General features: G+C 46.2%; 2 protein-coding genes across 2 annotated transcripts; one reads left to right on the top strand and one right to left on the bottom strand.

Moving 5' to 3' along the window:
* The first annotated feature begins 8,974 nt into the window (after positions 1-8,974).
* Positions 8,975-12,038, top strand: LOC109756835 (ER membrane protein complex subunit 8/9 homolog). Its single transcript, XM_020315674.4, has 4 exons — positions 8,975-9,502; positions 9,612-9,671; positions 11,480-11,646; positions 11,781-12,038. The coding sequence occupies exons 1-4, from the start codon at positions 9,134-9,136 to the stop codon at positions 11,809-11,811; spliced, it is 627 nt and encodes a 208-aa protein (XP_020171263.1). The 5' UTR covers positions 8,975-9,133; the 3' UTR covers positions 11,812-12,038.
* A 39,637-nt stretch (positions 12,039-51,675) lies between these two features.
* On the bottom strand, positions 51,676-55,384 carry LOC141040696 (putative FBD-associated F-box protein At5g56440). The gene is made up of 3 exons (XM_073506814.1): positions 54,575-55,384; positions 54,368-54,487; positions 51,676-52,029 (listed from the first exon to the last, which is right to left on the bottom strand). Exons 1-3 carry the CDS (start codon positions 55,382-55,384, stop codon positions 51,676-51,678), a joined length of 1,284 nt encoding a protein of 427 aa, XP_073362915.1.
* Positions 55,385-72,089: the final 16,705 nt, after the last annotated feature.

Here is a 72,089-nt window from a genome sequence, read left to right as displayed (position 1 = left end):
ATGTACCCAAGCCCGAGACTGAGTGCTTTTATTGCAAGGGAAGTGGTCACTGGAAGCGGAACTGCCCCAAATATTTAGCGGACAAGAAGAAGGCCGGCAACACCCAAGGTATATGTGATATACAAGTAATTGATGTGTACCTTACCAGTACTCGTAGTAGCTCCTGAGTATTTGATACCGGTGCGGTTGCTCATATTTGTAACTCAAAGCAGGAACTACGGAATAAACGGAGACTGGCAAAGGACGAGGTGACGATGCGCGTCGGGAATGGTTCCAAGGTCGATGTGATCGCCGTTGGCACGCTACCTCTGCATCTACCCACGGGATTAGTTTTAAACCTCAATAATTGTTATTTAGTGCCAGCTTTGAGCATGAACATTGTATCTGGATCTCGTTTAATTCGAGATGGCTACTCATTTAAATCTGAGAATAATGGTTGTTCTATTTATTTGAGAGATATGTTTTATGGTCATGCCCCGCTGGTCAATGGTTTATTTTTGATGAATCTCGAACGTGATGTTACACATGTTCATAGTGTGAATACCAAAAGATGTAAAGTTGATAACGATAGTCCCACATACTTGTGGCACTGCCGCCTTGGTCACATTGGTGTCAAGCGCATGAAGAAGCTCCATGCAGATGGACTTTTGGAGTCTCTTGATTACGAATCATTTGACACGTGCGAACCATGCCTCATGGGTAAGATGACCAAGACTCCGTTCTCCGGAACAATGGAGCAAGCAACCAACTTATTGGAAATCATACATACCGATGTGTGCGGTCCAATGAGTGTTGAGGCTCGCGGAGGATATCGTTATGTTCTCACTCTCACTGATGATTTAAGTAGATATGGGTATGTCTACCTAATGAAACACAAGTCTGAAACCTTTGAAAAGTTCAAGGAATTTCAGAGTGAAGTCGAGAATCAACGTGACAGGAAAATAAAATTCTTACGATCAGATCGTGGTGGAGAATATTTAAGTCATGAATTTGGTACACACTTAAGGAAATGTGGAATAGTTTCAGAACTCACGCCGCCTGGAACACCTCAGAGAAATGGTGTGTCCGAACGTCGTAATCGCACTCTATTGGATATGGTGCGATCTATGATGTCTCTTACCGATTTACCGCTCTCATTTTGGGGTTATGCTTTAGAGACTGCCGCATTCACTTTAAATAGGGCACCGTCTAAATCCGTTGAGACGACACCGTATGAATTATGGTTTGGGAAGAAACCTAAGCTGTCATTTCTAAAAGTTTGGGGATGATGCTTATGTCAAGAAACTTCAACATGAAAAGCTCGAACCCAAATCGGAAAAATGCGTCTTCATAGGATACCCTAAGGAAACTATTGGGTATACCTTCTACCTCAGATCCGAAGGCAAGATCTTCGTTGCCAAGAACGGGTCCTTTCTAGAGAAGGAGTTTCTCTCGAAAGAATTGAGTGGGAGGAAAGTGGAACTTGATGAGGTGATAGTCACCCCTTCCGAACTGGAAAGTAGCGCAGCGCGGGAAAATGTTCCTGTGGTGCCTACACCGACTGGGGAGGAAGTTAATGATGATGATCATGAAACTTCAGATCAAGTTACTGAACTTCGTAGGTCCACAAGGACACGTTCCGCACCAGAGTGGTACGGCAACCCTGTCCTGGAAATCATGTTGTTAGACAACGGTGAACCTTCGAACTATGAAGAAGCGATGGCGGGCCCGGATTCTGACAAATGGCTAGAAGCCATGAAATCCGAGATAGAATCCATGTATGAAAACAAAGTATGGACTTTGACTGACTTGCCCGATGAGCGGCGAGCCATAGAAAACAAATGGATCTTTAAGAAGAAGACGGACGCAGATGGTAATGTGACCATCTACAAAGCTCGACTTGTCGCTAAGGGTTATCGACAAGTTCAAGGGGTTGACTACGATGAGACTTTCTCACCCGTAGCGAAGCTGAAGTCCGTCCGAATCATGTTAGAAATTGCCGCATACTATGATTATGAGATATGGCAGATGGACGTCAAAACGGCATTCCTTAACGGCTTCCTTAAGGAAGAGTTGTATATGATGCAGCCGGAAGGTTTTGTCGATCCTAAGAATGCTAACAAAGTGTGCAAGCTCCAGCGCTCAATCTATGGGCTGGTGCAAGCATCTCGGAGTTGGAACATTCGCTTTGATGAGATGATCAAAGCGTTTGGGTTTACACAGACTTATGGAGAAGCCTGTGTTTACAAGAAAGTGAGTGGGAGCTCCGTAGCATTTCTCATATTATATGTGGATGACATACTATTGATGGGAAATGATATAGAATTCTTGGAAAGTATAAAGGCCTATTTGAATAAGTGTTTTTCAATGAAGGACCTTGGAGAAGCTGCTTATATATTAGGCATCAAGATCTATAGAGATAGATCAAGACGCCTCATTGGTCTTTCACAGAGTACATACCTTGACAAGATATTGAAGAAGTTCAATATGGATCAGTCCAAGAAGGGGTTCTTGCCTGTATTGCAAGGTGTGCAGTTGAGCACGGCTCAATGCCCGACCACGGCAGAAGATATAGAAGAGATGAGTGTCATCCCCTATGCCTCGGCCATAGGGTCTATTATGTATGCCATGCTGTGTACCAGACCTGATGTAAACCTTGCCGTAAGTTTGGTAGGAAGGTACCAAAGTAATCCCGGCAAGGAACACTGGACAGCAGTCAAGAATATCCTGAAGTACCTGAAGAGGACTAAGGATATGTTTCTCGTTTATGGAGGTGACGAAGAGCTCGTCGTAAAGGGTTACGTCGACGCTAGCTTCGACACAGATCTGGATGACTCGAAGTCACAAACCGGATACGTGTATATTTTGAATGGAGGAGCAGTAAGCTGGTGCAGTTGCAAGCAAAGCATCGTGGCGGGATCTACATGTGAAGCGGAGTACATCGCAGCCTCGGAGGCAGCACAGGAAGCAGTCTGGATGAAGGAGTTCATTACCGACCTAGGGGTGATCCCAATGCGTCGGGCCCAATGACTCTCTTCTGTGACAACACTGGAGCTATTGCCCTTGCGAAGGAGCCCAGGTTTCACAGGAAGACCAGGCATATCAAGCGTCGCTTCAACTCCATTCGTGAAAGTGTTCAAAATGGAGACATAGATATTTGTAAAGTACATACGGACCTGAATGTAGCAGATCCGTTGACTAAACCTCTCCCTAGGACAAAACATGATCAACACCAGGACGCAATGGGTGTTCGATTCATCACAATGTAACTAGATTATTGACTCTAGTGCAAGTGCGAGACTGTTGGAAATATGCCCTAGAGGCAATAATAAATGGTTATTATTATATTTCTTTGTTCATGATAATTGTCTATTATTCATGCTATAATTGTATTGTCCGAAAATCGCAATACATGTGTGAATACATAGACCACAACGTGTCCCTAGTAAGCCTCTAGTTGACTAGCTCGTTGATCAACAGATAGTCATGGTTTCCTGACTATGGACATTGGATGTCATTGATAACGGGATCACATCATTAGGAGAATGATGTGATGGACAAGACCCAATCCTAAGCATAGCATAAAAGATCGTGTAGTTTCGTTTGCTAGAGCTTTTCCAATGTCAAGTATCTTTTCCTTAGACCATGAGATCGTGCAACTCCCGGATACTGTAGGAGTGCTTTGGGTGTGCCAAACGTCACAACGTAACTGGGTGACTATAAAGGTGCACTACGGGTATCTCCGAAAGTGTCTGTTGGGTTGGCACGGATCGAGACTGGGATTTGTCACTCCGTGTGACGGAGAGGTATCTCTGGGCCCACTCGGTAATGCATCATCATAATGAGCTCAATGTGACTAAGGCGTTAGTCATGGGATCATGCATTGCGGTACGAGTAAAGAGACTTGCCGGTAACGAGATTGAACAAGGTATTGGGATACCGACGATCGAATCTCGGGCAAGTAACATACCGATTGACAAAGGGAATTGTATACGGGATTGATTGAATCCTCGACACCGTGGTTCATCCGATGAGATCATCGTGGAACATGTGGGAGCCAACATGGGTATCCAGATCCCGCTGTTGGTTATTGACCGGAGAGGCGTCTCGGTCATGTCTGCATGTCTCCCGAACCCGTAGGGTCTACACACTTAAGGTCCGGTGACGCTAGGGTTGTAGAGATATATGTATGCGGAAACCCGAAAGTTGTTCGGAGTCCCGGATGAGATCCCGGACGTCACGAGAGGTTCCGGAATGGTCCGGAGGTGAAGAATTATATATAGGAAGTCCAGTTTCGGCCACCGGGAAAGTTTCGGGGGTTACCGGTATTGTACCGGGACCACCGGAAGGGTCCCGGGGGTCCACCGGGTGGGGCCACCTATCCCGGAGGGCCCCGTGGGCTGAAAGTGGAAGGGAACCAGCCCTTAGTGGGCTGGGGCGCCCCCCTTGGGCCTCCCCCCATGCGCCTAGGGTTGGGAACCCTAGGGGGAGTTCCCCCTTGCCTTGGGGGGCAAGGCAACCCCTTCCCCCCTTGTGGCCGCCGCCCCCCCTTGAGATCCCATCTCTTGGGGCCGGCGCCCCCCCAGGGGCCTATATAAAGGGGGGGAGGGAGGGCAGCACACAACAGCCTTGGGCGCCTCCCTCCTCCCCTGCAACACCTCTCTCTCTCTCAGAAGCTTAGCAAAGCCCTGCCGAGACCCGCTACATCCACCACCACGCCGTCGTGCTGTTGGATCTCCATCAACCTCTCCTTCCCCCTTGCTGGATCAAGAAGGAGGAGACGTCGCTGCACCGTACGTGTGTTGAACGCGGAGGTGCCGTCCGTTCGGCACTCGGTTATCGGTGATTTGGATCACGGCGAGTACGACTCCGTCATCCACGTTCATTGGAACGCTTCCGCTCGCGATCTACAAGGGTATGTAGATGCACTCCCTTCCCCTCGTTGCTAGTATACTCCATAGATGCATCTTGGTGAACGTAGGAAAATTTTAAAATTATGCTACGATTCCCAACAAGTGAAACATGGCAACAAATGATCATTTCTCTGTTTTGCAGAAGAAGAAACGTAATCGCAATAGGGCTTCACAGGAACGCCTGACTATATTGACTGAGGGATTCACCGACGACCAGAAGGGAGCTGCTGCTGAGTTGGGGATGCAGGCTCTGATGGATGTTCGGTGCAAGAATCTAGTGAACCCTGTATGCGACTGGCTCGGTGAGATTTACGAGCCCGCCTCCAGGGAATTTGTGATTCCGGGACGTGGAAGACTGCCGTTAGACGAGGAATCCGTGTTCTGCACGTTGGGTGTGCCCCGTGGAGAAATCAAAGTCCCGTATGAGGTCAATAATACGATTGAGGAAACGTTGTTTGCCCGTTTGTTTCCTGGGATGACATCCATGCCGAACACGACCGTGCTGGCAAATTCGCTGGAGGGCATGAAAACCCATGGCGAAGTTTTTAAGATGAAGCTACTCATGTACCTGATCTCAGCTGTTTTTGCGCCGACCACATCTCTTCGCCCAAGCAACAAATGCTTCCCCATCCTGGTGAATGCTCTATCTCTACTCCTTCCTTTTTTCCTTCAATCTTTTGACTTCTATGTCATATGTAAGCTAGTCACTGCCAGTTTTTTTGATGTTTTCCCATTTTGATTTCTGATGCAGCAACTTCTTGTCCTGAAATTTGTGTCGTGCAGGCAAAACTGAAAGAAGTGAAGAACATGAATTGGTGTAAGTTCATTGCGGACTTCCTGCATGATGCATTCTCAAACAAGATGTACCAGAAGGGTTGTCGACTCCATTTAATGGTACTTTTTTACTACTTTTTTGCAAACACTCCTAGCTCCTTGAGCATGCATGGCAACCATGATGGTGACATTGTGGCAACTACCATCATAACAAGATGGCAACTGCCAACATAACTAGAATGGCAACTGCCAACATAACTAAATGGCAACTGCCAACATAACTAGATGGCAACTGCCAACATAACTAGATGGCAACTAACACATATAGATGGCAACTAACAGAAATACATGGCAACTTTTTCCTTCTTCATGCCATCCAACTTGATGATTGAAGGAACATACGTTAGCTTCTTTTTTGCAAAATACCATGATGGCAACTGATATTTTTCTTTTTAAATTGTATATGTCTGGTAGAATTCCTTTGCCTCTGTGAACGATTCAAATCTCTGCCCAACGTAAGGTGGCTGAGGTACCATGATCTCTGATTGCCCATCATCTTCATCCCCTTGTGCTTCGTCATCAGTTTTATCATTCACTTCAGTATTGGCGGCACTTTCATCTAATTGAGTGTTGCCAGTGCTTGTGTTCAAAGGTGTGCTTGTCGGCATTGCTGGAATGATTGCCATTTCCGACTCTGACTCGGCATTGTTTGCAGCATGATTGTTGGCTGGCTGGTGTAACGCGTCTTCGGTGCGGTCAGAGCTCCCCGCAGTAGATGTCCCCGTGCCGCTGTTGATTGTAGTTGAAGGCCCTGTAATAAAAAAACAGGTACGAGCGTAAGATTTTGCTTGAATGACATGTTTATCATAACAGAGTACATAAACTGCAAGTGATTTGGCATGACATCATTCAAACAGCAAGCCGTGAGTCTGCATGTGGACATACATGGCAACTGTAGTTCTCCAGTCATGGCAGCTACAGTCCAACAAACATGGCAACTACTGTTGCCAATGCATGGCAACCAGCTCCTTTCAGTACCAAAACTTGGATTCTATATCGATGGCAGCTGCAGTCCTACATACATGGCAAATACTGTTGCCAATACATGGCAACCAGTATATTCTAGCATCAAAACTTTGTATTCTAGGCTTGAGCTCACTAGGCAAATGCGATCAATCATTAGTGCTGCACACATGCTTTTAGCAATTGGCAAATCCCGAAGACAATATATGAGTCATTGCACACGACCACTTGTTAGCGTTTTCTGTTTGATTTTTTCCACCATCACTGCTACAAATCTTCTTTTCCTCACATGCTATTCCCACAAAAACAAATGCAGTTCTGTTTTTGTGGTTCAAATTTCCTTACCTTATTGTGCCGCATGTGCCCATCTTGTGTGGTCTGTCACACCAAATTGACGTGCTCTGTCTGCAATCTGTGAAGTTTGCCATGAGACGTTTGCCGAGGTAGCACCACCGTAATAACCTGTAATCATGGTAGTAGTTGGTCAATGCATGACAACTGTAGTTTCTTCAACATGGAACATGCAGTGGTCCAACCATGCCACACAGATTTGTTCACCCTTGCCATCCACGGTTGTTTGTACATTGCAATCACATTTTTGATCATACATGGAAACTGCAGTTTGTCCTGGCATGGCAACTACAGCTGTCCAGGCATGGCAACTGCAGCTGTCCAGACATGGCAACTGCAGTTGTCCACGGATGGCAACTGCAGTTGTCAACTATGCTCCTTCTGCTAATTCACCGTCTGCAACTTCACTTTTTTATGGACTCAACTGTGTATGACGTCGATGGCAGGTACATGGGTGCCGCCTGATGCCACGTGCTGCATGAAGGTTCTGCATTTTTCCCGACATAACTCGTGAGTCTTTTGCCATCCTTTGCAAGTTTATTTTTCATGTCCATACCAGTATGTTTCATTTTCGTATGCGTTACCACATTAGCTAGTTGAAGTTGGCTGCCCGTACATTTGTCAGTGTTAGCGCCCTGTGACTGAACTTGCCATGGTGCCCCCCTGAGTGTGTTTTGGTCATAAGAACCTGCGAAAAATGACAGTGTAGGACATAAGTAGAATGTCATCTTCATCATCGCGAACATGGCAAATGTTCTTTTCTTTGTTATCATGCATCATACCAATGCCCGCGTACTGCTCCAGTAGTGGCAGCAACGGCCCTGCAGAAATGAGTTGACTGTACTCTGCTGCATCCCAAGGGGGCGTTTCTGGCCTTTGAGAAACCCAAGGATCAGCGCCATCTTCGTGATTCATTCTTTCCGCGTTTTGTTTCTGCCAGTGTGTTCTCAATCACTGCATGAACAAGAACGCATCAACAATCCGTAAAAAATGTATTCTTCTACTGCTTGCACGTACAAGATAACACGGCAGTCTTATCACATTTTCATGCGTAGGCAACCAACACATCATGGCAAGTAGGACATGGACATCCACTCTCTTTTCTAAAATCTGGATGACAGCTATCCTTTCGATTCGATGGCAACAACCACCACAATAGGATGGCAAGCAACAGGTTAACATGGTGGCAGTTAACGGCAACGATAGGTGGCAACTGACGTTAGACACAAGTGGCAACTAATTTTCCTACCCCCCTTTATTCCAAATTTCTCATTTCTCTCCTTTTTTTAGGGATTCCTACGCATCCATTCATTACCAACTACTTGCACCAAGCGAACTGAGAACTTAAGCTTAACTCTAGCGTAGTACATGGCAGATCTGGTGTATGCTGCTTGGCAAATGCGAAGACACACAAAACCATGTAGTGTTTTGCCCCGATAGCGTGGATCCAGTCGCCACCTTCGTTGGTAAATTTGCAATTTTCTGCCCAGAAGAAGGATGAGAAGCAGTAGGAGATCGGAGATTCACCTGCTTTTAGCTGGTTGTCTTTGGAGGGCGGGGGGGTGTGGTTAGCGGTGGGAAGGCCCTACGGATCTGCTCTGGTTGCCATGGCAACCAGAGAAGGCCGGCGATGAAGGTAGGGGATCGAAAGGTGGGAGACGATGGCGGCAGTCGGGACTGGGGATCGAAAGGATGCCGGGACAGCTGGGTCGTGCGGGCAGCGTGGTCGTCTGGCCCGAACGTTTGGGCGGGTTTGCCACACACCGGACGTGCGGGCTGTGGCTTTGCGCGCCCGAACGCGGTCGTGCGGGCGAGTTCCTATCCATGCCACACGAGGCGTGCGGCACAACCACCCGATACACCACACGTGTGGCAGTTATCGGGACCCAAAATAAACAAGATAAATCGTCGATGACCAATCGGACGGCCAGCAACGGGAGCCTCTCCTCTCCCCTTCCAAATCCGAAGCTCCAAAGCCGATCTGATTGATACTCACTCCGATCCCATCCCCTCCATCCAGATCTGACGACGGCCGCCGCGCACGAGAGAGGCAGCGAAAACCCGACCGGAAGCGGCCTCCCCGGCGGATCGCGATGGGCGTGGAGTGCCGGTACGAGCTCGCGCAGGCGGCGTACGTGAAGCTCGCGCTGCACGCGCTCAAGCACCCGGCGGCGGCCGTCAACGGGCTCCTCGTCGGCCGCCTGGCGGACCCGGCCGCCTCCCCGGCCGTCGTCTCGGTCGCCGACGCCGTGCCGCTCTCCCACCAGCCGCACCACCTCCCGCTGCTCCCCACGCTCGAGCTCGCGCTCACCCTCGTCGAGGACCACTTCCAGGCGCAGGGCCTCGCCGTCGTCGGATACTACCACGCCAACGCGCGCCGCGACGACGCCGACCTCCCCGCCGTCGCCAAGCGCGTCGGGGACCACATCTTCCGCTACTTCCCCCGCGCCGCGGTGCTGCTGGTGGGTGCTGTCCTCTGTTCCCCCTGTCTTGCGCAGATATTGGGGTGTGGAGATCTCGCTTGGGTGCTGATTGGGGTTCTCCTTTCTGATTTTGTGTTGGTTTGATCAGCTGGACAACGTGAAGCTCGAGGAGGTGGTGAAGGGGAGCAGTCGCGATGCCGTTGTTCAGGTACTCTACCCATGATCTATGAAAATCAGTATCCCTTCATTGCTTTTAAATTGATAGCAACAGATTAGTATGTTTTCTGAGGTATCTTCCAAGTCTTTACAATTAACTATGAAAATAAGACCATATGTTCACTTCTACCTAGTGATGGAATAGATCTTGCAGTGCCAATATTATTGACTTCATGACTTGTGTTCTTTGGTGGTGAGAGTCCCACTAGACAATTCACTTCTTCCTAGAGAAATTCTATGCTGTCTACTTGCTTAAAATATTCAAGTTATGCCTGCATAAAATAGTTTTTAAATGTAAAGGTACCACACTTGGGTCTTGTTTGGAAGGGTGAGATTTTGGTTCGAATGCTCAGCTAATTTTGTTTGGAAATGATGAATGGTCGAACATGAGCATTCTTTTCTCTCCCTAGTCCTTTTCTTTCATTTTACCTGGAGCTAACTAGCTGTGGCAGAGTCTCCGAGAAGAGAAAGTTTGCTTTACAGCTGCTCGTAGTCAGGGCCTTAGTGAGGCAAGCATAGAGTATGTCAAATTTTAGACTACCTATATATGCTAGCCAAGTGTATACTTTCTGAATCATTGTGAATAACTTTCGACTAATAAGCACTGCTTCCACGCGACAACCACTTCTCATCTCACAAGTCAGTAAGTTACCTAAGAGTTAACATGAACACTAACATATATTTGTTGAACTTAACCACTACAAGCAAGACATATATTTTAATTATTATCACAACTTAATTTGAAAAGTTGCTGAACAAATATGCAAAATACCATATGCTCCTCTTAATGCCATGAAATGCAAGCAGCCATCTTCTGCATGAAATAATTATTTATGTAATCTGTCGCCTTTCAGTGCAAAAGTGAGAGTAGAAGCATTATGCTTGGGTTTATGAATCACTGGTGCAATCTGTTCACCTCTAGTGCAAAAGCAGGAGTAGCAGCAATTTGTTTGGGCATATGTGTTCTATACCTACCAACAGAGATTGCAGTGTTACACTGTTACTTCATTACCTTATGACTTAAGAATCAGTTTTGGAGTTGTCATATTAACTTGTTAGGTTAAGTTTTTTGGATATATAGAAGCAAATGCTGGACTTCAATGACCTTGAAATCTCTCTGCAAGCTGATAAATCTGGTGATGAGTAGAGCATCAGATTAAGCATCGCAATGCATTACCCCCTCCGTCCCACAATATAAGACGTTTTTGCAAGCTTCTTATATTATGCCATGGAGGGAATACTTTTCAGTAAAGGACTATGCTAGTAGCTTATATCTCCAAATGCTCATCAATTACTGACTTGTAAATTGTAGTTCTTGTAGTCCTATCTCCTATGTATAAGTGGCCACTGGCTGAGATTTGTTCAATCTGCATGTTTTGAATGGATTTTGCTCAGTCTGCATATTCTGAATAATACACTGTGGATGAATTTTAGATAACTCCCTGCAGAGTACTATTTTTTTCAGAAACTCCAGCGGAAGTATTTTGTCGTTGTGCATTTGTACCATACATATCAACTAGGACCCACGAGGCAGGGTTACAATCCTTGACTACACTAGTAAAGCTTACTCAATATATGGTTACATTTTGCATCCTGCATTATGGGGGAAAAACACTAACCAGGCCCTGAATTACTTATGGAAATAATCAAAATTGTTACCACTTACAGTCAGTTGTGAGAAAAAACAGAGAAAACGTGAGGGACTAAATTGCCTGGCTAAGAGTCATGATAAAAACGCCAATGTCATTCTGTTTCTTTAGCTTGTATGATTCATGACACATTGTTTCATGGCACGTGCAGCTATACACCAGGGATTCATCAAAAAGCTGGCGTCAGGCTGGATCAGATGGAAGTAGTCAGCTCAAACTGAAAGAGCCATCTACAAATGTGGTCTTAGCTGATCATGTTACCACGAAGAAATGGCAGAAAGTTGTTGATTTCGACGACCACCTCGATGATATCAGCAAGTAAGTGGAAGAGTCTACAACTGTCATGAAGCTATAGTTTCTATTACCCCACAAAGCAGTTGTGCTTTCTTTTTATAACCATACTGAGTGCTTACTTTCCTCTGTTTGCATTATTTTCCGTTGCATATTTGCAGGGACTGGTTGAACGCAAGCCTGCTTGGTTGACACGGTTTTGAGATCAAATTTGTCACATATTTATTTGAACTGGCTAGAAACCAAGGCGTCAAGGCTTGTCCCACCAGATCAGCGTGTTTCACTTGATGTCCAGGCGAGCTATTTGGCATGGTTTTGTAATTTAATATGATATAATAAGTAGATGTTACCCCATGTGTTCTTGCAACAATTTGTAGCCAAAAATTGATGGAAAATGAAGAAAAACTGTGATTGTAAAAGGGAGCAAAGGTTACATCAATGGCGTTGTCGTCATCACAGGAAATGTCCTTGTGTCCTGTCATGGCAGTCTCCATCATGTTTTTTGGTTGCGAACACATATTTTGCTGCCTTCTTCATCATTTGATTGAATGTTTATCATTTTCTTTGTCCGTTTTAAGATCTGAGCAGGAATTACATTGGCAGTAACTGGATATCTGATTAATTGCACGTTAGCACTGTTTCTCAATACCTGTTATCAAGGATCGATTTGAAACATCAAGAGCCAGTTTGTATAAGCAGTATCTGTAGAAGAACTGCAGAAATTCCTAATTATACATTAGCAAAGGATAAGACATCGGAGCTGGTAATTCAGTTTTGTGGTGATTTGCTATTTTAAAATAGGGCTGAATCATCAGCACTTTAAATGATAATTCAGAATACAAAATGTTTTTCTCTTTGCTTATAATCTGTCTTCGTGCTCGGACTTTGTCTCGGCGAGGGATTCAATAGTAGATCACATATGCGTATGTTTCAACAACAACAACAACAATAAAAATCATGAGTTGCCATCCAGTTATTTTTAAAGTTGTGGGTGTACCAATACTTTGCATGGTATTTACAACTTTGAAGTGGTAACTTTTAGAGGTAACAAAGCTACTCACACCAACTCGAGGAAGAAGCTTCAGAGGAACTCGTCAAGGGTCACGCGAAATTGATGCCTTTGGAAATTCACAACGAAGATGCCTGATTGAGTTCTTTTGGTTTTAAAAAACCCCAAGTTTGTGCATTTCTGGTCAGGGCAAGAGGAAAGGATTGATTGAACCCCCCCCCCCCCCCCCCCCCCCCCCCCCCCCCCCCTCCTCGGCGTGAATGGTCGTGGAGTATACTTCCAAAAAATGACATGGAGAAACTTTTGAAGTGAACAGCTTCGAGGCCTTCTTGCCTAGAGAGACCGCTTGCATTGGCTTCTCCATGGCAAGGTCGCCCTCTCGGGCTCGGTTGGATGTTCTTCTTGGCATGGGTGTGACTCTTCGCAACAACAACCTCATCATGCTGCACCTCCACCAGCCCGCCGACAGAATCATCAACGGTAAATAGAAGGGACTTAAATTTCCATCTCACCGGTGAGCATTTCACAGGTAACTCGTGTACTTGTGGACATACAAACAAACATTCATCGTTCCCCATCTCCATAATTTGTTGGCCTATATAATCCCATGCAAATTCCCTTAGCTTGTTTGATTTTCTGTTACCTGAATACATCTTGGCCAAGTCCTTGCTTTGTTTCGTTAGAAGTCGGGCTGCTACTACTGGTTCACTCTGTGGGATGGCACGGATCAAGGTAATCGTGGCGGCTATGTAGGGAAGGAGGAAGAATGGCTATGGGATGGCATGATCGTTAAACTCGGTCCAACGCCCGTTCTTAGGTAAAGTTAGTCTGTAACCGATGAATAAATAGAGAAAACAGAAAAGCAGTACGGTTTACACTGCACAAAACCTTGTCTCTTTCACATGTAATTTCTCTCTGTTTGTTCTACCTTCTTTTCCATCTCCTAAGAATCCTCTCTGCAGAAATGATACAATTAAACTATCAACTTAGCAGCAAGCGAAAGAAATTTTATTGCTGCCTGTTGCTGCCACATAGTTTCAGACATAATTCTATTTTCCATGCTTGTGTTTAGTAATCTATCGATCTATGCTGATCCACTCTAGTTGCGCAGGACTACGCAAGGTTGATGCAAGGCAACTCCAAGAAGAGGAGCCCAGAGCATACAGGAAGACTGGGAAGGAGGAGACGAACACACTTCTAAACCAGTGCACCAATTTCTGCAGAGTTTCTCTCAAGGTCGGTGAGTTCACCAACTAATTCAGACAGAACGTTGAAAAGCTGCCCATCACATCGAAAAAATAACAAATTTACAGGCACGAGCTCAAACGCTAGTGATCGAGAAGAACAGTCCAGATGCAATACAGCATTATAGTGCGGTTTCATCGATAAACACACATGGACTGCACTGTTTCTGTACAGCAAAGCAACACATGAGCTATGTAAATAAATTTCTTATTTCTTGTGAATGTTTCTGCTATGTCTAGGTCTAACAAGTAGCGATAAGATAGCGGGGAACCATTAGTCGGTACTTATTGGCTTAAAACACTTTCCATTTGTTACAGAGTCTTACAATAGGAAAACACCACAACAGTAAGGGCTCAAACGCAATGTAGTATTCTGGCAAAATCTTAGCTTATTCAACAAAGGATTAGGAGATAATATTTTTTCTCTCTTCAAAATGAGTCATTTTCTCGCCGTTAACTTTGAGCCCACTCTTCATTTTCTTCCTGGATTCACCACTGAACGTACCCCCACCCATTTGCGCCAAGTGGAGGTCGGCAGGTGGAAGGCAGGTTCTGGACAGACCTAGAGAAGGCGTCATCGAGAGAGCACCAGCGATGATGTACATTGCACCTCGGAGGCTCACCCAGATGTCGTCGTTTGTATGCTTTTGTATGGATCTAATGTTTATAGTATGAGATATCCAAATGCAGAGTAGCAAATTTGAGACGTGACCAATCACTGTCCGCAAACGTATCGATAGGCGTTTGAGGGGCCGAATTCGCTGTCCGTGGTCGTATATCGAAAAAGAAACATGAATCACATCGTGCCTCGCGGAGTAAATTACACGCACGGTCATGGAACTCGCCGGCCTGCTCCAAAACAGTCCCGCGACTTGTGGATTGCTCCAAAACGGTCCTCATACTTGCCATTACGCTACACATACGGTCCTGCATACGTTTCAGCATACGCTGGGCGCAGAGACGGGTGCCACGTCATCCTCGTGAGCGGGTCCAGCCGGACCGCTTAAATCAGATCGTTTCCAGTTCGAGCCTTCACCTTCGTCGCTCTCTGTTATTCCTCGATGATGATGACCATGGCTGGCGGCGGTGGGTGGTGATCGACGTGATCGCGGATACGAGAGGCGGTTGTTCCCGAGGGATTTTGCGAGCCGGCGACTACATCGTCGTCTACCGCTGTGAATGGCGCCGATGTCACCTATTGAACGACACAGTGGCGGCCCTGTGCCCACGTACGGTAAGATTCAACCACCCTCCATAATCTCTCGCATTTGCTTCGTAAGTACCTGTATTATGACCATGTCGATCGTTTTGGCCGGATATGTTATACAATTTAGGTACTTTAGGCGCAAGTTTAGTTACGGTTTAGGCAAATTCTTAGGGTTCTTTGTCGGATGCTAAAATTGGTGTTTTTCTTTTCGTCCTACAAAAGAAGACATTGATTTTTACACCATTGAGTTCATCCATGGAGGAGTTTCCACTGACAATGGATACATCAGGTCTTATATGAATGGTCGCAAGGTCTGCTATGACTACTGTAATGCCAGTGTTGCCTGCATGGACACGTTGTATGTATTAATAGAGGTATTGGGTTATGAGACTGCAGGCAGAATAGACATACTGTTGCTGCTACCTGGAATGCAAATAAATGAGGATGGACTGAAATTAATATTGACGAACAATGACACAAATTGCATTGGGAATTTTGTTAGGGAGGGGCACAAATACCTTATGTTCTATCTAGATCATGATGGCTCTTATGGTGGAGGTGGATGAGATGATGATGTAGCAAATCCTTGTACACATGTTCCTCCTGTGATCGGTCCAACGAAGAGCAAAACAATTGACAGTACTTCGGAGCAAAGCATTGTTGTTCAAGACAACACTGCTGATATGATGTATGCATGTGAGAGGTGAAGGAAATATGCTCTAAAGGCAATAATAAAGTTATTATTTATTTCCTTATATCATGATAAATGTTTATTATTCATGCTAGAATTGTATTAACTGGAAACTTGATACATGTGTGAATACATAGACAAACAGAGTGTCACTAGTATGCCTCTACTTGACTAGCTCGTTGATCAAAGATGCTTATGTTTCCTAGCCATAGACATGAGTTGTCATTTGATTAACGGGATCACATCATTAGGAGAATGATGTGATTGACTTGACCCATTCCGTTAGCTTAGCACTCGATCGTTTAGTATGTTGCTATTGCTTTCTTCATGACTTATACATGTTCCTATGACTATGAGATTATACAACTCCCGTTTACCGGAGGAACACTTTGTGTGCTACCAAACGTCACAACGTAACTGGGTGATTATAAAGGTGCTCTACAGGTGCTTCCAAAGGTACTTGTTGGGTTGGCGTATTTCGAGATTAGGATTTGTCACTCCGATTGTCGGAGAGGTATCTCTGGGCCCACTCAGTAATACACATCACTATAAGCCTTGCAAGCATTGTAACTAATGAGTTAGTTGCGGGATGATGTATTACGGAACGAGTAAAGAGACTTGCCGATAACGAGATTGAACTAGGTATTAAGATACCGACGATCGAATCTCGGGCAAGTAACATACCGATGACAAAGGGAACAACGTATGTTGTTATGCGGTCTGACCGATAAAGATCTTCGTAGAATATGTGGGAGCCAATATGAGCATCCAGGTTCCGCTATTGGTTATTGACCGGAGACGTGTCTCGGTCATTTCTACATAGTTCTCGAACCCGTAGGGTCCGCACGCTTAAAGTTAGATGACAGTTATATTATGAGTTTATGTGTTTTGATGTACCAAGGAGTTCGGAGTCCCGGATGAGATCGGGGACATGACGAGGAGTCTCGAAATGGCCGAGACGTAAAGATCGATATATTGGACGACTATATTCGGACTTCGGAAAGGTTCCGAGTGATTCGGGTATTTTTCGGAGTACCGGAGAGTTACGGGAATTCGTATTGGGCCTTAATGGGCCATACGGGAAAGGAGAGAAAGGCCCCAAAGGGTGGCCGCACCCCTCCCCATGGACTAGTCCGAATTGGACTAGGGAGGGGGGGGGGGGGCGCCCCCTTCCTTCTTTCTCCTCCTCCCTTCCCTTCTCCTATTCCAACAAGGAAAGGAGGAGTCGGGAGTAGGACTCCCCCCTTGGCGCGCCCTCCTCCTTGGCCGGCGGCCTCCCCCTTGCTCCTTTATATACGGGGGCAGGGGGCACCCCATAGACACAACAATTGATCGTTTGATTTTTTAACCGTGTGCGGTGCCCCCCTCCACCATAATTGTGACGCCCCCGATTTGACCGTACACTAATCATGCACGCAAATGTGTACGACCAAGATCAGGGACTCACGGGAAGATATCACAACACAACTCTAAAACATAAATAAGTCATACAAGCATCATAATACAAGCCAGGGGCCTCGAGGGCTCGAATACAAGTGCTCGATCATAGACGAGTCAGCGGAAGCAACAATATCTGAGTACAGACATAAGTTAAACAAGTTTTGCCTTAAGAAGGCTAGCACAAAAGTAGCAACGATCGAAAAGGCAAGGCCTCCTGCCTGGGACCTCCTAACTACTCCTGGTCGTCGTCAGCGGCCTGCACGTAGTAGTAGGCACCTCCAGTGCCGTGGGAGTTGTCGTCGACGGTGGCGTCTGGCTCCTGGACTCCAACATCTGGTTGCAACAACCAGATAGAAAGGAAAGGGGGAAAAAGAGGGAGAGAAGCAACCGTGAGTACTCATCCAAAGTACTCGCAAGCAAGGAGCTACACTACATATGCATGGGTATATGAGTAAAGAGGCATATCAGTGGACCGAACTGCAGAATGCCGGAATAAGAGGGGGATAGCTAGTCCTGTCGAAGACTAAGCTTCTGGACATCTCCATCTTGCAGCATGTAGAAGAGAGTAGATTGAAGTCCTCCAAGTAGCATCGCATCGCATAAACCTACCCGGCGGTCCCCTCCTCGTCACCCTGTTAGAGAGCGATCACCGGGTTGTATCTGGCACTTGGAAGGGTATATTTTATTCAGTATCCAGTTCTAGTTGTCATAAGCTCAAGGTACAACTCCGGGTCGTCCTTTTACCGAGGGACACGGCTATTCGAATAGATAAACTTCCCTGCAGGGGTGCACCACATAACCCAACACGCTCGATCCCAATTGGCCGGACACACTTTTCTGGGTCATGCCCGGCCTCGTAAGATCAACACGTCGCAGCGCCACCTAGGCTCAACAGAGAGGTCAGCACGCCGGTCTAAACCTATGCGCGCAGGGGTCTGGGCCCATCGCCCTATGCACACCTGCACGTTGCGAACGCGGCCGCGAGCAGACCTAGCAACCCACACGATCACGGCGGTTACGTCAAAGTGGTCCAACACGGCGCACGCCACTCAGTCGCTGACGTCAAAAGAGCTTCGGCTGATACCACGACGTCGGGATACCCATAACTACTCCCACGTAGATGGTTAGTGCGTATAGACCAAATGGCCAGACTCAAATCAAATACCAAGATCTCGTTAAGCGTGTTAAGTATCCGCGAACGCCGACCAGGGCCAGGCCCACCTCTTACCTAGGCGGTCTCAACCTGCCCTGTCGCTCCGCCACAAAGATCCACTTGCGGGTACTCCTACGAGCCGACCCGACTTTAGTCATCACATGTGTCATGTATATAGTATATAAGTATATGCCCGTGATCACTGCCCAGGTGATCACGGCCCGATAGTATAGCACAGCAGACGGACAAGAATGTAGGGCCACTGATGGAAATCTAGCATCCTAGACTAAGCATGTAGGATTGCAGGTAAAGGTGTCAACAGTAGTAGCAAGGATAGGCTATGCATCAGAATAGGATATCGAAAAGCAGTAACATGCTACACTACTCTAATGCAAGCAGTAGAGATTAGAGTAGGCGATATCTGGTGATCAAAGGGGGGCTTGCCTGGTTGCTCTGGCAAGTAGGAGGGGTCGTCGACTCCGTAGTCGAACTGGGCAGCAGCAGTGTCGGTCTCGTAGTCTACCGGAGAGAAGAGGGGGAAGAAACAGTAAATACAATGCAAACATAAGCAAGACGATGCGTGACAAGACAATGAGCGGTGCTAGGGGTGCCCTAACGCGACAGTAGGTGTTACCGGGGAAGGGGGGGGAACATCCGGGAGGTATTCCCGATGTTTCGCGTTTTCGGACAGACGGACCGGAGGGGGAAAGTTGCTAGTTCGATAGGTTAGGGAGGTGTGGTGGAGGAACGGAGTGCGTATTCGGATTCGTCTCGTCGTTCTGAGCAACTTTCATATAGAAAACAATTTCATCCGAGTTACGGTTTAAAAGATATGAATTTTCAAAGTTTATTTGAATTTCTGGAATTATTTATATTCAGAAAAATGAATTATGACGTCAGCATGAGGTAATGCTGACGTCAGCAGGTCAACTGGTCGGCTGACCAGTCAAACCAGACAGGTGGGTCCAGTGGGACCCACATGTCAGCCTCTGTTAGTCTAATATCTATTTAAATTAATCTAACAGTATAATTAGAGGGGTGGGCCCCATACGTCAGTGAGTGATTAGTTAAAATAATTATTTTTATTTATAAAACATTTTCTTTTTTAGTTTTTGCGGCGGGGCCCGCATGTCAGTGACTGGGCCTGCCCAGTCAGCAGTTGACTGGGTCAACCCAGTCAACTGGGACCCGTGGGGGCCACTGGCAGTGACCCAGGGGTGGCCCCAGGTGTGCCACGTCGGCGGCCGGCGCCGGAGTATCGCCGGCGACCAAAACGCACGGCGGCGCGCGCGGGAGGGGCGCGGGTTTCACCCACAGTGGGTTTGCGGGGGCGGGGCTGGGCGCGTTCGACGCGGCTCGACGTCGCGCGTCCAACGGCGGTGGCCGGAGGGGCTGGAACGGCCGGAGACGTGCGCTACGAACTCGCCGGCGGCGAGGAGCTACGGGTGCCCGAGGGGAGCTACGCTAGAGCTCGCGAACGGCCGAACTAGCTAGCTAGGTGGGTGCGGCACGGTGCGGTCGGGCTAGCGGGCCAACGCCCGTGACCATTTGGTCACCGGAGACACGCCGGCGGCGAGCTCCGCGGCGTGGCGTTCGGGCGCGCGCGGGGAAGTAGCTACGGAGCGCGAGCGAGCTAGCGGAGAGAGGGAGGAGGTAGAGGAGCTCACCGCGCGGCGCAAGAAGGGCCCGTGGGTGCTTAGGAGCAGCAGGTCGTCGCCGGGGAAGAAGGGGGTCGCCGGCGTCCGAAGATGAAGGCGAGCTTGGTGCGTTCGTTGTAGGGGCTCCGGTCTCCAACGGGCTGCACCAGATGCAGCAGCGGGCGACGGCGGTCCTTGGAGACACCTTGGGGCGGCGAGGCGGGTACGGTGGCCGTGTGAACGACGGTGAACGGCGGCGAGCGCTCTCGGGCAGAGGGGAACGGAGGGGAGAGGGAGGGGGATCTGGCGGGGGAGAAGGCGCAGAGGCCGAGGGAGAGCGGGGGCGAGTGGGAGAGAGGCCCGAGGAGGCGGGGGAGCTGGCGCCCTTATCCTCCCCGTCGCCGGCGAGGGGGTGCGGCGGGGACGGCCACTGTTCCGTCCCGGTCGGGGGAACAGGAAGGGGACGCGGGGGGGGGGGGGGGAGGTGGGCTGGGCCGGGGCGCGGGTGGCGGCCCAGCTTGGGCCGGGGGGGGGGGGGGTTTGGGCCGCGGGTCCAGTGGGGGGGGGGGGAAAGGCCTGCTCCCCTTTTTTTTTTCTCTGACTGTTCCTGTTTTCTGTTTTATTTCATTTAAAAGTATTTAGACATTTTATAAAAATGTGTTTTCTCCACCATAATTACCAGTGTATTATTTAGAACCCACTGGACATTTTTGTTTGAATTTTTGAAAACTTTTATTTTCCACTTTAATTATATTTGAAGTTTGAACTAGGAGTTTGAAAAGGAAGGTGATCCAAATGTGATCAAGCCCTGTTTAGCACATGATTAGCTTAATCACAGGGGGTTACTGTAGCATGATTCTCAGGGTGTTACAAATCTCCTCCACTACAAGAAATCTCGTCCCGAGATTTAGGAGGTAGAAGGAAACAGTGCGGGGTATTCTTCGCGCAGACGATCCTCTCGTTCCCAAGTGGCCTCATCTTCAGAATGGTGCGACCACTGGACTTTGAGAAACTTGATCGCCTTCTGACGTGTGCGGCGTTCAGCTTGGTCGAGAATGCGGACCGGATGCTGCTTATAGGAGAGGTCTTGCTGCAATTCGAGCACTTCGTGATCCACCGCTCGGATTGGATCCTTGAAGCAACGGCGGAGCTGTGACACATGGAACACATCGTGAACCTGAGAAAGGTTCGGTGGTAGTTCCAGTTGGTATGCCACTTTTCCACGCCTTTCGAGAATAGTGAATGGGCCAATATAGCGAGGAGCTAGTTTGCCATTGATCCCGAAGCGGTGAGCACCCTTCATAGGTGTGACTCGAAGATAAGCCTTTTCGCCAGGTTGATAGACCATGTCTTTATGATGACGGTCATACTGACTCTTCTGACGTGACTGAGCAGTCTTGAGATTCTCGCGAATAATGCGGACTTGTTCTTCGGCATCTTGGATAATATCCGGACCGAAGAGTGGACGTTCCCCAGTTTCTGACCAGTTCAGGGGGGTTCGGCACTTTCGTCCATATAACACTTCGAAGGGGGCCATCTTCAGACTAGCTTGATAGCTATTATTATAAGAGAACTCAGCATACGGGAGAGATTCCTCCCATTTCTTGCCGAAGGAAATAACGCAAGCTCGAAGCATGTCTTCGAGAACTTGATTGACGCGTTCAACTTGTCCTTGCGATTGAGGATGAAACGCAGTACTAAATGACAGATGAGTGCCCATAGCTTCTTGGAAACTTGCCCAGAATCTTGAAGTGAATAAGCTGCCACGGTCTGAACTGATAACCAATGGAATACCGTGGAGTGAAACAATCCTGGACATATAGAGCGTTGCCAACTGGCTAGCAGTGATCGTTTCTTTGACTGCCAGGAAATGTGCAACTTTGGAAAGCCGGTCAATGATGACAAGAATAGCATCATTACCTTTCTGCGATTTGGGAAATCCAGTGACGAAGTCCATCTCAACATGGTCCCATTTCCATTCAGGAATAGAGATAGGTTGCAGAGTTCCAGCAGGCCTTTGATGTTCTGCTTTGATACGACGGCAAACGTCACACTCAGCAACATAACGAGCAATGTCTTGCTTCATATTAGTCCACCAGAATCTCTGACGGATGTCTTGGTACATCTTTGTACTACCAGGATGGATGCATAGAGGCGTATCATGAGCTTCTTTCATAACTTCCTGTGTCATATCCAGGTTTTTCTCTGTACAAGGCACCACTAGGCGGCCCTTGAAGTATAAGGTGCCATCTTCAGCAATGGTGAAGAATGAGGGCTTTCCTCCTGCGAGGTAGCGCTTAATCTTGTAGGCTTCAGAGTCATACTTCTGTAGCCTTTTGATGCTGTCCTCGAGATCTGGTTTAGCAACTAGGGTATTGAGGGAACCCTGGGTAACAACGTGGAGGTTCACCTTGCCAAATTGTTTAGGAGGGGGAGCGAGTGCACCCGGAGGAACAATATGGAGGTTCAGCTTCCTGAATTCTTCAACAAGCGAGGGCTGAACTTTATGAACCTGGAGGTGGTTGCAGTAAGACTTGCGGCTCAAGGCATCAGCCATTACATTAGCCTTGCCTGGCGTATAGGAGATACCCAAGTCAAAGTCTGCAACAAGCTCCATCCACCTCTGTTGACGGAGGTTCAGATCTGGCTGAGTAAACAGATACTTCAGACTTTGGTGGTCAGTGAAGATCTCGCAACGATTACCGAGAAGATAATGTCGCCACTGCTTCAGCGCATGAATGACGGCAGCAAGTTCGAGGTCGTGAACTGGGTAGTTCTCTTCGTGAGGGCGCAATTGTCGAGAGGCATAAGCAATCACTCTGCGGTCTTGCATTAGGACACAGCCTAATCCTTGACGGGAGGCGTCGCAGTAAATGACAAAGTCCTTCTTAGTATCAGGTGGAGCTAGAACTGGAGCAGAAGTCAACTTGTCTTTGAGTGCTTGGAAACTTTCCTGACATTTGTCTGTCCATTGGAACTTGACGCCCTTATGTAACAGGTTAGTCAGAGGCCTGGCGATCTTGGAGAAGTTCTCGACAAATCGACGGCAATAGCTGGCGAGACCGAGAAAACTTCTGACTTGCTTAACGTTCTTGGGAGGAGTCCAATCAAGAATAGCCTGAACTCGCTCGGGGTTGACGGCAATACCATCCTTAGAGATGACATGCCCCAGATAGGTTACTTCGGGTAGCCAGAATTCACATTTGGAGAACTTGGCATAAAGTTGATGTTCTCGTAGCTTTTCCAGCACAAGACGAAGATGTTCAGCATGTTCTTCTTCGTTCTTGGAAAATATCAGGATATCATCCAGATAAACCACGACGAACTTGTCGAGGTAATCCATGAATATGTAGTTCATCAGACGAGAGAAGGTGGCTGGAGCATTGGTTAAACCGAAAGACATGACGGTGTACTCGTATGAACCATAGCGAGTCACGAAGGCGGTCTTTGGGATATCCTCTTCGCGAACACGGATCTGGTGGTAGCCCAACCTCAAGTCGAGCTTAGAGAACACTGACGAACCCGCCAGTTGATCATACAGATCATTGATCCGAGGAAGAGGGTATTTATTTTGAATGGTAGCTTGGTTTATAGGACGGTAGTCTTGAACTAACCGGTTTGTCCCATCCTTCTTCTTGACAAAGAGAGAAGGTGCTCCCCAAGGAGAGCAACTTGGACGAATGAATCCTTTGCGAAGAGACTTGTCGATTTCCTCCTTAAGTTCAAGGAGTTCATGCGGCGGCATTTTGTAGGGTCGCTTGGCTATAGGAGTGGTGCCTGGTTTCAAGTCGATGATGAATTCGACAGCTCTAGCAGGGGGAATCCCTGGAAGTTCTTCAGGGAAGACGTCGAGGAATTCACGCACGACGGGAATGTTTTCAATGCCCTCGAGTGGTGCAGCGTTCAATGCATTCAATGCATAGAGCCTTGCCTCGGCATTTTGCACCAGATGGGCTTGGTAAGTAACTATCTCATCCGAAGGGTGTAGCAGATGGACGGTCTTAGTGGTGCAAACGATTGAAGCAGTATGCGCTGTTAACCAATTCATTCCCAGAATGAGATCAATGCTACAGGACTTCAGTACGATGGGAGAGACAAGAAATTCCAGTCCTTCAATTTCAACAGTAACATCGCGACTAACCATAGAGGTTTGACATTGGCCCGCTGGGGTGTGTACCACTAGCGGAGTGTTTATCTCTTCGTGATTAATGCCATGCAGGAATGCAAATTCTGCTGAAATGAATGAATGGGATGCTCCTGTATCAAATAAAACGGATGCTGGTACTGAATTTACGAGGAGTGTACCCATCACAGTAGCGGGCTGGTCTTGAGCTTCGCTGAGATCAACGTGGTTGGCATGAGCACGACCTTGAGACTTAGCATTGTTGTTGCGGGGCTGGTTGTTACCACGGCCAGCTGCTGGAAGGGCCAGTTGATTCTGATTCTGATAGCAGTTCCTGGCAAAGTGACCCGGTTGACCACACTTGAAGCACAGACCATTATCGGGAGTGGGAACAGGAGCCCCAGGTGGGGGAGCTGGTAGCTTTGACTGCTTAGATGGTGGAGGAGGCAGACGCGGTGCAACATAAGATTTCCTGGGAGCAGGTGCATTTGGACGATACATGCTGTTCGGGATCCATATCTTACGCTTCTGTGAGGGCGAGCCCGAAGATGAGCCCGTGTCACGGTTGCGCCTCTGAGAGCTCTGGAATTCCTGCAGACCAGTCTCGACATTGATGGCCTTATTCACCAAGGTGGCGAAATCGGCAAAGTCATGCACTAGAAGTGCGAGCTTGATGTCAGCTTGAAGGCCATCACGGAACTTCTCCTGTCTGCGTGCATCAGTTGCAATGTCTTCTTCAGCATAGCGGGACAAGTCCAGAAACTCCCGCTGATAAGCTTCGACAGTTTTGTTGCCTTGGGTGAGGTTGCGGAACTCACGCTTCTTCCGGTCCATGACTCCCTGAGGAATGAAGCGGGCACGGAAAGCTGCTTGGAAGTCTGGCCATGTGATGATTGTTCCAGCTGGCAGAGTACGCCTGTGGCTGTCCCACCATTGAGCTGCGGGTCCCTTCAAGAAGAAGGAAGCAAAATTGACATAGCTGGCAGGGGCTACATCAGCAGACTCCATCTCATAGGTGATGTCACGGAGCCAGTCATCAGCATCCAAAGGCTGAGTTGAGCTGCGGTAGATGGTTGGGTTGAGGCGTATGAAATCTTGAAGAGTCACTTGGGCTGGCTGCTGGTTCATATTGGGGCGAGGAAACTGAGCCATCATATTTTCCATGAATTGGCGGTTCAGTTCAAACTGTTGGATCATACCAGCCATGTACTCAGGTGGTGGTGGGGCATCGCCACCACGACCACGACCACCTGGTCTAACCATCCTGCTAATATATAACAGGGGTAGTTCAGCATTGAGAAAATTGGCAATGACAAGAATCATTCATGATGAAACATGCATAATGAAAGGAGCACGATAGCTACTACATAGTAGTCGGCATAGCTTACAAAAGGGGTCATGCATAGAGTTCAGTACACAGAGTTCAGTACATAGACTAAAACATCATAGGCGGCACACAGGCTCGCGGCGAATGCCTTTAACACTACAAACAAGCCTACATCAGTCCCAAGAGGTACTGTGGAGGTAATCGTAGCCCGACAGCTGGTAGTGAGGCAACGGATAGCTCTCCACGTCAGCAGACTGGGGGCCGCGGATACTCAGGTGTAGAGCCCGACGCTCAGGTGGCAGAAGAGGACCAAGTGCGGGAGAGTAGCCTCCCACCTCTGGCCAACCGACACCGTGGGGCATCACGGTCCTGGCTGGGTAGATCGCAGAACGCGGTACCTGTCCAGACCGGACAAAGGGGTGCAGCAGCGTCAGAGCACGGTAAAGGTGCTGACGGGTGGTGTACATCTCGTGGCGAAGAGCTCGGTTAGCTCGATCCAGCCCATCAGCATGCAGAACCAGGTGCTGATGGTAGAAGGGCTCTCGGGTGACAGTGGAGTAGGCAGCAGTATAGTATCCCTCTGCACCAACATCAGAGGCGATAGCAATGTGCCTGAAAGGGGAGGTGTCCAACTCCCGATACTCTCCACGAAGACGTGTCAGAGCAGCATAGGCTGCATCGTGGACAGCCATATCGATGGTCACACCAACACCATGTGCGGTGTGCAGCACAGTAGTGGAGTCGTACTCCCGAGAGTAGAGGTGGACGATGGCACGGTACTGCTCCTGGTTAAAGTCCTGGTACTCCTCGTAGACGGTGTACTCAGGGTGCCAGCGATAACCCAGATAGGTCATCATCTCAGCTAGCACCGCAGGTGATCCCGAGGCACCAATGGCCATCGTGTGGCGAACAACCTGCCTCGTGGGTTCCATCTGAAAGCAAAGACGTTTCAAAGGAGTCAAATGACAGTGTGTGAATTGATCAAAATACTATTCTGAGAAACAACTATGGCTTATCCAACTTTGGGGTGAATGTGGTCACGGGATCCTAGTGTTAGAGTTAGTAAATTCGTTTAACCCGAGTAGAAGAGAGTTCAGAGTCCCAGAGTAAAGGTCGAGGAGTAAAAGATCCTAGTACCACCCAATGGCGACGTGGGCCCGTAAGCCGCACAGCCATGTTAGTAAAAGTTTTGCAATGACTAGACTCGACTTCGGCCAAGGAGTGTGGAAGGGGGGTTCCTACAGGCAGTCGGCTCTGATACCAACTTGTGACGCCCCCGATTTGACCGTACACTAATCATGCACGCAAATGTGTACGACCAAGATCAGGGACTCACGGGAAGATATCACAACACAACTCTAAAACATAAATAAGTCATACAAGCATCATAATACAAGCCAGGGGCCTCGAGGGCTCGAATACAAGTGCTCGATCATAGACGAGTCAGCGGAAGCAACAATACTGAGTACAGACATAAGTTAAACAAGTTTTGCCTTAAGAAGGCTAGCACAAAAGTAGCAATGATCGAAAAGGCAAGGCCTCCTGCCTGGGACCTCCTAACTACTCCTGGTCGTCGTCAGCGGCCTGCACGTAGTAGTAGGCACCTCCAGTGCCGTGGGAGTCGTCGTCGACGGTGGCGTCTGGCTCCTGGACTCCAACATCTGGTTGCGACAACCAGATAGAAAGGAAAGGGGGAAAAAGAGGGAGAGAAGCAACCATGAGTACTCATCCAAAGTACTCGCAAGCAAGGAGCTACACTACATATGCATGGGTATATGAGTAAAGAGGCATATCAGTGGACTGAACTGCAGAATGCCGGAATAAGAGGGGGATAGCTAGTCCTGTCGAAGACTAAGCTTCTGGACATCTCCATCTTGCAGCATGTAGAAGAGAGTAGATTGAAGTCCTCCAAGTAGCATCGCATAGCATAAACCTACCCGGCGGTCCCCTCCTCGTCACCCTGTTAGAGAGCGATCACCGGGTTGTATCTGGCACTTGGAAGGGTGTATTTTATTCAGTATCCAGTTCTAGTTGTCATAAGCTCAAGGTACAACTCCGGGTCGTCCTTTTACCGAGGGACACGGCTATTCGAATAGATAAACTTCCCCGCAGGGGTGCACCACATAACCCAACACGCTCGATCCCAATTGGCCGGACACACTTTTCTGGGTCATGCCCGGCCTCGTAAGATCAACACGTCGCAGCCCCACCTAGGCTCAACAGAGAGGTCAGCACGCCGGTCTAAACCTATGCGCGCAGGGGTCTGGGCCCATCGCCCTATGCACACCTGCACGTTGCGAACGCGGCCGCGAGCAGACCTAGCAACCCACACGATCACGGCGGTTACGTCAAAGTGGTCCAACACGGCGCGCGCCACTCAGTCGCTGACGTCAAAAGAGCTTCGGCTGATACCACGACGTCGGGATACCCATAACTACTCCCACGTAGATGGTTAGTGCGTATAGACCAAATGGCCAGACTCAGATCAAATACCAAGATCTCGTTAAGTGTGTTAAGTATCCGCGAACGCCGACCAGGGCCAGGCCCACCTCTTACCTAGGCGGTCTCAACCTGCCCTGTCGCTCCGCCACAAAGATCCACTTGCGGGTACTCCTACGAGCCGACCCGACTTTAGTCATCACATGTGTCATGTATATAGTATATAAGTATATGCCCGTGATCACCGCCCAGGTGATCACGGCCCGATAGTATAGCACAGCAGACGGACAAGAATGTAGGGCCACTGATGGAAATCTAGCATCCTAGACTAAGCATGTAGGATTGCAGGTAAAGGTGTCAACAGTAGTAGCAAGGATAGGCTATGCATCAGAATAGGATATCAAAAAGCAGTAACATGCTACACTACTCTAATGCAAGCAGTAGAGATTAGAGTAGGCGATATCTGGTGATCAAAGGGGGGGCTTGCCTGGTTGCTCTGGCAAGTAGGAGGGGTCGTCGACTCCGTAGTCGAACTGGGCAGCAGCAGTGTCGGTCTCGTAGTCTACCGGAGAGAAGAGGGGGAAGAAACAGTAAATACAATGCAAACATAAGCAAGACGATGCGTGACAAGACAATGAGCGGTGCTAGGGGTGCCCTAACGCGACAGTAGGTGTTACCGGGGAAGGGGGGGAACATCCGGGAGGTATTCCCGATGTTTCGCGTTTTCGGACAGACGGACCGGAGGGGAAAAGTTGCTAGTTCGATAGGTTAGGGAGGTGTGGTGGAGGAACGGACTGCGTATTCGGATTCGTCTCGTCGTTCTGAGCAACTTTCATATAGAAAACAATTTCATCCGAGTTACGGTTTAAAAGATATGAATTTTCAAAGTTTATTTGAATTTCTGGAATTATTTATATTCAGAAAAATGAATTATGACGTCAGCATGAGGTAATGCTGACGTCAGCAGGTCAACTGGTCGGCTGACCAGTCAAACCAGACAGGTGGGTCCAGTGGGACCCACATGTCAGCCTCTGTTAGTCTAATATCTATTTAAATTAATCTAACAGTATAATTAGAGGGGTGGGCCCCATATGTCAGTGAGTGATTAGTTAAAATAATTATTTTTATTTATAAAACATTTTCTTTTTAATTTTCTTTTTTAGTTTTTGCGGCGGGGCCCGCATGTCAGTGACTGGGCCTGCCCAGTCAGCAGTTGACTGGGTCAACCCAGTCAACTGGGACCCGTGGGGGCCACTGGCAGTGACCCAGGGGTGGCCCCAGGTGTGCCACGTCGGCGGCCGGCGCCGGAGTATCGCCGGCGACCAAAACGCACGGCGGCGCGCGCGGGAGGGGCGCGGGTTTCACCCACAGTGGGTTTGCGGGGGCGGGGCTGGGCGCGTTCGACGCGGCTCGACGTCGCGCGTCCAACGGCGGTGGCCGGAGGGGCTGGAACGGCCGGAGACGTGCGCTACGAACTCGCCGGCGGCGAGGAGCTACGGGTGCCCGAGGGGAGCTACGCTAGAGCGCGCGAACGGCCGAACTAGCTAGCTAGGTGGGTGCGGCACGGTGCGGTCGGGCTAGTGGGCCAACGCCCGTGACCATTTGGTCACCGGAGACACGCCGGCGGCGAGCTCCGCGGCGTGGCGTTCGGGCGCGCGCGGGGAAGTAGCTACGGAGCGCGAGCGAGCTAGCGGAGAGAGGGAGGAGGTAGAGGAGCTCACCGCGCGGCGCAAGAAGGGCCCGTGGGTGCTTAGGAGCAGCAGGTCGTCGCCGGGGAAGAAGGGGGTCGCCGGCGTCCGAAGATGAAGGCGAGCTTGGTGCGTTCGTTGTAGGGGCTCCGGTCTCCAACGGGCTACACCAGATGCAGCAGCGGGCGACGGCGGTCCTTGGAGACACCTTGGGGCGGCGAGGCGGGTACGGTGGCCGTGTGAACGACGGTGAACGGCGGCGAGCGCTCTCGGGCAGAGGGGAACGGAGGGGAGAGGGAGGGGGATCTGGCGGGGGAGAAGGCGCAGAGGCCGAGGGAGAGCGGGGGCGAGTGGGAGAGAGGCCCGAGGAGGCGGGGGAGCTGGCGCCCTTATCCTCCCCGTCGCCGGCGAGGGGGTGCGGCGGGGACGGCCACTGTTCCGTCCCGGTCGGGGGAACAGGAAGGGGACGCGGGGGGGGGGGGGGAGGTGGGCTGGGCCGGGGCGCGGGTGGCGGCCCAGCTTGGGCCGGGGGGGGGGGGGTTTGGGCCGCGGGTCCAGTGGGGGGGGGAAAGGCCTGCTCCCCCTTTTTTTTTTCTCTGACTGTTCCTGTTTTCTGTTTTATTTCATTTAAAAGTATTTAGACATTTTATAAAAATGTGTTTTCTCCACCATAATTACCAGTGTATTATTTATAACCCACTGGACATTTTTGTTTGAATTTTTGAAAACTTTTATTTTCCACTTTAATTATATTTGAAGTTTGAACTAGGAGTTTGAAAAGGAAGGTGATCCAAATGTGATCAAGCCCTGTTTAGCACATGATTAGCTTAATCACAGGGGGTTACTGTAGCATGATTCTCAGGGTGTTACAATAATCCACCTCGATAATATCGTAGCGGTGCTTAGGCGAAGCCCTGCATCGGTAGAACATCATCATCGTCACCACGCCGTCGTGCTGACGGAACTCTCCCTCAAAGCTCGGCTGGATCGGAGTCGAGGGACGTCATCGAGCTGAACGTGTGCTGAACTCGGAGGTGACGTGCGTTCGGTACTTGATCGGTCGGATCGTGAAGACGTACGACTACATCAACCGCGTTGTGTTAACGCTTCCCCTTTCGGTCTACGAGGGTACGTGGACAACACTCTCCCCTCTCGTTGCTATGCATCACCATGATCTTGCGTGTGCGTAGAATTTTTTTGAAATTACTACGTTCCCCAACAGTGGCATCCGAGCCTGGTTTTATGCGTTGATGTTATGCACGAGTAGAACACAAGTGAGTTGTGGGCGATATAAGTCATACTGCTTACCAGCATGTCATACTTTGGTTTAGCGGTATTGTGAGATGAAGCGGCCCGGACCAACATTACGCGTACGCTTACGCGAGACCGGTTTCACCGTTGCGAGCACTCGTTGCTTAAAGGTGACTGGCGGGTGTCTGTCTCTGTCACTTTAGTTGAACCGAGTGTGGCTACGCCCGGTCCTTGCGAAGGTTAAAACATCACCAACTTGACAAACTATCGTTGTGGTTTTGATGCGTAGGTAAGAACGGTTTTTGCTAAGCCCGTAGCAGTCACGTAAAACTTGCAACAACAAAGTAGAGGACGTCTAACTTGTTTTTGCAGGGCATGTTGTGATGTGATATGGTCAAGACACGATGCTAAATTTTATTGTATGAGATGATCATGTTTTGTAACCGAGTTATCGGCAACTGGCATGAGCCATATGGTTGTCGCTTTATTGTATGCAATGCAATCGCCATGTAATTGTTTTACTTTATCACTAAGCGGTAGTGATAGTCGTAAAAGCAATAGTTGGCGAGACGACAACGATGCTACGATGGAGATCAAGGTGTCGCACCGGTGACGATGGTGATCATGAAGGTGCTTCGGAGATGGAGATCACAAGCACAAGATGATGATGGCCATATCATATCACTTATATTGATTGCATGTGATGTTTATCTTTTATGCATCTTACCTTGCTTTGATTGACGGTAGCATTATAAGATGATCCCTCACAAAATTATCAAAGTATAAGTGTTCTCCCTGAGTATGCACCGTTGCGAAAGTTCTTCGTGCTGAGACACCACATGATGATCGGGTGTGATAGGCTCTACGTTCAAATACAACGGGTGCAAAACAGTTGCACACGTAGAATACTCAGGTCAAGCTTGACGAGCCTAGCATATAACAGATATGGCCTCGGAACACGGAGACCGAAAGGTCGAGCGTGAATCATATAGTAGATATGATCAACATAGTGATGTTCACCGTTGAAACTACTCCATCTCACGTGATGATCGGACATGGTTTAGTTGATATGGATCACGTGATCACTTAGAGGATTAGAGGGATGTCTATCTAAGTGGGAGTTCTTAAGTAATATGATTAATTGAACTTAAATTTATCATGAACTTAGTCCTGATAGTATTTTTGCAAATTATGTTGTAGATCAATAGCTCGCGTTGTTGCTTCCCTGTGTTTATTTTTAATATGTTCCTAGAGAAAATTATGTTGAAAGATGTTAGTAGCAAAGATGCGGATTGGATCCGTGATCTGAGGATTATCCTCATTGCTGCACAGAAGAATTATGTCCTTGATGCACCACTAGGTGACAGACGTATTGCAGGAGCAGATGCAGACGTTATGAACGTTTGGCTAGCTCAATATGATGACTACTTGATAGTTTAGTGCACCATGCTTAACGGCTTAGAATCGGGACTTCAAAGACGTTTTGAACGTCATGGACCATATGAGATGTTCCAGGAGTTGAAGTTAATATTTCAAGCAAATACCCGAGTTGAGAGATATGAAGTCTCCAACAAGTTCTATAGCTAAAAGATGGAGGAGAATAGCTCAAGCAGTGAGCATGTGCTCAGATTGTCTGAGTACTACAATCGCTTGAATCAAGTGGGAGTTAATCTTCCAGATAAAATAGTGATTGACAGAATTCTCTAGTCACCATCACCAAGTTAGTAGAACTTCGTGATGAACTATAGTATGTAAGGGATGACGAAAGACATTCCCGAGCTCTTCGCGATGCTGAAATCGACGAAGGTAGAAATCAAGAAAGAGCATCAAGTGTTGATGGTTAACAAGACCACTAGTTTCAAGAAAAGGGCAAAGGGATAGAAGGGGAACTTCAAGAAGAACGGCAAGCAAGTTGCTGCTCAAGTGAAGAAGCCCAAGTCTGGACCTAAGCCTGAGACTAAGTGCTTCTACTGCAAAGGGACTGGTCACTGGAAGCGGAACTGCCCCAAGTATTTGGTGGATAAGAAGGATGGCAAAGTGAACAAAGGTATATTTGATATATAGATTATTGTGTAGGGGAACGCAGCAGAAAACAAAAAATTTTCCAACCTACGCACCAGCCCAGGACCACTATGGAGACTGCATTCATGGTTTGATCTTTTTCGTTACCGACTCGTAGCGCAGCGGGAAGTAGAGTCGATGACGATCGGCGGTGCAGATCCCCGCAGCTAGGATTTACAACCTCCCAACCGCGAGGATGTATACCCTCATCTGCTCCTCAGACAGCCCTCCGGGAGGCGGTCGAACAGCCCCCCGGACGGTGTCGCGGACAGCCCTTCGGGAGGACCTTCGAAACTCGAACGGTCACTCTGACAGCCCTTCGGGAGGACCTTCGAAACTCGGACGGTCACACGGACAGCCCTTCGGGAGGCACTCACGAACTAAGAACGAAACTACGATCTCTCTACAGAGTTGCACACATACGGTGTCATCTATCCGGCAGGGCTTCGCCGTCCAGAACTAGTTCCTGCCGGAACCCAGACAGCCTTACGGCTCTACGAAACTCTTTTCGTGGGAGGGAGAGAAGAAGCCAGATAATGCATGGCATGTGTATGAGAGCAAGGGATGAGTGTGGAGGGCTGCCCCTCCACCTCTATTTATAGGAAATCCCAAGGGGGTAGGGTAGTTTCACAAAAAACCCAAAATGCACATGAATGAAGTCCTTCCACAAGGACCTAGGAGTGAAACCAAGGAACAAGAGGGTCCCCAAGGGGGGATACCCCATGTGGCCGGCCACACCCCCATGAGGGGCCCAAAAAATGGCTCCTATCCATCCATGTCATCCCCAAGATCTTTTGGAGCAAAGCCCCAAAAGGTGGCTTTCCATAAAGTAACCATAAAGCTGATTTTCACTATTCACGACGACATTTTTCAGCGTCTGATCGAACTGAAAATATTTATGTGGGCTAAGAACATTTCCAATACCCACTAAAATGATTTTCAACGCGTTCCGAAACAATTCCGGTTTTAGTGATTTTCATGTGCGAAACGCATCTGAAGTGGCTCCGGCAGCTCCGGAACATTTCCGGTTTTTATCTCAGAAAATTCCAAAAAGCTTCCAGAATGATTCTGGCATCCTGCAAGAATTATCAGGCATGTGCCGAAACCAATTTGACTTAATGGTGTATCCCGAAACAACTTTTCGGTATCATCGAAACTTATCCGATGACCTCTCTCAGCGGTACGATTCCGCTGTCCGAAACTTTTCGGTGTCCGAAACTTTTTCGGTGATTTTCTCTCAGACTCCCTGTCTAGTATTCAGCAGATAGATGACCCTTAAGCGTGTGACCCTATAGGTTCGGTGAAGTATAGACATGACCCGGAACCCCTTCCGATCAATGATCAACATCGGAGCCGTGGACACCCATATTGACCCCTATACCCACACGAATAAATATTCGAGTGAACCTCCAGTTGCCGTGTGCTATTCCTGTTGCTTCGCGATATGTTACAAATACCCGAGGTGAGACATGTTGGCATTCCCGTGGATCAACAACTTGTCCACTATGCTAGTTACCTCGTTACCGGTATTGTTCTCTTTTCTCGTTATCGTGTTCCGGCATCCCCGTGATCAAATCACAAAGTGTCTGGCCAGACGATGATGGATACCGTAACACCGAGAGGGCCCAGAGATATCTCTCCATCGTTGGAGGAGAAAATCCCAATCTTGAGCTATCAAGTTACTTGACACACTTTTCCATGAACCCGTAAGCCGCCGTAATAGCCACCCATTTACGGATGACGTTTAACAAACCCCAAAGTTCATGAAGCAAGCATGAAGAAACTCGATACTCTCATGGTCTAAGGAATCATGCAAACGTTAACCATCTCTGTGTTATGTACCAATAAACTTGTGACGAATGTATCTCATAGCATAACATCAATTCGGGTCGATTCAACACAAATGTCCTTCCTGACATTGTGCCCTCAAAGTTGCTTGGCATAGACATGCCCATGATTGGGAAAACATAATCATCATGCAACACTTGAGCTAGTCTTAGAGGCATGACTAGGAATACATTTTATCGTTTATTATTCCACACGTGCATATGGGTTCTCCCCAGAGCCTTTATGGATATACGGGCTCGGGAACCACAGCAGTTATAGCATGGAACATAAACATAATTATGAACAGGGAGATAATCAATAACATTTATTATTGCCTCTAGGGCATATCTCCTACAGACTCCCACTTGCACTAGAGACAATAATCTAGCTTATGCTAATGCACTTCACACCTGTGGGGCACCGGTGTAAATATGCTTCGCTTGTGGTATAGCCTGATGTCCAATGGATCTGACGACTTCAGTTCCGTGTGTATCTTTGCATGTCCTCGCGTTTTCACAAAATTCATATTTTGTGTGGACTTGGCTTTGTATGTATGTGAATCACAGGTCAAACCTGGATTCCTCAGACTGAGTTATGGAGCAACTACCTGCAGTAGTGTCCCATTGTCAAAAGCCATCTTGGAACTATACTAAGTTCATGAATGAACTATATGATTCAACATCTTCTTTGTCGCTTCTAAAGCGTCAACATACTTAGCCCTTGTTATAGAATTCGCCACAGTAACTAGTTTGAACAAATTCCAACTAACTGTGCCACCACATTGTGTGTTACACAAAACCCTTAATTTAAATCGAAAATCGCATGGAGAAAAGATGAAGATTGTATCGACGTAACATTTTACAACGAACTCTTCATGATCTCTGCTTGCGAGAAAACCATGTCATCAGTACTTACTCTAGTACTGTGTGACATCTTTCACTGTTGTCCCATGATCAGTAATTTGATCACTTTGGTATCCATACTCGCAACACCTTGGGAGTATCGGACATATCTGGTTGTTTTACATACCATGGAATACATGATTAATCCAAACACAAAAGTGTGTGGAATCTGCATCATGTATTTTACTCATCAGTGTTTTGGGACACCGAGTCTTGCAAAAACTCTTTCCATGTGACTTTGGCAAGAATCACTCCTTGGTGTTTTAAATGCTAAAAGGTTTTAGCATCTTGTCAATATGTATTCATTGCTTAGCCCCATTAGGTAAATCTATCTCCATAGATCATCATGCCTAATATTGAGGCTATTTAGCCTAAGCACTTCATCGAAAAACTATTTTCAAACGAAGTCCTAATTTGTGTCAAGAAATTTATTTCCAATTACCAATGTGCCAAGCACATAAGGTTTTTAGAAATATTATTACGCTCCCACTTACTTTCTTGAATTACAAGCATCTTCGTTTACTCATTGATGAAGTCAAAACCCCTTTGACCATTTCATCAAAACACGAAGATTCCAACTCCATTTTGCTCTCTTCTGTCCATTGCTGGAACTCTGAAGTATGCATACCTACTAGCATCCTCTGGATCGACAAATTACTTTGGACTGTATCATATACAAGTCCTAGCTTTCATTTCCATCAGATGGAAATCCTTTTATCATCCATGTTTCATATCTCATGATTGAAATATGTATTAATTGCTAGTTCAACCCGAACCGACTTTAAGCATCGCTACGATGAAAACAACCTCATCGTAGTCAACTCTTGAACTTGTTATTTCAACAAGTCAAGCTTTATGGATAAAACATTTTTATCCGTATCAGTTTTAAGTTCCATAAATATTCATTAGACTCTAAGTCTTTCGAAAGGTGTATCAAGGTTTTAATCTTGAATCACTTATATGGAAACTAACTCGGGTTCTATTGGCATTTAGCCAATTCTGGAGTCAGGGCCCATCAACGCTTCCTTGTGTATCGTAGGTATAATGTTGTCTAACAACAATATCTCGTTTGCGCACCTGAGAGGTTTGCACGAGCCTTGCCTACGTGGTTCAGCTGCAAGTTCGACCGAAGTTCATACATTTTATTGTAGAGACTTCCGTATCAGTCGCAGTAGGAAACTCTGGAATTACTTCCAAGGTCTCTTTCCTTTGATCTGATGAAGATACTATTTATCTCGTCGAGTTGCACTATTCTCCCACTCACCTTTTAGAAAGAACCATTCTCTTTAAAAGCATACCGTTCTTTGTGGCAAACCTATTTGCCTCGGTATAGTGAGGGAGGAATACCCAATGACTTGGGATAACCTACAAAGTAGCACTTGTCTGATTTGGACTAGGTTTGTAACCTTTTACACAAGCCCCATATTCCAAATGTTAAGAAAAGATACAACATGGTTGGGCGTACCATACCATGGCTTCATTTCAACAGACCCGATGTAGCTCTTTTCAGTGTAAAAGCCGCAGTCTCTAAAGCATCACTTTAAAAAGGATAATGGCAAATTTATTTATGTCATCTTTGACCTTACCATGTCATAAATGGTTAGATTCCATCTCCACGGACTTTTCACTTGCAGTGGTGTTCCGGGAGGTGCAAGTTATGAAACCCCTTTCACAACTCATCAGACATTCGCTAAACATGTAACTCAAATATTCCTTTGTGCAATCAAATTGTAGAAAGATAATTTTCTTGTTACAATAACTTCTACTTCATTTTTGAAAACCTTTCGAATGATTTCAAAAGATCCAGACTTACGTCTCATCAAGTAAATATCCATATATCTACTTGAGTCATTTCTGAAGATAAATAAATCCACCACTAACAACACTTATCGGACTACACACATCAAATGTATGATCACTAATAAGTTTGTTGTTCGTTCCTTATGGCCTGTGAACGGTATTTTAGTAACTTCACTTTTCGGAGGAAAGTTGCAAGTGTCAGATGATTCAAAATCAAAAAGACTTCAAAATCCATCATAATGGAATTTTCCATGCGGGTTTCTCCAATGTGACCAAATGTAGTGCCACACTTGTGTGGTATTCTTTTAGTCTTGCGACATTTAACGTCAGTGTTATGGATGTATCATATTACCCTCAATATTCATAACATACGTCCCATCTTGGATGGAAGCATGGCCCTTCATGTTATTCATAATACTTAACAACAATTGTTGTTTTTATGAACAACTCTTTTGCAACAAACATTGTGCAATGGGCTAGAGTGTATGAAACTCTAAAATGAATTATGAAAGTAAACCCAGAGGTATTGTATTATTATCAATATTCATAACATACATCTCATTCATAATGAAAGTATGGCCCTTGTGTTATTCATAACATCGAACATAAAAGGTTCTCTTATGAACAACCTTCTTGCAAGATACCTTATGCAATGGGCGAGAGTTTGTAAAACTCTAAATGAATTATGAAAATAAATACAGACGGTAATACACCGATGGAAGGTATAGTAACATTTACTATGTTCCCTGTGTATACCTTAACCTCATTTCTGGCTAGTCTTTTTAGGCCATAGTAGCTCTTACAGTGATTCGCAATTGAATGCAATCGAGCGGGTATCTTTGTGATTAACTCACAATACCCAAGAATTAGTGATTAACATGTTTAACCATAATTCCCAAGAACTATATCTTTGACCAGCCTACTATACATAAAAAACTTGTATGACATTCATACATGAGCTGGATATTCCAGTCATCTTTCTTTCTGCCTTTATACTTCTAACAGTTTAACTTTTAGTATTTCTCCTACTCGCAAAAGAAGCACCCAACTTAAGAGTGGCGTTAGCCCCGGACTTCCTAGGCGTGTAAGTCATACTAACACCCTTTGGACACTTCCTTTCTCTTTAAGTTGTTGTTTTATTCACCTTTCATTATATGACAGGCGTTCTTCTGGATCCCTTTCGCAACAGTCAAATGCATAGTAAACACTTTTACTAATACTTGCAAACAAACATTGCTTTGTTTGTATCTGAAAATAATTTCCAGTTCCATGAATATCATATAACTATCCCAACTTTCGAAGTTTGGGTTTCATGGAAGCAAACATATTGCACTTGACAGAAACGGAATTATAGCTTTTGGATCGAAGGACGAGAGTCACATGATCCATAGCATTAGCGGGAGGATACGGAAAGCATGCGATAGGACAAAGTCCTTCTCGGCACTTTTGAGGACAATCCTCATATTACGTTACCAATCGTAAAGTTTTAACCAGATATTTAACAGCTATTCAATTTTAATAGGGAAGGTGGAAACGCGAGCCATTATTCTACAACTATTTTGCAAGAAACACTTAGACAGTGTTCATAATTAATTGCACCGAGAATTAAACATGTTAATTCAACAGTGCGCTCCCACTCAAATCAATATCTCTCAAAATTGATTGTGAGTGATACAAGACCCACATTTCAATTGTTCGCCATTGGTGTAACACCACTGATGATGAAAAATCTCAACCGGTAGGCCAACTTGCCAATCACATCTCTATGTGACTCTTGTTCATCTTTCGATGCGTGTGTTCCGAGCTCATGACGGTCATGCCTGAACGTCAAGACAACCAAGTGATCTTGCTGCGAGGTCTCAACTCACCCACCTCACACTTCTCTAATCGTTCGTACCCGTGTGACACGGCGCACCCCGAAAAGATAGGTGCCGTGATGGTGCTACACTTGGGAGAACACTAACTACTTGGTATTTTTGTGAGAGATCACCCTAATAAAAAGCGACTACCGCGCAATCAAGAAGGGTGCAACATAAGGGATAAACATCTCAGGCAATTCATAATAGCATGATATGGTATAGCCCTTTCTGACGGAGAAGTATTTCATTTCTTCGTCTTCGGCATTCGTGTTGGTGTTCACCTTCGCGAAGATTGCCACCACCTTGTCGATGCACCAGATAATATTGCTATCTCCATAGCGTATAAAATTAATGCATTACTTAAGGTTGACACGCACGTCATTAAAGTGCAATCATATGGCTCCAGCCATCATGCCGAACCATGACACGCAGGTCATGTTAATCAAATTACATCATATAGTCATATCATACATAATCGAATTAGTATGAGCACTGCTATACCACATCACATGCACATCCTGCAAAACCAAGTTAGACACCTCTAATCGGTTTATGCAAATTTTTATTTTACGTGGCTTCTAAGGTTTTGACTTAAACCGCAGCTACCAACGTTTTATCATCAAGTATGATTATTCAAGTTGCTACATTAACATCTCGGGGTGTATGAAACACGGGATAATTAAATCTCGAGCCCCATACTAAACTTCGTCATACGCATGACCCCCGTGCAGATCATATCTGCAATGCCCTTTCATCTGCGAATTTCATCTTTCTTTTGACTACGGCAGAACCCAAAGAACTGATAGCACTTCCATGATCAATCAGGATCACGGATTGCCAGAACTTTGTCAAATTCCACCATGCTGTCTCGAGATTGAGCAAACGCAAATTCTAGGGAAGCAACAAGAACCTCGGGTAACAGATTTCATCTGTCACCCGCATAAATAATTTTCAGCAATAGATCTCATCTACTACCTAATTATATTATGCAATACCCATACATCTCCATGTATTCTAGATCGAAACCTGCATCTACGCATAGCACGGCTCTGATACCACTGTAGGGGAACGCAGCAGAAAACAAAAAAATTTCCAACCTACGCACCAGCCCAGGACCACTATGGAGACTGCATACATGGTTTGATCTTTTTCGTTACCGACTCGTAGCGCAGCGGGAAGTAGAGTCGATGACGATCGGCGGTGCAGATCCCCGCAGCTAGGATTTACAACCTCCCAACCGCGAGGATGTATACCCTCATCTGCTCCTCAGACAGCCCTCCGGGAGGCGGTCGAACAGCCCCCAGGACGGTGTCGCGGACAGCCCTTCGGGAGGACCTTCGAAACTCGAACGGTCACTCTGACAGCCCTTCGGGAGGACCTTCGAAACTCGGACGGTCACACGGACAGCCCTTCGGGAGGCACTCACGAACTAAGACCGAAACTACGATCTCTCTACAGAGTTGCACACATACGGTGTCATCTATCCGGCAGGGCTTCGCCGTCCAGAACTAGTTCCTGCCGGAACCCAGACAGCCTTACGGCTCTACGAAACTCTTTTCGTGGGAGGGAGAGAAGAAGCCAGATAATGCATGGCATGTGTATGAGAGCAAGGGATGAGTGTGGAGGGCTGCCCCTCCACCTCTATTTATAGGAAATCCCAAGGGGGTAGGGTAGTTTCACAAAAAACCCAAAATGCACATGAATGAAGTCCTTCCACAAGGACCTAGGAGTGAAACCAAGGAACAAGAGGGTCCCCAAGGGGGGATACCCCATGTGGCCGGCCACACCCCCATGAGGGGCCCAAAAAATGGCTCCTATCCATCCATGTCATCCCCAAGATCTTTTGGAGCAAAGCCCCAAAAGGTGGCTTTCCATAAAGTAACCATAAAGCTGATTTTCACTATTCACGACGACATTTTTCAGCGTCTGATCGAACTGAAAATATTTATGTGGGCTAAGAACATTTCCAATACCCACTAAAATGATTTTCAACGCGTTCCGAAACAATTCCGGTTTTAGTGATTTTCATCTGCGAAACGCATCTGAAGTGGCTCCGGCAGCTCCGGAACATTTCCGGTTTTTATCTCAGAAAATTCCAAAAAGCTTCCAGAATGATTCTGGCATCCTGCAAGAATTATCAGGCATGTGCCGAAACCAATTTGACTTAATGGTGTATCCCGAAACAACTTTTCGGTATCATCGAAACTTATCCGATGACCTCTCTCAGCGGTACGATTCCGCTGTCCGAAACTTTTCGGTGTCCGAAACTTTTTCGGTGATTTTCTCTCAGACTCCCTGTCTAGTATTCAGCAGATAGATGACCCTTAAGCGTGTGACCCTATAGGTTCGGTGAAGTATAGACATGACCCGGAACCCCTTCCGATCAATGATCAACATCGGAGCCGTGGACACCCATATTGACCCCTATACCCACACGAATAAATATTCGAGTGAACCTCCAGTTGCCGTGTGCTATTCCTGTTGCTTCGCGATATGTTACAAATACCCGAGGTGAGACATGTTGGCATTCCCGTGGATCAACAACTTGTCCACTATGCTAGTTACCTCGTTACCGGTATTGTTCTCTTTTCTCGTTATCGTGTTCCGGCATCCCCGTGATCAAATCACAAAGTGTCTGGCCAGACGATGATGGATACCGTAACACCGAGAGGGCCCAGAGATATCTCTCCATCGTTGGAGGAGAAAATCCCAATCTTGAGCTATCAAGTTACTTGACACACTTTTCCATGAACCCGTAAGCCGCCGTAATAGCCACCCATTTACGGATGACGTTTAACAAACCCCAAAGTTCATGAAGCAAGCATGAAGAAACTCGATACTCTCATGGTCTAAGGAATCATGCAAACGTTAACCATCTCTGTGTTATGTACCAATAAACTTGTGACGAATGTATCTCATAGCATAACATCAATTCGGGTCGATTCAACACAAATGTCCTTCCTGACATTGTGCCCTCAAAGTTTCTTGGCATAGACATGCCCATGATTGGGAAAACATAATCATCATGCAACACTTGAGCTAGTCTTAGAGGCATGACTAGGAATACATTTTATCGTTTATTATTCCACACGTGCATATGGGTTCTCCCCAGAGCCTTTATGGATATACGGGCTCGGGAACCACAGCAGTTATAGCATGGAACATAAACATAATTATGAACAGGGAGATAATCAATAACATTTATTATTGCCTCTAGGGCATATCTCCTACATATTGATGTGTATTTTACTAGTGTTCGTAGCAACCCCTCGGTATTTGATACTGGTTCAGTTGCTAAAGAGTAGTAACTCGAAACGGGAGTTGCATAATGAATAGAAACTAGTTAAGGATGAAGTGACGATGTGTATTGGAAGTGGTTCCAAGATTGATATGATCATCATCGCACACTCCCTATACTTCCGGGATTAGTGTTGAACCTAAATAAGTGTTATTTGGTGTTTGTGTTGAGCATGAATATGATTTGATCATGTTTATTACAATACGGTTATTCATTTAAGTTAGAGAATAATTGTTGTTCTGTTTACATGAATAAAACCTTACATGGTTACACACCCAATGAAAATGGTTCGTTGGATCTCGATCGTAGTGATACACATATTCATAATATTGAAGCCAAAAGATGCAAAGTTAATAATGATAGTGCAACTTATTTGTGGCACTGCCGTTTAGGTCATATTGGTATAAAGCGCATGAAGAAACTCCATGCTGATGGGCTTTGGAATCACTTGATTATGAATCACTTGATGCTTGCGAACCATGCCTTATGGGCAAGATGACTAAGACTCCGTTCTCCGGAACAATGGAGCGAGCAACTGACTTATTGGAAATAATACATACTGATGTATGTGATCCGATGAGTGTTAAGGCTCACGGCGGGTATCGTTATTTTCTGACCTTCACAGATGATTTGAGTAGATATGGGTATATCTACTTGATGAAACATAAGTCTGAAACATTTGAAAAGTTCAAAGAATTTCAGAGTGAAGTTGAAAATCATCGTGACAAGAAAATAAGGTTTCTACGATCTGATCGCGGAGACAAATATTTGAGTTACGAGTTTGGTCTTCAATTAAAACAATGTGGAATAGTTTCACAAATTCGTGCCACCTGGAACACCACAGCATAATGGTGTGTCCGAACGTCATAACCGTACTTTATTGGATATAGTGCAATCTATGATGTTTCTTACCGATTTACCATTATAGTTTTGGGGTTATGCATTAGAGACAGATGCATTCACGTAAAAAAAGGGCACCATCTAAATCCGTTTGAGACGACACCGTATGAACTGTGGTTTGGCAAGAAACCAAAGTTGTCGTTTCTTAAAGTTTGGGGTTGCGTTGTGAAAAAGTTTCATCCTGATAAGCTCAAACCCAAATCGGAGAAATGTGTCTTCATAGGATACCCAAAGGAGACAGTTGGGTACACCTTCTATCACAGATCCAAAGGCAAGACATTCGTTGCTAAGTATGAATCCTTTCTAGAGAAGGAGTTTCTCTCGAAAGAAGTGAGTGGGAGGAAAGTAGAACTTGATGAGGTAACTGTACCTGCTCCCTTATTGGAAAGTAGATCATCACAGAAACCAGTTTCTGCGACACCTACACCAATTAGTGAGGAAGTGAATGATAATGATCATGAAATTCAGATCAAGTTATTACTGAACCTCGTAGGTCAACCAGATTAAGATCCGCACCAGAGTGGTACGGTAATCCTGTTCTGGAGGTTATGTTACTAGACCATAACGAACCTACGAACTATGAAGAAGCAATGGTGAGCCCAGATTCCGCAAAATGGCTTGAGGCCATGAAATCCGAGATGGGATCCATGTATGAGAACAAAGTATGGACTTTGGTTGACTTGCCCGATGATCGGCAAGCAATTGAAAATAAATGGATCTTCAAGAAGAAGACTGACGCTGACGGTAATGTTACTGTCTATAAAGCTCGACTTGTTGCGAAAGGTTTTCGACAAGTTCAAGGGATTAACTACGATGAGACCTTCTCACCCGTAGCGATGCTTAAGTCTGTCCGAATCATGTTAGCAATTGCCGCATTTTATGATTATGAAATTTGGCAAATGGATGTCAAGACTGCATTCCTGAATGGATTTCTGGAAGAAGAGTTGTATATGATGCAACCGGAAGGTTTTGTCGATCCAAAGGGAACTAACAAAATTATGCAAGCTCCAACGATCCATCTATGGACTGGAGCAAGCATCTCGGAGTTGGAATATACACTTTGATAAGTTGATCAAATGATATAGTTTTATACAGACTTGCGGTGAAGCCTGTATTTACAAGAAAGTGAGTGGGAGCACTACAACATTTCTGATAAGTATAAGTTGATCAGAAATAATGTAGAATTATTCTGCAAAGCATAAAGGAGTATTTGAAAGGAGTTTTTCAAAGAAGGACCTCGGTGAAGCTGCTTACATATTGAGCATCAAGATTTATAGAGATAAATCAAGACGCTTGATAAGTTTTTTCAATGAGTACATACCTTGACAAGATTTTGAAATAGTTCAAAATGGAACAGTCAAAGAAAGAGTTCTTGCCTGTGTTACAAGGTGTGAAGTTGGGTAAAGACTCAAAACCTGACCACGGCAGAAAAATAGAAAGAGAATGAAGAGTCATTCCCTATGCCTTGGCCATAGGTTCTATAAAGTATGCCATGCTGTGTACCAGATCTATTGTATACCCTACACTGATTTTGGCAAGGGAGTACAATAGTGATCTAGGAGTAGATCACTGGACAGCGGTCAAAATTATCCTTAGTGGAATAAGGATATGTTTCTCGATTATGGAAGTGACAAAAGGTTCGTCGTAAAGGGTTACGTCGATGCAAGTTTTGACACTAATCTAGATGACTCTAAGTCTCGGTCTAGATACATATTGAAAGTGGGAGCAATTAGCTAGAGTAGCTCCGTGCAGAGCATTGTAGACATAGAAATTTGCAAAATACTTACGGATCTGAATGTGACAGACCCGTTGACTAAAATTATCTCACAAGCAAAACATGATCACACCTTAGTACTCTTTGAGTGTTAATCACATAAGCGATGTGAACTAGATTATTGACTCTAGTAAACCCTTTGGGTGTTGGTCACATGACGATGTGAACTATGGGTGTTAATCACATGGTGATGTGAACTATTGATATTAAATCACATGGCGATGTGAACTAGATTATTGACTCTAGTGCAAGTGGGAGACTGAAGGAAATATACCCTAGAGGCAATAATAAAGTTATTATTTATTTCCTTATATCATGATAAATGTTTATTATTCATGCTAGAATTGTATTAACTGGAAACTTGATACATGTGTGAATATATAGACAAACAGAGTGTCACTAGTATGCCTCTACTTGACTAGCTCGTTGATCAAAGATGGTTATGTTTCCTAGCCATAGACATGAGTTGTCATTTGATTAACGGGATCACATTATTAGGAGAATGATGTGATTGACTTGACCCATTCCGTTAGCTTAGCACTCGATCGTTTAGTATGTTGCTATTGCTTTCTTCATGACTTATACATGTTCCTATGACTATGAGATTATGCAACTCCCGTTTACCGGAGGAACACTTTGTGTGCTACCAAACGTCACAACGTAACTGGGTGATTATAAAGGTGCTCTACAGGTGCTTCCAAAGGTACTTGTTGGGTTGGCGTATTTCGAGATTAGGATTTGTCACTCCGATTGTCGGAGAGGTATCTCTGGGCCCACTCAGTAATACACATCACTATAAGCCTTGCAAGCATTGTAACTAATGAGTTAGTTGCGGGATGATGTATTACGGAACGAGTAAAGAGACTTGCCGGTAACGAGATTGAACTAGGTATTAAGATACCGACGATCGAATCTCGGGCAAATAACATACCGATGACAAAGGGAACAACGTATGTTGTTATGCGGTCTGACCGATAAAGATCTTCGTAGAATATGTGGGAGCCAATATGAGCATCCAGGTTCCGCTATTGGTTATTGACCGGAGACGTGTCTCGGTCATTTCTACATAGTTCTCGAACCCGTAGGGTCCGCACGCTTAAAGTTAGATGACAGTTATATTATGAGTTTATGTGTTTTGATGTACCGAAGGAGTTCGGAGTCCCGGATGAGATCGGGGACATGACGAGGAGTCTCGAAATGGCCGAGACGTAAAGATCGATATATTGGACGACTATATTCGGACTTCGGAAAGGTTCCGAGTGATTCGGGTATTTTTCGGAGTACCGGAGAGTTACGGGAATTCGTATTGGGCCTTAATGGGCCATACGGGAAAGGAGAGAAAGGCCCCAAAGGGTGGCCGCACCCCTCCCCATGGACTAGTCCGAATTGGACTAGGGAGGGGGGGGCGCCCCCTTCCTTCTTTCTCCTTCTCCCTTCCCTTCTCCTATTCCAACAAGGAAAGGAGGAGTCCTACTCCCGGTGGGAGTAGGACTCCCCCCTTGGCGCGCCCTCCTCCTTGGCCGGCGGCCTCCCCCTTGCTCCTTTATATACGGGGGCAGGGGGCACCCCATAGACACAACAATTGATCGTTTGATCTTTTAGCCGTGTGCGGTGCCCCCCTCCACCATAATCCACCTCGATAATATCGTAGCGGTGCTTAGGCGAAGCCCTGCGTCGGTAGAACATCATCATCGTCACCACGCCGTCGTGCTGACGGAACTCTCCCTCAAAGCTCGGCTGGATCGGAGTCGAGGGACGTCATCGAGCTGAACGTGTGCTGAACTTGGAGGTGACGTGCGTTCGGTACTTGATCGGTCGGATCGTGAAGACGTACGACTACATCAACCACGTTGTGTTAACGCTTCCGCTTTCAGTCTACGAGGGTACGTGGACAACACTCTCCCCTCTCGTTGCTATGCATCACCATGATCTTGCGTGTGCGTAGAATTTTTTTGAAATTACTACGTTCCCCAACAAGAGGAATGTTCAAGGATCAAGCAGGAGCACTAGAAGAGGAACAACAAAGGAGAACAGAGAATCAAGTAGTGAATCAGATTCTGATGACTCGGATTATGACCCAGAGCTTGTTGATAGTGACTAGACCTGGAGGATGGTCATGTTGATTTGGTCAATAAAGATGTAGATGGTAATGATGAGAAGAAAGGGAGAACGAAAGGGAAACAACTAGCAGAAGAGCCCAATTCTGAAGATGATAGTCTAGAATTGCCAGATTCGGATGACGAAGAAATGAAGTTCAACTTCAAACATTTCACTAAAGAGGATTTGAATGAGCCCAAGTTTCATGTGGGGCAGGTTTTCTCATCTGTTGTACTGCTAAGATAGGCAATTAGGGAGTATAGTTGCAAGGAGAGACTGCAAATCACATTTCCCAAAAATGACAAAACAAGAATTGGAGCAAAGTGCAATGATGGATGCCCATGGTATTTATATGCTTCTTATGATAATAGAACAAAGGGTATAATGGTTAAAACATTTAAAGATGAGCACACATGCAGTAAGAAGTGGCATGTTAAAGCTTTCACTGCCAAATACATAGCTAGCAAATTTGTTGATAAGATAAGGGCAGATGAGAAGATTTCTCTTAAGGTTTTAGGGTCGATGGTTCAGCAAGACTGGAACATGAAGGTGCACAGGCAAAAGCTTTGGAGGGCAAGGAAAATATTATTCAACATTATCTATGGAGATGACATAAAGCAATACAGCATGTTGTGGGATTATGCAGCAGAATTAAGGAGATCAAACCCTGGCAGTTCATTCTTTTTGGAAGTTGCTGATGATGGCCAATTCCAGAAGTGTTATTTTTCATTTGATGCATGTAATAGGGGTTTTCTTTCAGCTTGCAGGCCTGTTGTTTTCTTAGATGGTTGTCACCTGAAAACTCAATTTGGAGGCATTATGTTGACTGCAATAGGAATGGATCCTAATGACTGTATCTATCGCGTGGCCTTTGTTGTTGTTGAAATTGAAAACACAAAATCTTGGAGATGGTTCTTGAGTGCTCTACAAGTAGACCTTGGCATTGTCAACACCTCACGTTGGACAGTCATGTCTGACACGCAAAAGGTAAGCAACTATAAATAATGCTTATGAAATTCTTTTATATATGACATTGATTATGAACATTTGTTCTTTTCTATGACAATGCCTATGAACAATTATTCTTTTACATGACAATGTTTAGGAATTTTAGTTTTGTTTTACTATAGTGCTTGCAAATAGTTGTTCTCATTTCTAAAATGGTTATTAATATTTGTTCACATAACAGGTTGAGACCACCTAGGAGACAGGTGGGCCTGGCCTTGGTCGGCGTCCGCAGTTATTTCATAATAACACACTTAACGAGATCTTAATATTTGATCTGAGTCTGGCTATGAGCCTATACACACTAACCAACTATGTGGAAACAGTTATGGGCTCTCGACGTCGTGGTATCAGGAGAAGCTCTTTTTGACGTCAGCGACTGAGCGGCGCGCGCCGGGTTGGGCCGCGTAACGCAACTTCCTTTGTAATGGAGGTTGCTAGGTCTGCTCACGGCCGCGTTCGCAACGTGCAGGTGTGCAATGAGCGATGGGCCCAGACCCCTGCGCGCTTAGGATTTAGACCGGCGTGCTGACCTCTCTGTTGAGTCTAGGTGGGGCTGCGACGTGTTGATCTTTCGAGGTCGGGCATGACCCAGGAAAGTGTGTCCGGCCAAAGGAATCGAGCGTGTTGGGCTATGTGGTGCACCGCTGCAGGGAAGTTGATCTATTCGAATAGCCGTGTCCCTCGGTAAAAGGACGACCCGAAGTTGTACTTCGACCTTATGACAACTAGAACCGGATACTTAATAAAACACACAAAGACAAGTTCCAGAGACAACCCGGTGATCGCTTTCACACAGGGCGACGGGGGAGGATTGCCGGGTAGGAGTATGCTATACGATGATACTTGGTTAACTTAATTACCATCTATTCTCTTCTACATACTTCAAGATGGAGACGGCCAGAAGCGTAGTCTTTGATAGGACTAGCTTTCCCCCCTCATATTCTGGCATTCTGCAGTTTAGCCCACAGATATTACCTCTTTCACACAGATACCAATGCATATGTAGTGTAGATCCTTGCTTGCAAGTACTTTGGATGAGTACTCACGATTGCATTGCTCCCTCTTTTCCATTCTTCTTGGATGTCGCAACCAGATGTTGGAGCGCAGGAGCCAGACGCCACCGTCGACAATGACCCCTACTACACGGAGGGTGCCTACTACTACGTTCAGGCCGACGAATAGGAGTAGTTTAGGAGGATCCCAGATAGGAGGCCTGCGCCTCTTTCGATATGTATCCCAGTTTGTGCTAGCCATCTTATGGCACCTTGTTTAACTTATGTCTCTATTCAGATATTGTTGCTTCCGCTGACTCGTCTATGATCGAGCACTTGTATTCAAGCCCTCGAGGCCCATGGCTTATATTATGATGCTTGTATGACTTATTTATGTTTTTAGAGTTGTGTTGTGATATCTTCCCGTGCGTCCCTGATTTTGATCGTACACGTTTGCGTGCATGATTAGTGTATGATTGAATCGGGGGCGTCACAAGTTTACAATTGAACTACCAGCATTCAGAAGCTGCAAAAGATCGTTCATAAGCTATAAAAGTTCATCCAGAACATGCCCGATAGAATAAAAATGCATACCATTCAGAACATCTTACATTGCATAGCATTCTGGCACAAGCTAACATCACATTGTATGGCATCTCAGTTCATCAGCACAACATAGCAAATAAACTGAGAATTTCCACTGTCAAAGGATCAACTACTGAACTCCAGTGCCACAGCAAACCCGTTTTTGAAACGTCCAGTGCCAAAGTCACGGAATGGGTAAGTCACCAATCCAATCCACATCAGAGCCGCCGACTCGGCGAGAGCACAAAAGCCTGCTGTGGAGAGCCTCCAGCACGTCCATCCCTGGAGTGCACTAGGATCACAGGCGTGGTCTCCGAGCTCCGGCGCCGTGCTTGTGTCTGTGCCTGAGGCGCACAACCTCGAGCCGTCGGCGTCATGCGTGCGTGCGGCACACAACGTCCAGCCGCTGCTCCGAGCCGACGGCGTCGTGCGTGCGTGCGGCGCACATCGTCCAGCCGCTGCTCCCAACCGCCGGCGTTGTGCGTGCGTGCGGCCCGCAGCCTCGCCCTGCTCGACCTGCGCGGTGCGTGCGGTTCACGCCGCGACCGTGGAGAGAGCCCACGCTGTCACCGGCGTCGGAGAGGATTTGCCTGTTTGGTACACACTTGGGCAGGGGAATGGGAGTTTGCACAAGGATGTTTATGAAGGGATTAATCATGGGAAATAGATTTTTACTTCCATTCCCTTGTTTGGTATACGATGGGAATTAGCGTGGGATAAAACTCTGCTCGCGAATTAACAGGATACCCCCTGAGAAGAAATATGTGGGAATTGGCTTCCTCAACTTCCATTCCCCTTCCCACTTAAACTCCCGTTCCCTCTAATCAAACGGTGAACTTTTAATCTCCTCATCCCTCAACTCCCATTTTCCATCTCGAATTCCCCCCGAACCAAACAAGGGTCAGGGATTTTCGGGTTGGAGGGGAAATTTGACTATCCCGAGCGGCCACGATCTGATTTAAGCGGTCCGGCTGGACCCGCTCGCGAGGATGACGTGGCACCCGTCTCTGCGTCCAGCGTATGCTGAAACGTATGTGTAGCGTAATGGCAAGTTGGGCACAAGCGGTTTTATAATAACGTGGTTTATTCATCGATTAACTACGAATGTCCGATCCTTACAGCAGACACTATCACCCTTGAGTTGATCGAGAACATGGGCTGGGCATTCGAACAAAAAGGCAGCGCGCAACAGTCCGTGAAAGTGAAACCAGAGGAGATGAGCAGAGAAGAAGGCTTACATGAGAAAGGCAAGCACAGCTATGGTTCCTGCCAGCCATGCCTTGAAATTGCAGTAGCACTCTAGGGCAATTCATTGCTCTGCGTAAATCACCGCCAATCAATCACATCATATATACATGCAGCTTCTTGAGCTTTGTCACAGATAAACCCAAACAAATTAAAGAAAACAGCCGTCGGTTTTGGCAGCAACAGGTCAAGTCCGCAGCATGTGTGTGTGTGCAGCAACTAAGCCTAGTTACATGCATATAACGAGTGAATCTATCTATGCACAGTACAGACACCCGGATGTACTGTGCGGGTTCATAAGATACGACGCCGACATTGATATGCCATTCTCTGCAAATACTGGCACGAGGCCAGGTCTCATCATTAACCATCCTTTTCCTTCAATATGAACTGAAACACTTCAAAATTGTTATTTTTGTGTATAACATGACTGAATTAATTGAAACATACGTGCAATTAACTAGTTTAGACTGTAAAGTATGGAATACAATTCCTGCAATCAAATAATACGAACTTGGCGCAGGTAACTATCAAGGTCCTCTCGAACAGTAGGTATGTCGCTCCTCCATGCAAAGCTAAGTTGAGCTTCTGACGAAGCTTTGCCACCTTTCAGTATTAAACTTTTCATGGTGTTGATACGCTCATCCCTCAATTTACTACCGTGCAGTATTTGCATGGCCCTGAGAGCTTTTGCTCCAGCCATAAGGAAACTTGCAAATTGCACCTCCCCTATAGTGCCATAATACCCATGAAGTTCCACGTATTTGAGATGCTCATTTAGGCACATAATTGTATCAGCTGCTGGTTGCCACTGCCCAAACGCATGTTTATCCGTCCATTCAAAAGCGAGGCACTGTGACCATTAAGACAAATGATCAATTAAGCTATTCTAAAATCTAATAAAAAAATGATGTAAAAATTTATATGCTACAATGAACCAACTAACAGTAATAAGTAGAAAACATTCATATTCTAGATGCCAGTTTAACTTAGGTAACCAGCTAAAAATTTGGAACGGCATGGACATTACAGCTGTAAAGCCTTAGAACCATATATTTTTTGTCCTATAAACAAGGTAACTCCAAAATCAACAATTACCCAGCCAAAAATCAGTCAGTGGAACAACCCTTGTAACATATTTTCAGTTCGCACTAAAGCACTCTTTAATTTACTCCCTCCTTCCCAAAACAATAGGAGCCTAAGCTTTTCCAGAAAATCCCAAGATGTAAGGCGTGTTACTACCTCCATCCGGGTTTATTAGCTAGGCCCCCTCGTATTTTGGGTCGAACTTTGACCATCAACAAAACTAACAAAATAAAAATTATATATGATACAAAAAGCATATTGTTGGTTTTGTATTTGCTAGCTCTTAGCCCGCACTAGTTTCTCTCTTACGACTAGTCGGAAATGATCACTAATCATGGGTTCCAGTTAGAACTAGCGCTTGGTGCCCTAGATGGACCTGGCCATCTACTGTTTTCATGGATCAGTCAACCACGTCTGGTAGGATATCATGGAGGAATCGTTAATAACCATGCGCCTGAGTAACAACCAGCCATGCTCTAATTTCCGTGCCAAAATCTTACACGCCTTAGATAATGGGAAAGGAGTAATATTTCAAGAAAATAGCACATTTGTGCCGAACAATCCTGGTAAAAAAACAATTTGTAATCTTAACTCTCTAACTTAATAATAAAGCGGCTATTGCTTCTGGCGATACGTCATCGAAATTGACCCAAAAGTTGCAATATATTACCCACCAATGTCACTTATAAGTGATAAAAAATGTTTCACACAGGGAATCCCTGCATGGGCCGGTCCATGTCTGAGCAGCCTGTTATTTAATTTTTTTGTCGTTTTCCTTTTTCGTCTTTCTTCTTTCTACTTTAAATAATTTCGGACTTAAAAAAGTTCCAAAAATGAAAAGAAATGTGAATTTAGAATAAATGTTTTGTCAATTCAGAAAATGTTTGGGAATTTTTTTAAAAATTGCATATTCAAAAAAATGTTCGCAATTTTGGAAAAAAATGTTCATGATTTTTTTTAAGTTCACGTATTAAAAAATATTAATGAAATTGAACAAAAATTTTGAATTTCAAAAAATGTTCACGAATTGAAAAATATCCTAAAAATTAACAAACTGTTCATGACTTGCAAAATAGTTTATTGATTCAAAAAATGTTCGATAAATCAAAAAATTGTTTGTGAATTACAAAAATTGTTCCACTAACTTCCAAAATAATGTTCATCGATTCTAGAAATGTTCGCCCCTTCAAGAAAAATGTTCATAATTTTTTTCTATTTTGCAAATAGTATAAAATGTTCATGAATTCAAAAAATGTTCATGATTTTAGAAAATGTTCACAATCTGTAAAAATGTTCAAGAATTTGAACAATTCTCACAATTTCAGATATGTTTATGAGTTTAAAAAAATGTTCATGATTTTCAAAATTGTTCGCAATTTCGCAAAGATGAGAGTGGTAGTGTATCTCAGTGATGTAGCGAAATGTGGTCATGGCCATTGAAGATTATAACTTTTTTTCTCCCATCGCAAAGCACGCTAAGAAAAAATGAATTTGTAAAAAAATAAATGGTTCTGTTTGTGCGTTTATGGTCATAGCAAAACTGATAAGGTTAAGTAGTTTCAACAGACTACTTGTGCACTGAATTTTCTTTCCAAAAATATCAGAAAAATGGATTTAAAAAAAAGAAAGGAAGTGAACACAGGAATGTAATGTGTGTGAAAGATAAAGGAAGGAAAAATCCTATCGCGAGCTTGTGCACCATGCATATTAAGTTTACCTAGCATTTTAAGACATATTTGAGCTAAACTCTGGTGCCGTACTTGCCAACTTAGATTAGTAAGGGGCACCTCTAAAACTTGCCTAAAGCAATCAAATGATCAGATCTACAGTTAGTTCTCCAAACTTAGAATGAAAACAAAATATGTAGTGGTGATTTCCGTAAAACTAGATAACTAGATACCGATTAAGGAGTAGTATACTTTGCCCAAATAGAAAATAAATTTTCGAGACAAACATGCAAATAAATGAAAACAAAATATCTAGTGGTGATTTAAGGAAAATTTAATTTTTTGGTAAGTACACAGAGAGAATTTGGCAAATGATTTAAGCCAGGCTCTTTTAGTCTAGAAAAATAGACGCTGAAACTTGAGAAGGGCATTGCATACCCAAATCTGAAGAACTTGCAAACAGGGGAACAAGCTTAACATGTTGGCAGCCTTCCTCAGTTCTTCACCATCACTAAATTTCATGTTGAGGATCAGTGTTGTAATGATGGATACTGACCTCTGCATCAAAAAAAAAAAAAACACTTGCATGAATTTTATATGCACATGGAACCCGAAAATCAAAGCTAAGCATGTAGGTATATATACCTTAGGCGTAATCACAAAGTTGGGCGAGTGCAGCATTGGAAGTGTGAGAGCAACCTTTCGGACCTTAGGAGGAAGGGCGTCTTTTACAAAGATGTCGGGACATAGCCGCCATATGTCCGCATATAAGAGCACAATGCTTTCAAGATTAGGTGTTCCACTGAAAGAGACCTTTTCAAGTGGGACGTGTGGCCTGATGTACACCTCGACGAGATTACGTGAGCAAGGGACGAGGCGGCGAAGGTTATGGACTCTGAAGAGCTGTAGCTTCCGCAGGGCTAGACAGCCGGCGATCATAGAGTGCAACGACGTCTCGGGAATCACCACATTGGACAGGTGCAGATAATGCAGGCTATGCAAAGGCAGAGTTACTCCAAGTTGGGGGTCAAGGCAACAGCAATGCAGCTCCAAATGTCGGAGAACATTAGCGCTGAACCTTAGGAGGTCGCGAGGGAGCGGCGGGTGCGCGGCGTGCGGCACGAACTTGAGCACGAGGCTGTCGTCGATGCGCTGGTTGGATAGGATTTGCAGCCAGCTAGAGGTCGCCTTATGCGCGGAGACGGTGGCGTGGAAGCGACGGATAGGCCCATCTCCGTGGGAGGAAAGGATGCGCAAGATTGAGTGGCCGTCGGAGCCAAGATTCCTGTTGCTGCCGTCGAGGTCTAGGTCGAGCGGCACCGACGGCCAGATGCGTCGCCAGCGGCGGGAGAGAACCATGGTGCAGGCTGCGTTCTTGACAGGGAGGAGGGAGACGATGTTGCCCAGCAGGCAGTCAGGGAGAAGGCTAATGCGGTCACCCTCCTCTGCCTCCATTGCCGTTGGCCCCAAAGGTTGGGGTGTCAGGCAGGGGGAACAAAACAGATCTAATTCTGCCTTGGATCGTTGTGGACGCCGTTTGGATCTTGATGAACCGGTGAAAGTCCACGAGATCGAACTAACAAAGGCTGGCTGCCTTTTTATGACTGCTATATAATATAGTCCGGCTACTGCTCCAATCCTGGAATATTTCGGATTAGAAACCGTATCCACTCCGTCCACCGCTACATATTATTTTTGGAAGTGATAGCTCATCTCTACTCCTATAAAAAACTCAAGTTGATGATGATGGTGTGTCTGTCATTTTTCAATATAGGCCGTCTGTTTTATATCTGACGGATAGGAAGAAACTATGGCAATTTTGCAAAAAGATACCCACACCCCTCTCCACATTTGCAAATAAGGCCTTCCCTTATTCATCCTTTTCTCCCACAAGATAAACTACTCATACAAATGCATCTTGATGTTCTGTGCAACACATGGACATTTTGCTAGTACCGATTAAAAGACATGAATCCAACTCCAGGGAGCGCATCCGCAGCAACAGCCGCCTCAACCCCTCTGCTACTCCGCCAATGCCCTCACTGGAACACCAGATCCGCCGCCTCCGCCGTCGGAGACGCGGCTTCGGCTTCAGGTCCGAAGCCACCGCCGATACGTCTCCGTGTAGATCTAAAGACGGAGTGTGGGTTTGGGGGATGCGACCTCGAGAAAGCCGGCCAAGGGTTCGTGGACGAAAAAGACTCCTCCTCTGGCGCTCCCGCGGGCGGCAGGGGAGGAACCCTAGCCGTCGGCCGCCTCACCACCTCTCCTCTCCTCATCCTCCTGCCGCCGCCAGAGGGTGCGCCCGGGCGAAGCCTAGCCAGCGCCGGCGGGGCATCTTCGTTCGCCACATGCGGGAGGGCTGACGCGGGCCGGCAGACCTGGATCTGGTCGTGGAGTTCTCGCGGGGCCCCGCGGCGTGGCCCCTCATTGGCGCAAGTGATGGCGCACGGGCGTGCTGGTGGCGTGATTGGCTGTGCTTCGGTGGTGCTCGACTGGTGTGGTGATGGCGTCGGCTCGATCCAGATCCGGTAGGAGCGGGCTGCGGGCGGTCGAGCTGCGGGCGGCTTCCTCCACCGTGGCAGCCGGCTGGCAGAGGTGGCGTCGCGGCAGTGGCGGCCTCGGCCTTCCCCTCCTCTTCTTCGGCGACCGGGGGAGGTGGTGGTTGAAGGAAATATGCCCTAGAGGCAATAATAAAGTTGTTATTTATATTTCCTTACATCATGATAAATGTTTATTATTCATGCTAGAATTGTATTAACCGAAAACTTAGTACATGTGTGAATATATAGGCAAACAGAGTGTCCCTAGTATGCCTCTACTTGACTGGCTCGTTAATCAAAGATGGTTAAGTTTCCTAGCCATAGACATGTGTTGTCATTTGATGAACGGGATCACATCATTAGAGAATGATGTGATGGACAAGACCCATCTATTAGCTTAGCACTATGATTATTTAGTTTATTGCTATTGCTTTCTTCATGACTAATACATGTTCCTATGACTATGAGATTATGCAACTCCCGGATACCGGAGGAACACTTAGTGTGCTATCAAACGTCACAACGTAACTGGGTGATTATAAAAATGCTCTACATGTGTCTCCGATGGTGTCTGTTGAGTTGGCATAGATCGAGATTAGGATTTGTCACTCCAAATGTCGGAGAGGTATCTCTGGGCCCTCTCGATGATGCATTACGGAACGAGTAAAGAGACTTGCCAGTAACGAGATTGAACTAGGTATGAGGATACCGACGATCGAATCTCAGGCAAGTAACATACCGATGACAAAGGGAACAATGTATGTTGTTATGCGGTTTGACTGATAAAGATCTTCTTAGAATATGTAGGAGCCAATATGAGCATCCAGGTTCCGCTATTGGTTATTGACCGGAGATGTGTCTCGATTATGTCTACATAGTTCTCGAACCCATAGGTTCCGCACGCTTAACGTTCGATGACGATTTGTATTATGAGTTTATGTGATTTGATGACCGAAGGTTGTTCGGAGTCCCGGATGAGATCACGGACATGACGAGGAGTCTCGAAATGGTCGAGACATAAAGATTGATATATTGGACCATGTTATTCGGACACCGGAAGTGTTCCGGATAAGTTTCGGGTAAAACCGGAGTGCCGGAGGGGTTACCGGAACCCCCCAGGGAAGTAATGGGCCTTAGTGGGCCTTAGGGGAGAGAGAGGGCAGCAGCCAGGAGGTGGCCCCCCCAAGGGAAGTCCGAATAGGAGTAGGGGAGGGGGGGCGCGGCCCCTCTTTCCCTCTCCCTCTCCCTCTCCTTCCTTCTTCCCCCTTCCACCAAAGTGGAATCCTAGTAGGACTCCCCTCTTTGGGCGCGCCCCCTAGGGCCGGCCGGCCTCCCCCTCCCTCTTTTATATACGTGGGCAGGAGGGCATCCTAGATAACATCTAAGTTTCTCTTAGCCGTGTGCGGTGCCCCCCTCCACGGTTACACATCTAGGTCATATCGTCGTAGTGCTTAGGCGAAGCCCTGCGCCGGTAACTTCATCATCACCGTCGCCACGCCGTCGTGCTGACGGAACTCTCCCTCGGCCTCAACTGGATCAAGAGTACGAGGGACGTCATCGAGCTAAACGTTTGCTGAACACGGAGGTGCGGTACGTTTGGTGCTAGGATCGGTCGGATCGTGAAGACGTACGACTACATCAACCGCGTTGATATAACGCTTCCGCTTTCGGTCTACGAGGGTACGTGGACACACTCTCCCCGCTCGTTGCTATGCTTCTCCTAGATTTACCTTGCGTGATCGTAGGATTTTTTTTGAAATTACTGCGTTCCCCAATAGTGGCATCCGAGCCAGGTCTATGCGTAGATGTTATATGCACGAGTAGAACACAAAGAGTTGTGGGCGATAATAGTCCTACTGCTTACCAGCATGTCATACTTTGATTCGGCGGTATTGTTGGATGAAGCGGCCCAGACCGACATTACATGACCGCGTTCATGAGACTGGTTCTACCGACGTGCTTCGCACACAGGTGGCTAGTGGGTGTCTGTTTCTCCAGCTTTAGTGAATCGAGTGTGGCTATGCCCGGTCCTTGTTGAAGGTTAAAATAGCACACTTGACGAAAAATCATTGTGGTTTTAGTAAGAACGGTTCTTGCTAAGCCCGTAGCAGCCACGTAAAACTTGCAACAACAAAGTAGAGGACGTCTAACTTGCTTTTGCAGGGCTTGCTGTGATGTGATATGGTCAAGACGTGATGATATATAAATTGTTGTATGAGATGATCATGTTTTGTAGAAGTTATCGGCAACTGGCAGGAACCTTATGGTTGTCGCTTTATTGTATGAAATGCAATCGCCATGTAATTTCTTTACTTTATCACTAAGCGGTAGCGATAGTCGTAGAAGCAATAGTTGGCGAGACGACAACGATGCTACGATGGAGATCAAGGTGTCAAGCCGGTGACGATGGTGATCATGACGGTGCTTTGGAGATGGAGATCAAAGGCACAAGATGATGATGGCCATATCATATCACTTATTTTGATTGCATGTGATGTTTATCCTTTATGCATCTTATTTTGCTTAGTACAGCGGTAGCATTATAAGATGATCTCTCACTAAATTTCAAGGTACAAGTGTTGTCCCTGAGTATGCACCGTTGCTATAGTTCGTCGTGCTGAGACAACACGTGATGATCGGGTGTGATAAGCTCTATGTTCACATACAACGGGTGCAAGCCAGTTTTGCACACGCAGAATACTCTGGTTAAACTTGACAAGCCTAGCATATGCAGATATGGCCTCGGAACACTGAGACCGAAAGGTCGAGCGTGAATCATATAGTAGATATGATCAACATAGTGATGTTCACCATTGAAAGCTACTCCATCTCACGTGATGACCGGACATGGTTTAGTTGATATGGATCACGTGATTATTTAGATGACTAGAGGGATGTCTATCTAAGTGGGAGTTCTTAAGTAATATGATTAATTGAACTTCAATTTATCATGAACTTAGTACCTGATAGTATTTTGCATGTCTATGTTGTTGTAGATCAATGGCCAGTGCTACTGTTCCTTTGAATTTTAATGCGTTCCTAGAGAAAGCTAAGTTGAAAGATGATGGTAGCAACTACACGGATTGGGTCCGTAACTTGAGGATTATCCTCATTGCTGCACAGAAGAATTACGTCCTGGAAGCATCGCTAGGTGCAAGACCCGCTGCAGGAGCAACACCGGACGTTGTGAACGTCTGGCAGAGCAAAGCTGATGACTACTCGATAGTTCAGTGTGCCATGCTTTACGGCTTAGAACCGGGACTTCAACGACGTTTTGAACGTCATGGAGCATATGAGATGTTCCAGGAGTTGAAGTTAATATTTCAAGCAAATGCCCGGATTGAGATATATGAAGTCTCCAATAAGTTCTTCAGCTGCAAAATGGAGGAGAATAGTTCTGTCAGTGAACATATGCTCAGAATGTCTGGGTACCACAACCACTTGACTCAACTGGGAGTTAATCTTCCTGATGATAGTGTCATTGACAGAGTTCTTCAATCACTGCCACAAAGCTACAAAAGCTTCGTGATGAAATATAATATGCAAGCGATGAATAAAACGATTCCCGAGCTCTTCGCGATGCTAAAGGCTGCGGAGGTAGAATCAAGAAGGAGCATCAAGTGTTGATGTTTAACAAGACCACTAGTTTCAAGAAAAAGGGCAAAGGGAAGAAGGGGAACTTCAAGAAGAATGGCAAGCAAGTTGCTGCTCAAGTGAAGAAGCCCAAGTCTAGACCTAAGCCTGAGACTGAGTGCTTCTACTGCAAAGGGACTGGTCACTGGAAGCGGAATTGCCCAAGTATTTGGCGGATAAGAAGGATGGCAAAGTGAAAGGTATATTTGATATACATGTTATTGATGTGTACATAACTAATGCATGCAGTAGTGCGTGGATATTTGATACTGGTTCTGTTGCTCATATTTGCAACTCGAAACAGGGGCTACTGATTAAGCGAAGATTAGCTAAGGACGAGGTGACGATGCGCGTGGGAAATGGTTCCAAAGTCGATGTGATCGCTGTCAGCATGCTACCTCTACATCTACCTTCGGGATTAGTTTTAGACCTGAATAATTGTTATTTGGTGCCAGCGTTAAGCATGAACATTATATCTGGATCTTGTTTGATGCGATACGGTTACTCATTTAAATCAGAGAATAATGGTTGTTCTATTTATATGAGTAATATCTTTTATGGTCATGCACCCTTGATGAGTGGTCTATTTTTATCGAATCTCGATAGTAGTGACACACATATTCATAGTATTGAAGCCAAAATATATAAGTTTAATAATGATAGTGCAACTTATTTGTGGCACTGCCGTTTAGGTCATATTGGTGTAAAGCGCATGAAGAAACTCCATGCTGGTGGACTTTTGGAATCACTTGATGCTTGCGAACCATGCCTCATGGGCAATATGACTAAGACTCCGTTCTCCGGAACAATGGAGCGAGCAACAGACTTGTTGGAAATAATACATACTGATGTATGCGGTCCGATGAGTGTTGAGGCTCGCGGCGGGTATCGTTATTTTCTGACCTTCACAGATGATTTGAGCAGATATGGGTATATCTACTTAATGAAACATAAGTCTGAAACATTTGAAAAGTTCAAAGAATTTCAGAGTGAAGTGGAAAATCATCGTAACAAGAAAATAAAGTTTCTACGATCTGATCGTGGAGGTGAATATTTGAGTTACGAGTTTGGTCTTCATTTGAAACAATGCGGAATAGTTTCACAACTCACGCCACCCGGAACACCACAGCGTAATGGTGTGTCCGAACGTCGTAACCGCACTTTATTAGATATGGTGCGATCTATGATGTCTCTTACTGATTTACCGCTATCGTTTTGGGGTTATGCTTTAGAGACGGCTGCATTCACGTTAAATAGGGCACCATCTAAATCCGTTGAGACGACTACATATGAAATGTGGTTTGGCAAGAAACCCAAGTTGTCGTTTCTTAAAGTTTAGGGCTGCGATGCTTATGTGAAAAAGCTTCAACCAGATAAGCTCGAACCCAAATCGGAGAAATGTGTCTTCATAGGATACCCAAAAGAGACTGTTGGGTACACCTTCCATCACAGATCCGAAGGCAAGATATTCGTTGCTAAGAATGGATCCTTTCTAGAGAAGGAGTTTCTCTCGAAAGAAGTGAGTGGGAGGAAAGTAGAACTTGATGAGGTCATATTACCTTCTCTCGAATTGGAAAGTAGTTCATCATAGAAACCAGTTCCAGTGATTCCTACACCAATTAGTGAGGAAGCTAATGATGATGATCATGAAACTTCAGATCAAGTTACTACTGAACCTCGTAGGTCAACTAGAGTAAGATCCGCACCAGAGTGGTACGGTAATCCTGTTCTGGAGGTCATGTTACTTGACCATGACGAACCTACGAACTATGAGGAAGCGTTGATGAGCCCAGATTCCGCGAAATGGCTTGAGGCCATGAAATCTGAGATGGGATCCATGTATGAGAACAAAGTGTGGACTTTGGTTGACTTGCCCGATTATCGGCAAGCCATGGAGAATAAATGGATCTTCAAGAAGAAGACTGACGCTGACGGTAATGTTACTGTCTACAAAGCTCGGCTTGTTGCGAAAGGTTTTCGACAAGTTCAAGGAGTTGACTACGATGAGACCTTCTCACCCGTAGCGATGCTTAAGTCTGTCCGAATCATGTTAGCAATTCCCGCATTTTATGATTATGAAATTTGGCAAATGGATGTCAAAACTGCATTCCTGAATGGATTGGAAGAAGAGTTGTATATGATGCAACCAGAAGGTTTTATCGATCCAAAGGATGCTAACAAAGTGAGCAAGCTCCAGCGATCCATTTATGGACTGGTGCAAGCCTCTCGGAGTTGGAATAAACGTTTTGATAGTGTGATCAAAACATATGGTTTTATACAGACTTTTGGAGAAGCCTGTATTTACAAGAAAGTGAGTGGGAGCTCTGTAGCATTTCTAATATTATATGTGGATGACATATTGTTGATTGGAAATGATATAGAATTTCTGGATAGCATGAAAGGATACTTGAATAAGAGTTTTTCTATGAAAGACCTCGGTGAAGCTGCTTACATATTGGGCATCAAGATCTATAGAGATAGATCAAGACGCTTAATTGGACTTTCACAAAGCACATACCTTGATAAAGTTTTGAATATTGGTGTTAATAGTTTTGAGATATGATGATGTGATATGTGAGTCATGTTGATGAGTAATTATGCTTTAGTAAGAATATTGGTGTTAAGGTTTGTGATTCCCTCTGCAAGCACGAAAGTCAATAGTTATGCAATGAAATTACATCCTACTTATGGTGCATTATTCGGTGTTAATTATGCTCAATGCTCGCTTATGAGATTATTCGTTTCTTGGTTGGTCGCTTCTCAATCTTTTGCTAGCCTTCATTTTGCACTAAGTATGATCACTACTTGTGCATCCAAAATCCTTTAAACCAGTTTTGCCACATGAGTCCACTATACCTACCTATATGCGGTATTATTTTGCCATTCTAAGCAAATTTGTACGTGCCATCTCTAATTTTCAAAATAAATTTCTCTTTTGTGTGCTCGTACCGCTCGCGAGGCGGTGAGGGGTGGCCAATATTTTCCATGCTAGATGTGTTATTCTCACGATGAGTGTTTATTCACTTGTCATTGCACGAGAGTAAGGCAAAGGTATTAGGGATGCCCAGTCCCGAAATGAAAAATGAATTTACTTTATGTGGTCAAATAATAAATTCCTTGGAAAGTGTTGGTATGGAGGGCACCCGTGGATACGGTTAGCCATGGAAAGTGAAAGTATGGTGGAAAAGGAATAAACTTTATTTTCTGTTTGGGAACCACCTATGATATATCTAGCATGGAAAGTGTTGGGAGCTCTAAGTCGTTTTCGTTGGTGGTAAAAGTATGCCTCTCAAAATGTTTTTATCTCTAAATTTTCGCTTTGAGCACTGGCACCTCTACAAATCCCTACTTCCCTCTGCGAAGGGCCTTTCTTTTACTTTATGCAATTTTTATTTTTAATTTGAGTCTCCATGTTCTCTTATAAAACACTAACTAGGAGGCACTATGATCAGACTTGAGCATTGGATGTAGCTAATATGCGAGTGTGTTTCATGAATGGATCAATGATTGAGCATGATGGGCTAGGGATAACTTATTTTAGCGTTGATATTTTGAAATACATGATTGCTTGTTGATATGCTTGAGTATTTAAGTTCATGTCAAAACTAGACTATTGCTTTGAACCATATAAAAGTCCATATGTCCATGCTACAAAAGAGAAGAATGTGATGAATATGATAGGTAGCATTTCACATCAAATATTTCACATTCAATTGCTACTTTGTAATGATGAGTTTTATGATAAAGAGTTGTTGTTATGATGCTAGGAAAAGTGATTAAAATTATCATTGATCAAACTTATGCACTTTGCTAGCATTCACACTTCATAAATTATTTCTTTTATCATTTACCTACTCGAGGACGAGTAGGAATTAAGCGTGGGGATGCTGATACGTCTCCAATGTATCTATAATTTATGAAGTATTAATGCCATGTTTACAACAATTTTATATGGTTTTGGTATGATTTGCATGGAACTAACCCGGACTGACGCTGTTTTCAGCAGAACTACCGTGGTGTTGTTTTTTGTGCAGAAATAAAAGTTATCGGAATTGGACGAAACTTTTTGATGATTTTTTTTGGAACAAAAGATACCCCCGAAGCTTTGTGGGAGGGCCAGACTAGCCACGAGGAGGGCACAACCCACCAGGGCGCGCCTGGTGGGCTGTTCGTGCCCCGGCGGGTTGTGCTCACCTCGAGGCCCATCTTCGTGTGAAACCGACGCCAAAAAATCCTATAAATAGAGAAACCATCAGAAGTAGCCCTAGACGAGAAGTTCCGCCGCTGCAAGGCCTCTGTATCCACGAGATCCAATCTAGACACCGTTCCGGCACCTTGCCGGAGGGGGGAATCATCTCCGGTGGCCATCTTCATCATCCCGGCGACCACCACGATGAGGAGGGAGTAGTCCACCCCCGAGGTTGAGGGTTTGTACCAGTAGCTATGTGTTTAATCTCTCTCTCTCTCTCTCGTGATCAATATCATGGGCTTTGTTAATATAGTCGGCTCATATGATGTTTCTCCCCTCTCTACTCTTGTTATGATGAATTGAATCTTTACCCTTCAAAGTTTTGTCTTGTCGGATTGAATATTCAGAGATGAGAACACATGATATATCTCTTGCAATATGAATACTTGAGGTGACAATGAGGTATCCTATTGATTCACTTGATATGTGTTATGGCATTCAACTCGCGGGTTCCCGCGGTGATATTGGGGTAATCTATGCATTGGGGTTGATGCACATTTTTCTCCGACAGAAACTTTGGGGTCTCCTTATAGTTCTTTGTGTGGATTGAGTATTATGAATATGAATTTGCTTTGGTGTTATTCTAGTATGAACTCTTGATTAGATCGATCGGGAAGAATAGCTTGCGTTATTCTAGTACGAACTCTAGGATAGATTGATCGGAAAGAATAGCTTTGAGGTGGTCTTATACCCTACAAACAATTTCTATCTTTTGTTCTCTGCTAATAGGAACTCGGGAGTGATTCTTTGCTGCACTTTGAGGGATAATCATATGATCCAACTATGTTAGCATTGTTGGGAGATTGCACTAGCGAAAGTACGGATCTTAGGCCTCCTTTTTAAGCATTGCAATATTGTTTTTGTGCCCTTTTACTATTTGCTACCTTGCTATTTTTATTTATTCAGATTATAAAAATATATTTCTACCTTCAATATTACACTTGTATCACCATGCATCTCTTCGCCGAACTAGTGCACCTATACAATTTGCCATTGTATTGGGTGTGTTGGGGACACAAGAGATTTCTTGTATTTGGTTGCAGGGTCGTTTGAGAGAGACCATCTTCATACACCTCTCACGGATTGATAAACCTTAGGTCATCCACTTGAGGGAAAATTGCTATTGTCCTACAAAACTCTGGGCTTGGAGGTCCAACACGTGTCTACAAGAATAAAGTTGCATAGTAGACATCAGAAGGAGACATAGAGATTTGCAAGATACATACGGATCTAAATATAGCTGACCCGTTGACTAAGCTTCTCTCACGATCAAAACATGATTAGCACCAAGACTCCATGGGTGTTAGAATCATTACAATGTAATCTAGATTATTGACTCTAGTGCAAGTGGGAGACTGAAGGAAATATGCCCTAGAGGCAGTAATAAAGTTGTTATTTATATTTCCTTACATCATGATAAATGTTTATTATTCATGGTAGAATTGTATTAACCGGAAACTTAGTACACGTGTGAATACATAGACAAACAGAGTGTCCCTAGTATGCCTCTACTTGACTAGCTCGTTAATCAAAGATGGTTAAGTTTCCTAGCCATAGACATGTGTTGTCATTTGCTGAATGGGATCACATCATTAGAGAATGATGTGATGGACAAGACCCATCCGTTAGCTTAGCACTATTATCGTTTAGTTTATTCACTACAAAAAAAGACACATCCGTGACATTTTGGGCCAAACGAATTTTTTTCCTGTCATACTTATGACACTTCTATGATGATACTTGACAAAACCCGGTATCATCATAGATGTGGTGGGGTCCTACTTCTATGACAAAAAATCATGACAGAAAATGGGCTTTTCGTCCTGGGCGGGCCGGAGACGCAGCTGCATGACATTCTTTGGGCCGTCCATGACGGAAAAAACCGTGGTAGAAGCGAGGGTGAGGAAAATATCGGGGTGTTCCTGGTTACGGTGGGTGGTTGGGGCCGAGCGATGTGCGTTTCTCTCGTACACGCACGCGTGTGGGTGCGAGGCGTTGGACTCTAACTGAACCCGAGTGATTGCACTGCAGGCTACGCGTTACTGAACCCAAGCGATTGATCGATGGCTGTTAACTGAACCCGATCGAGCGATTCCTTCGCTACTGCTGCTAACTGAAGCCGATCGATGCTGCCTCTGGATGAACAGTGAGCGTTGCTGGGGGGGTTTGGATGAATAGTTCCCGGTGGGGTGGATGAACAGGACCCCGTGGTGTTGCCTCTGGATGAACAGGACCTCAATCGATCGAGCCGGTTGGGGCTGGATGAACAGGACCCCATGGAGGGCAGGATGAACAGGACCACCCCGTGGAGGGCTGGATGAACAGTAGACGGTGGAGGGCTGCATGAACAGTAGCCTGTGGAGGGGTGGTTGAACAGGAGCCCGTGGAGAGGGCTGGTTGAACAGTAGCCGGTGGAGTAGCGCGCGGTGGAGGCTGGATGAGCAGGAGCCCGTGGATGAACAGTCACAGGTGGAGGCTGGAGGAGGTCGACGGTGGATGAACAGTAGCCCGTGGAGGCTGGAGGGGGTCGACGGTGGAGATGAACAGTATCCCGTGGAGTCCCGTTTTGCGGTACGCCACACCCCTCCCGATGAACAGGACCCCCGTTTCGACCGTAGCGCTCCAACACAAGTCTGTTTCCTCTGTTTTGCGGTACGCCACACCCCTCCCGATCAACAGGACCCCCGTTTCGACCGTAGGAGGTCCGTTTCCTCCGTTTTGCGGTACGCCAGACCCCTCCCGATGAACAGGATCCCGTTTCGAACGTGGCGGTCGAACACCAGGCCGTTTCCTCCGTTCTGCGGTACACCAGGCCTCGTTTCCATCGGGTGTTCCATCCAAGCCCTCCCGATGAACACGACGACGCATTCCGTTCCGACCCAGCCAGTTGGCTCCCCATGAACACGACGACGACGTTGTTTCTCCGTTCCGACCCAACCATGTACACGAGCCCTGGCCGTACGTATGCGCGAGTAGGCGTTCGAGACCCTGCCCGTACGTACGTACGTGGCCGTATTTTCTTTCTTGCACACTGACCGCTGTACGTACGTGTACATGCTACGTGCGCGCCTCTACTACGACACGTGCGCGCCTCTACATCGATCAGTATGTACGTACACGTTCGCGACCAGAATGACAACGATACATACGCTTCGACCAGGTGGGTCCCGACTGTCAGGCACTTCCTTGCCTGCGAAGATGTAGCTAGTGGGTCCTAGCAGTCAGGGGGGCGAAATATTATTATTTTGCCCAGACGCACTTCCTTGCGTGCAAAGATGTAGCTGGTGGGTCCCAGCAGTCAGGAGGAAACATTTTTTCACGAAATACGGTGGCCCGTCCAGTGGGTCCCCGCTGTCAGGTGGAGGAATAATTATTTTGCGCGTAATAAGGAGGCACTTCCTTGCTGCGGCCGTGGACCCAGCTGTCAGCCTCTCCACGTACAGTCCACGTCTGATGGAAGCCGTTCCTTGACCACGTTGATCACGCCGCGAGGCCTAGGAAGGGGACGACGCGGAGCCGGGGAAGACGCGGTAGTGGAAGCCCGCGGAGAGAGGAGTACGAGGGTTCACTGGTTCGGCTGCGGTGTGAGGCTGCCGTCTGTAACGCCCCGAGACCGACGCTCCAGACGCCTGCCATGTTTTGCCTGACCGTCATGTGTTTATTTGTTTGTTGCATTCATCATCGCATCATTCACATTGCATCGACACTCGTTGTCGTCTTTGTTTTAAAAAAACATGCATCCGATCATAGTTGCCGTGTTTCCCCCTTGCTTTCGTTGACCGTTCCGAGACCAACCGTGTTTTCGGTTCCCTCTTGTCAAACCAACTAACCTCTCTCGTCAGCCCGCGATCCCCTCCCGCGCGTCCGAAAGCTGTCCCATACCCGACCCGGTTTGTTGTTACCGTTGGATTCGGATCATCCCCAAACATGTACAAAACATCTCCGTTTTCTTCATTGGACGTCCTAACCTATATTTTCTCAGTCGTCTGATTTTAATCAGATGTACCCCTTTCTTCCCCTATATAAAGACCCCTAATCTAAATATGGACAAACCCTAACTTCTAGGGAGATGTCCCATCCATCCTCGTGCCCGCCGCCACTCTCTACCAAATCCCCCTCGGGATCCATCGAGCCAACCAGCCACCACCGTTCCTCTTCCTTGGATCCATCTCCTCTCGATCCACCTCGGGATCCCCTTCTCCTCGTTCCTCCACCCACCAACAGGACCCCGAGCAGCCAATCCACCCCTCGCCGAGCCTCCGAGCAGCAGCCGCCTCCCCGTGCGCGCCGTCACCCGTTCGTCCCCGATGGATCCGCGAAGCCGCCCGTACGGGACCTCGTCAGCCTCCTGCTCCTTCGCCGCCCCGCGTCCCGCGCCATGGACGTCCGTGCGAGCTTCCAGTGCCGCCTCATCCTTGCTCCACCACCATCTCGGGCAAGTTCGGCACTTCCCCGACCCGTTCAGGCCAGTCCTGGCCCTTTCCCTCGTCGGATCCGGGGATTTCCCCTCGCTCCCATCTGCTGGCTGACCTCCTCTGCATCTCGTGCCAGGGAGGCAACGCTCGAGCCCTGTTCGTCTCCAGGTCGTCGTGCCTCCTCCTCCCGTCCTTCTCCTGCTCGCCTTCTCTCTGCTTCCCTTCATCTTTTCCCTCTCTGAATCCTCTCTCTGTCTTTTCCTTCTTCAGGAAACAGCAACAGCCACCGCCCTCCTTGGAGCTCCCATGGCCGACGCCTCAAGCTTGTCTCCGTTGGATCCGCGCCCGCGCCCTGTTCCTGGTCGCCTCCACCTGGATCCGTTCCACCTCGCCTCGCCGTCCCCGTCCTCAAGTCCGGCCGTGGTCATCGCCCCCTGCATCCTCTGCTTCGAGCAGGAGGACGACCGCATGTCCGCGCGCGTTGACCTCCCCTGCCGCGCCTAGCTCCTGGAAGGCCCAGCCGCCTCTCCGCTTCCGGCCCGAGAGCCCGATGTGAGCAGCCACCAAAACCTGTTGCACTGTTGGGCCAGTTAGATTCGGCCCAGTTCTTGTTTTTTTTCCTTCGGCGATTTTAGTAATTATCCGAGGATTTGCAGTTTTACAGAAAACACCTCATGTTCATGCATTAATAATTAATTAACCGTGCATCTTTTGTAAATAATTTATATATGTAAAATGCTTAGAATTTTGTGTAGATTAATAATTTGCCACTCTCATCCATGTTTAAAATGTTTAAAATGCTGTTTGTTTAAATTTGCTTAAATGCCATGTTCAAAATGATTTAATTCATAACTAATTAACCGTAACTCGGATTTTAATAAACTTTATATGCAAATGGGGTAGAAAAATGCCTAGTTTAACATGGTGCACTTCATTTTGCTGTTTAACAACATTAAAATTGTGTTTATGGCAGAACAGTACCAAATTCAAAATATGCATATGAGGATTTTCCGGAATTGTTGTTTGTTGTTCCGGCCTCATTTAAATTGCCTAAAATGTGTAGTTTACTTATGTCTCACCTCTTGCCATGTTAATCAACATTTAATATTGTTGGGTACATAAATGAGAGAGAACTAAATAATTGATGTGGTGTTTCGTCAATATGCAACTCGTTGCATATTGAGCTCCACTTAATTTGTAGTGTTGTTTGTTGCACTTTGCCATGCCATGCCTCATTAAACCGGACATGCATCATGCTTGATTGTGCATCATGCCATGTTTCTGTGATGGTTGTTTACTATGTTGTTTGTTTCTTTCCGGGTTGCTTCTCTCGTTAGCTTCGGTTTCGTTCCGGAGTTGTGAGGATTCGTTCGACTACGTCCGCTTGTCTTCTTCATGGACTCGTTCTTCTTCCTTGCAGGATCTCAGGCAAGATGACCACCCCTCGAAATCACTTCTATCTTTGCTTTGCTAGTTGCTCGTTCTATTGCCATGCTGCGCTACCTACCCCTTGCTATATCATGCCTCCCATACTGCCATGTCAGCCTCTAACCCTTTCACCCATCCTAGCAAACCATTGTTTGGCTATGTTCCCGCTTTTGCTCAGCCCCTCGTATAGCGTTGCTAGTAGCAGGTGAAGACGAAGATTGCTCCATGTTGGATTATGTTTATGTTGGGATATCACAATATCTCTTATTTAATTAATGCATCTATATACTTGGTAAAGGGTGGAAGGCTCGGCCTTATGCCTGGTGTTTTGTTCCACTCTTGCCGCCCTAGTTTCCGTCATACCGGTGTTATGTTCCTTGATTTTGCGTTCCTTACGCGGTTGGGTGATTTATGGGACCCCCTTGATAGTTCGCTTTGAATAAAACTCCTCCAGCAAGGCCCAACCTTGGTTTTACCATTTGCCTACCTGAGCCCTTTTCCCTTGGGTTCTGCAGACTCAAGGGTCATCTTTATTTTAACCCCCGGGCCAGTTCTCCTTCGAGTGCTGGTCCAAACCGAGCGATGTCCGGCGCCCCCTGGGAAACCAGGGTCTATGCCAACCCGACGTCTGGCTCATCCGGTGTGCCGTGAGAACGAGATATGTGCAGCTCCTATCGGGATTTGTCGGCACAGCGGGCGGCTTTGCTGGTTTTGTTTTACCATTGTCGAAATGTCTTGTAAACCGGGATTCCGAGACTGATCGGGTCTTCCCGGGAGAAGCTTTATCCTTCGTTGACCGTGAGAGCTTATAATGGGCTAAGTTGGGACACCCCTACAGGGTATTATCTTTCGGAAGCCGTGCCCGCGGTTATGTGGCAGATGGGAATTTGTTAACGTCCGGTTGTAGAGAACTTGACACTTGACCTTAATTAAAACGCATCAACCGTGTGTGTAGCCGTGATGGTCTCTTCTCGGCGGAGTCCGGGAGGTGAACACAGTTTCTGGGTTATGTTTGACGTAAGTAGGAGTTCAGGATCACTTCTTGATCATTACTAGTTCACGACCGTTCCGTTGCTTCTCTTCTCGCTCTCATTTGCGTATGTTAGCCACCATATATGCTTAGTGCTTGCTGTAGCTCCACCTCATTACACCATCCTTTCCTATGAGCTTAAATAGTCTTGATCTCGCGGGTGTGAGATTGTTGAGTCCTCGTGACTCACAGATACTTCCAAAACAGTTGCAGGTGCCGATGATACCAGTGCAGGTGACGCAACTGAGCTCAAGTGGGAGCTCGATGAAGATCTTGTTCGTTGTGTTGTTTATTTTCATTTTGATCAGTAGTGGTGCCCAGTTGGGACGATCAGGGATCTAGCAGTTGGGTTGTCTTCTTTTATTTTGGTTCCGTAGTCGGACCTATGTGTGTATCTTGTATGATGTATGATTTTATTATGTATTGTGTGAAGTGGCGATTGTAAGCCAATTCTTTATCCCATTCTTGTTCATTACATGGGATTGTGTGAAGATGACCCTTCTTGCGACAAAACCACAATGCGCTTATGCCTCTAAGTCGTGCCTCGACACGTGGGAGATATAGCCGCATCGTGGGCGTTACAAGTTGGTAATCAGAGCCATCCCCGACTTAGGAGCCCCCTGCTTGATCGAATCGCTGGCGTTGTTGAGTCTAGAGCAAAAATGTTTTGATTCTTAGGATTATATATATATCGGAGAGCAGGATTCTTTTTACTCCTCAGTCCCTTCGTCGCTCTGGTGAGGCCTCCTGACGTAGAAGTTTTGACTCTTCTCTCCTCAAATTTTCACTAAATTTTTTTAGGATCACGCGGGTATCTTGGAATCGTTCCGATGGTTTTGTGACGAGAACATTGTTCTTGGTG

Source organism: Aegilops tauschii, chromosome 2, assembly GCF_002575655.3.
Source record: "Aegilops tauschii subsp. strangulata cultivar AL8/78 chromosome 2, Aet v6.0, whole genome shotgun sequence".
Lineage (NCBI taxonomy): Eukaryota > Viridiplantae > Streptophyta > Magnoliopsida > Poales > Poaceae > Aegilops > Aegilops tauschii.
Note: the sequence above shows the minus strand (reverse complement) of the source record. Positions and strands in the feature narration are given on the sequence as shown.

Excerpts from the sequence above, each read along its gene's own strand:
- LOC109756835 (XM_020315674.4), top strand. The coding sequence starts at position 9,134 with ATGGGCGTGGAGTGCCGGTACGAGCTCGCGCAGGCGGCGTACGTGAAG. Across the intron at positions 9,672-11,479 it reads GTCGCGATGCCGTTGTTCAG|CTATACACCAGGGATTCATC; the intron begins GTACTCTACCCA and ends TGGCACGTGCAG. Across the intron at positions 11,647-11,780 it reads CACCTCGATGATATCAGCAA|GGACTGGTTGAACGCAAGCC; the intron begins GTAAGTGGAAGA and ends GCATATTTGCAG.
- LOC141040696 (XM_073506814.1), bottom strand. The coding sequence starts at position 55,384 with ATGGAGGCAGAGGAGGGTGACCGCATTAGCCTTCTCCCTGACTGCCTG. Across the intron at positions 54,488-54,574 it reads ACTTTGTGATTACGCCTAAG|AGGTCAGTATCCATCATTAC; the intron begins GTATATATACCT and ends TTTTTGATGCAG. Across the intron at positions 52,030-54,367 it reads TGCAAGTTCTTCAGATTTGG|TGCCTCGCTTTTGAATGGAC; the intron begins GTATGCAATGCC and ends TAATGGTCACAG.